This window comes from Pinus tabuliformis, chromosome 9, assembly GCF_031772625.1.
Source record: "Pinus tabuliformis cultivar Carrire ecotype Pingquan chromosome 9, CPIR1, whole genome shotgun sequence".
Taxonomy (NCBI): Eukaryota; Viridiplantae; Streptophyta; class Pinopsida; order Pinales; family Pinaceae; genus Pinus; species Pinus tabuliformis.
This window is the reverse complement of record NC_142307.1, coordinates 1749792556-1749864644: the sequence shown is the minus strand read 5'-3', so window position 1 is coordinate 1749864644 and position 72089 is coordinate 1749792556. Positions and strand designations below refer to the sequence as shown.

The following is a 72089-nucleotide window of genomic DNA, read 5'->3' as shown; positions in this document are numbered from 1 at the left end:
GAGTTCCCAATGCTACTTTTTTTATGGTTGAATTTTTAATATTTAGTTAAAAAAAATAAAAATTTATAGGGTTGGCTCCTACACTTGGTATCAGAGCAAGGGTTTCAATCCCTTTGGGACTTGTTGATGGTGCTGGACCTACCGACATGTCAAGGGGATCTCCCTGGTAAGAAGTACCAATTAGACCTCAGACCGTTTGGTGTAGGAGTCCCAACAGTGGGTTGTAAGGTAATGCCTTGACCACGATGTCACACAAAGGCAAGTAAGATAACTCTTTCAGTAGCAAGGGTGTGATTGATGCAGTGAGTTAAGGAATGAGTATGAGAGGTTCCAACACTTCAAAGGGAGAGGAAGGTGAGGGTGGGTTCCAGGTTGGAAGGGATCAGTCCCAACCTGGCTAGGAGAACACAACACAAAGGACATGCACAACTTCCTGCAGAGTAGTCGACACGGATGCGGTAGTACCAACATACAAGGTAAGATAACACGAACAAAACTCATCGCTCACTTCGAGACGAGTGTGACAGTTGATATAACAAGGTTCAGAGAAAGGTCTGTTTGGTGTTTGGCAGAGCAGTCGACACGAACGATGATAGAATTAAAAACATATGCAACACATTAACAACAAGATTCATAGAATTGCATGTGAATTAGTTCATACAAAAGTACGTAAGTTAAACAACATGTATCATTAAGGCAACCAGAGCAGTCCAACTACAATAACAACATATGCATGAAAATGTGTTGGCTTTTATTATATAAAGAAGTGTAAGTCACAATCATACAATACACCATGTAAACCTACTAGCCCCGTCAGTGGAACGTTACAGCCACATCCACTTGCTCCTCCAAAGAGATGTACTAGCTCTGTGCAGTGGAGAAGCCAAGGCGCGTTACAATACTGTCCAAGCCTTTTTCAAGATAGTCTTAGTAGAAGGTTGGCTGACCAAAAGCCTATACAATGAGTTATGAGGGATTTTTTATAGCAAAGGGTGGGGTGACCCTTAACATTCCCCTTTATGACAGTTCAACTACCCTCATGACTCTCCACCTACTCTATGACTGTTACATCCAACTGTTGAAATTCGACTTACACTTGACATGACTCAACATTATAATGCACATGTACTCATGTGAGACAACATGTCTTGAGCAAGCCTTGCAAGACATCAATGACACTTGGTCCGCTGTGGTGAGACCATGATTTGATATTCACCCTATGAGTGACATCAGTTAAAGATTTATTAAACCAAGGTATTACAGACTCATGTGCTGGTGTGTGTGTTTTGTGTTATTGAAGCAACGGATCGATCATATTGCCAATACACAGACAATAAAATGGGAAGACAGCAGAGAAATACAGTAAGCAAACATAAAGACACAAGCAATTTTAATAAGGATTTCACCCTATTCTCCAGGGCTACATCTCCAGTCCAGCTCTCAGTGGTGGCCTTATTTTTATTGTGCCTTTAAGCAGAGAAATTACAATACAGGGACTCAATGTGAGTTCTCCTGAAGCAGGTTTTTCTTGGCAGGGTGGTTCTTGGATTCCCCAAGCCACTTGAGTACATAGACTTATTCTTCCTCCCAGCTCTGTTACCTTCTAGTCTACAGGGGAGAGCCCAATGTGGTGCTCAACTTGGACAGATTCCTCTATCGGAAGGCTTGAATCTTCAAGCTCTCTAGTGCTCGATGCTGCCTCTGGTCAACTTGGACCTCTATCTCTTCTGCTTTTCTTTACTGTTCTCTGTGTTCAGTCCTCCTCTTTGGGTTCACTGTTCCACTTCTTCGTCTCTTGAATTTTTGCTGTCTTACTTCTGCTTCTGATTCAACTGTCTCTATTCATGGCTTTATCCATTCAAAATCTATGCCTGTTCAGTTCCTCTTCCACCTCTATCTCTTCACCTTTTGCAGCTGCGCTTGGAGTTCCTAGTTCGACGTCATTATGAATGCTCAGGGAGTGGTCACTTGTCCTCCTCTAAACGGTGCCAGCATACTTCGTCAATTCATTTCTTCAGTTACGTCGTGGATGAATATTTCCTCCATCGTGGCGGTCAAAACGGATTCCAAATCCCTTCTAAAATGTGGCGTATTCCCTTGTCGATTCTTCTTCCTCCATCGAGCGTGATCTTAGCCGTCCGATTTGAGCCCTCCAGATCTGACTCCATACGCACGTTTCACGTGGTTGACTTGCTCGACCGATAGCACGCGATCAACGATGGTTTTCTCTCACCTCCACTTGCCACGCGTCGATCGATGTATGGAATCACTCCGCTCTTGTCCAAAACCTCTTACTGTTCATGGTCACCCCGATCAAAACCACCGATTTTCCAGAGCGTGGGGCTCTCCTTATACGTTTAGCATTTTTTTCCTTTTCCGCCTGCGGTCCTCCGGTTCCCAATGCGACTGAGTGCTCGGGCTTCCTCCATTTCGGCCCTGTTTGCCTAGCGATGCGCGATTAGGCGCTAATCGCGCATCAAAATCCACCTCCGTTTCCCGATCCGGGGCTCCCAGGGGCTACTTTGACCTCTCGCACAGTCTCCATGGGCCTCGGTCAACGCGCTTTGACCGAGGTCCTCGTCGTTCCACACTGGCTACCATTGCCACTGGTTCAGGGTGTTTTTGATCACTGTTTTGGATTTCTTTAGAGATTTGTTTGACCTGATACAGTCATGGTTCTTTGACAATCTTCTATGGATCCGATTCGGATCACGACCTTCCCACTGAAAAAGCTTTTGGACCACCAAAAGTTGGTTTTCAAGCATCGACTAAGTGAGGATACTATTTCTTCACTTGTCCAATCTCAATCCACTTTGCGCTGCTCAGCTTTGAACCTTTGAGCCCAATCCTGAGGTACTCCACATTTCCCCTGTGTGTTGTCCTTACCTTCCTGTCTAGCACTGTGTCTTCCTGCAACTCATTGAGATATTCAGGTAGCAGGTCATCGATAGAAGGCAATTGACTCTGCTCTTCAGGGTCCTCAATCATTGAAGGTTCAAACAATCTCAAGCAATCTGCATTTATGACTGAGTAGATGTGCATGTAAGCTGGTAAATCAAGGTGAAAATCATTTTCCCAAATCTTCTCAAGTATCCTAAAAGGTCCATACCTGATAGGCTTTAGCTTTTTACCTTCACCTTGCATCCTGTCCTTGCTGATATACAGCCAGACTTGGTCTCCAACTTGAAAACTATGCTCCATCTGATGCTTGTCATGCCTAGCCTTATACTTGGCCTAGCTCTTTTCCAGCTGTTCCTGTACTGCCTAGTGGATCTCCTGGATCTGTTCAATGAACCTAGTTTCCTTGTCCACATCACTGTGTCCATCAACCATGGTATCTTTACCAAAGACAAAATCCAAAGGAGACCTTGGTGTGAAACCAAAACAGGTCTCAAAAGGAGATCTCTGTGTAGAAGAGTGCTTGGCTTTGTTGTAAGCATGCTGCACATAACACAAGTGTTCATCACAAAGCTTAGGGTGTTTGCTACAATAACCTCTCAGTAACTGGATCACTGTCCTGTTTACTACTTCTGTTTGGCCATCTTTTTGTGGATGAAAAGATGTGCTTTTCTTCAACTTGGTGTCCATCAGTTCCCATAGACTTGACCAAATCAGATACAATGGAAGTGGGTAATCCAAAATGAACCCATACATGTTCAAAGAACAATTTTGCAGTCTATTCAGCTGTGATCTGTTTACTACAAGGTATCAAAATACACATTTTGCTAAACCTATCCACAACAACATATAGATAATCATGACCTTTCCTAGATTTAGGCAATCCTCCAACAAAATCCACGGAAACACTTTCCCAAGGGTGAGAAGGAACTAGCAATGGAGTGTATAAGCCTAGTTTTCTATTGCTGGGCTTGCTTTTAGCACACATGGCACACCCTCTTACATATCTAGAAACTGTCTCGTTCATTTTCGGCCAATAACAGAACCTTTGCAGCTGTGAAACTATTTTACTTACCCCAAAGTGACCTGATATCAGAGAAGTGTGTGCTTCCCTAATTATCTTTACTCTCTCGGTTTGTGGAATGCAGAGTTTCCCACAATGGTATAAGATTCGGTCCTTCATATGATAGTCCAATTCTTCTACTCTTTTGCCTTGACTCAAAGTTGCATATACATCTTTAAAGTCCATATCCTAAGCATATTGTTCTATGTAGCTTTCATGTAGCACAGAATTATTCTTAAGTATGGTGGATGCATTTATAATGGGTCTAGATAACATGTCTGCAACCTTGTTATGTATGCCCTTTTTATATCTGATGACTAAATGAAACTGTTGTAGAAAACCCATCCATCTGTAATGTCTTGATTGCTGCAACTTAGTTTGGGAGTGTAGATATTAAAGTGGCTGATGATCAGTATGTATTACTGTCTCTTTGCCCATTAAATAATGTCTCCACTTTTTCACACTCTGAACTAATGCATACAATTCGTTATCATATGTAGGATAGTTAACTACTACAGGATTAAAAGTCTTAGAATGATAACATATGGGTTTACCATGCTGTGTCAACACTACTCCCATGGCATAGTCATTGGCATCAGTTTGGATCTCAAATGGTCTTTGTAAATCTGGTAGTGCTAGTACAGGTGCTGTACTAATTCTCTCTTTCAAGGTGTCGAAGGCTTTCTGATATTTGCCTCCCCACTGAAACACCTTATTCAATCCTGTTAAAGCATGTAAGGGAGCTGCAATCGAGGAGAAGTTATAAATGAACTTCCTCCAATATTGTGATGCTCCTAAGAAGCTTCTCACTTCTGTAGCAGACCTGGGTTTAGGCCAGTTCACAATGACTGCCACTTTAGAGGGATCTATTTTTGATTCACCTCCCCCTACTATATGACCCAAGTAGTTTAGAGATGTTTTGCCAATTTCACATTTTGAGAGTTTAACATAAAGTTTTTCTCTTTTCAAAACATCTAATGTCTTCTTAACATGCTTTAAATGTTCTTCCAACGTTTTACTAAAAATCAGAATGTCATCCAGATACACAATAACAAAATCATCAAGAAAAGGTTTGAGTACATCATTCATTAATCTCATGAAAGTAGCAGGAGCATTAGTTAAGCTAAAAGGCATAACTAGCCATTCATATAATCCCTGCTTTGTTTTGAAATCAGTCTTCCATGCATCTTGCTCTGCAACTATGACCTGATGGTATCCACTGTGCAAATAAACAGCTTCCTTCAATTGATCTAAAAGATCATCTATGTGAGGAAGGGGATAACGCTTTTTTATTGTTATCTTATTCAGTGCTCGGTAATCATTGCACATTCTCCACGAGCCATCTTTCTTTCTCACCAAAACGATTGGTGGCCCACATGGTGATGTGCTAGGCCTGATGAAGCCCTTCTCGAGCAACTCCTGCACCTGCTTCTTGATTTCAGCATTCTCTAAAGCAGACAACCTGTACATCTCAATATTAGGCAAGGGAACATCTTGCTACAAAATAATATCATGTACTATTCCCTCGTTGGGTGGTAGACCTTTAGGTTCTTGAAACAAGACATCATACTCTGAAACAACCTTTTCTATATCAGCTTGTTGTTCAACATTACAACCCTCAAATACATTGGTTTTATCAGGTTTCTTTTCCTTTACAACCATAAGTAAGAATTGTTTACATGAATTTATCATTCTTTTCATCTGTCTTGAATTTATGAGAGTATAATTATTCTTGAGCTTATGAGCTCTTACAAAGTATTCGATTCCATCTTTAACAAGTAGATACTTGTTCTCAGCTCTATAGAAAATAGCTTTTCTATCATACAAGTAAGGACTTCCTAAAACAATTCCACATATATCCAAAAGAATTGTGTCTAACTCAACCTCATCTACAAATGCTGACCCAAAAGAAAACTTGAGTTTGCACTGTCTAGTCACTTGTAGTTGTGCTTTATCATTCAACCATCCTAATGGGTATGGTTTCTTGTGAGGTGTAGTTTCTAATCCAAATTTCTTTACAATTGCTTCAAAAATCAAATTTACTTGTGAGCCACTATCAAACAAAGTATCAATCTTTTGATTTTTGGAAATAAATCGAATATGGAAAAGCTCATGTCTTTTTCTCTCATTTTCTTCATCAATAACAGAATGAGCAAAATTACTAGTAGATGCTTTAGAATTCTTATCTTTTATACCTGTGGCTGCTATAGTTGTTTCATCTCCTGAGTCTGACCCCAAATCTTTCTAAATAGCTGCAACTGTCTTCTTCTTCTTTCCCTTGGACTTCTTAGGTCTCAGCTCTGGATGCAGAATCTAACAATGCTCATCATCATGCCCCTCCTTTTTATAGTGAGTGCATGAAGCTTTGGCTTTCTGTGCAGTGTTAGCCTTCCTTGCTTTCCACTTCTATTTTCTTTTCTCCTTGCTCTTTCTTACAGTGGGTTGGGATGGTCCCCCAACTTCTGGATTTCCATTCTTTCCTCTAGCTTCTAGATGAGTAGCTTGTATAGATACCTCATCTATACTAGTGGGATTAAACATGAGGATGGTATGCCTCATGTAGCTGTGTATACCACCAATGTACTTCAAAAGAGTCTCTAGTGAGTCTAATGAGATACCCAACATCAATGCTCTCTTTCTGAATTCTTGAGTATACCCTTGCACACTTTGCCCCTTCAACTGTCGAAGAGTTTGCCAACTCATCATGGCTTGTTGCATGTAGGCCAATGGATAGAACTGCTTTTTGATTGCAGAAACAAAGTCACTCCAGACAGAGATGGTCTTACCATGTCTTTTCATATCAACTTGGGTTTTGCCTTCCCACCAAACCAAGGCAGTGCCTCCTAGGCATAGGCTTGCCAGCTGAATCTTACTCTTGTCTGAGTTTATGTTCTGTACCCTGCAATACACATCAATTTGTCTAATCCAATTGTCCAACTTTTTAGCATTTAGCTCTCCATCATATATAGGAAAATCAAATTTAACATCTAGCTTAATCAAAGATGCTTTCTTATTATGCACAGGGCTATTAGGAGGTGTGAGAAAGCTTTCCTCTTTCCCCTTTCCTTTGGAGTGGTCATGGCAGTGAGACTCATCTTCTTCTTTATCTTGTTTAGAACCTGATGAATCTTCAACCTTTTGCTTTCTAAAGTCTTTGTACATTTCTTCTACCATAGACTTTATAGCTAGGAAACTCTCTATGAATTGAGGGTCTGGCCCAACAGAACCTTCCTCTGACATTGTCTTTTGAGAATAGACTCTCCCAATTTCAGGATTAGTTTCCACCAAATCTCCTTCTCCTAATTTGAGCTTTGATCTTGTGAGCATTCGCAGCTAAACCGACACAAGCTTGTCTAACCTTACAACCTAGTGCTCTGATACCAGTTGATCTGATATTCACCCTATGAGTGACATCAGTTAAAGATTTATTAAACCAAGGTATTACCGACTCATGTGTTGGCGTGTGTGTTCTGTGTTATTGAAGCAACCGATCGATCAGATTTCCAATACACAGACAATAAAATGGGAAGACAACAGAGAAATACAGTAAGCAAACATAAATACACAAGCAATTTTAATAAGGAGTTCACCCTATTCTCTAGGGCTACATCTCCTGTCTATCTCTTAGTGGTGGCCTTATTTTTATTGTGCCTTTAAGCAGAGAAATTACAATACAGGGACTCAATGTGAGTTCTCCTGAAGTAGGTTTTGCTTGGTAGGGTGGTTCTTGGATTCCCCAAGCCACTTGAGTACACAAACTTCTTCTTCCTACCAGCTCTGTGACCTTCTGGTCTACAGGGGAGAGCCCAATGTGGTGCTCAGCCCGGACAGATTCCTCTATGGGAAGGCTTGAATCTTCAAGCTCTCTGGTGCTCGATGCTGCCTCTGGTCAGCTCAACCCTCTGTCTCTTCTGCTTTGCTTTACTGTTCTCTGTGTTCAGTCCTCCTCTCTAGGTTCACTGTTCCACTTCTTCATCTCTCGACTTTTTGCTGTCTTACTTCTGCTTTTGATTCGACTGTCTCTGTTCATGGCTTTAGCCATTCGAACTCTATGCCTATTCAGTTCCTATTCCACCTCTATCTCTTCACCTTCTGTAGCTGTGCTTGGAGTTCCCGGTTCGACGTCATCATGAACGCTTAAGGAGTGGCCACTTGTCCTCCTCTAAACGGCTCTAGCATACTTCGTCGATTCATTTCTTCAGTTACATTGTGGATGAATCTTTCCTCCATCGTGGCGGTCAAAACGGATTCCAAATCCCTTCTAAAATGCGGTGTATTCCCTTGTCGATTCCGCTTCCTCCGTTGGGCGCGATCTCAGCCGTCCAATCTGACCCCTCCAGATCCGATGCCATACGCACGTTTTGCGCGGTTGACTTGCTCGACCGATAGCACGCGATCAACGAGGGTTTTCTCTCACCTCCACATGCCATGCGTTGATTGATGTATGGAATCGCTCCACTCTCATCCAAAACCTCTTACCGTTCATGGGCTCCTCGATCAAAACCGCCGGTTTTCCAAAGCACAGGTCTCGCCTTGTACGCTTAGTGTTTTTTTCCTTTTCCGCTCGCGGTCCTCCGGTTCCCAACACAGTCGAGTGCTCAGGCTTCCTCCATTTCGGCCTTGTTTTCCCAGCGATGCACGATTAGCATCAAAATCCACCTTCGTTTCCCGATCCGGGGCTCCCAGGGGCTACTTTGACCTCCCACACAGTCTCCATGGGCCTCGGTCAGCAAGCTTTGACCGAGGTCCTCTTCGTTCCACACTGTCTGCCATTTCCACTGGTTAAGGGTGTTTTTGATCGCTGTTTTGGATTTCTTTAGAGATTTGTTTGACCTGATACAGTCATGGTTCTTTGACAATCTTCTATGGATCTGATTCGGATTAGACCAACTCTTTGACATGCTTGTGATGGTGAAGCTGGTGAGCTGATGCTAAGCTTGGTCGTCCGTGATGGTGTGCATGCACCCCATGGTGACATCTTGCTGAAGTGAACTCTTGCCTCTTTTGCAACCGGTGCTTTGGTTCGGCCCCTTCATCCAACTCGTCTACTAACATGCGCATGGTCTTCTTGGGTACGGTTGAACTGGAAACACACTAATGCATAGTGTTTATGTTAATATTCAAGTATGTGTTGGTGGCCATGTGAATCAAATTACGAAGTGCATGTTCAGCCTCAGTTGGGCTTGCTTCTTGTCTTCACCTTGGTGAGTGTGTTGAATGGGTTGGATTGCATGCGAGTGCTCAACGACATGCATGCTGTTGGATCCGTTGCATGCAATCAACAACACTTCTCACCATGTTTTCTCTGTGTCAAATGCTGGGATGGATCCTTAACTTGTACTGGCGTAGTTTCATCCATGAGTGCATGTTGCGCCCACTGCTGTTCATGCTCATGCTGCAACTCATTGGACTATCTGTGCAGCTTCATGTTCTTCCTGAGTTGTTGCTTCAACACATGCAACTCCTTCTTTGTTCCATCTTTTGCGTTCGCGCGATCTTCATGTCGTGTCGTCACTTCATAGCTGAGTCTCCAAAGTTTCTTTCATTATCATTGGATCTGCTTGATCTTTCAACTTTCCTCCACCTCTATGTTGTTAACAACCTTCCTCTTGCATTCGCTGCGTTCGCTTCATTTGCTACGTTCGGTACACTGCCTTTAGCTGCTATTCACGATGCTTCTTACTGTGATGTTGCTGCTTGATGTCCTTGTCCATGAACAACTTGATGTATTCATGAGTAGGTAAGCCCATGGACACTTGATCGATTGCATCCCCAAGTGTGGTATGAATGGTGTCTTCATCTCTGCTCTCTTGGAAACCATTATACTTGTACTGCTGAGAGGAAGATGAACACCTATGATACCTGGAGACATGGCAACACTCATAGCAAGAAATCTGTCAGCCAAAAACCAAAATGAATATGAGAGTTGACTTGCAACATACCTGGGTGAATGATCATGAAGGTTCCGCAATTTTGGCCAAGAGGTTGGGAGACCGACTGCCAAGACTGCATAAGGCATAGTCCGAGCTACTGGGAGGCTTATTGACTCCTGGAACTATGCAATGCACAGTCCAGTCGGGTATTTGGTTGCTGGGAGACTTACTGACTGCTGGAACTGCGCAATGCAAATTCCAGTCGGTCAGTTGGTTGCTAGGATTGTGCAATGAGCAATCCCAGCTGGGAAGGACTGCTGGCCCAGGGGCAGATTTGCACAAATTTTTGGGTCAAGCAGCCACTGACCTCCATAAATGTGTAATTTAGTCTAGAAGGCCAGTGTTGGCCCAAAATACACAAATATGGAGAGGAAGGTGAACCTTCCTTCTCCATATTGTGCAATGCAGCCTTGGTGAAGGCAGAGACCAGGCCAAGGTTTGCCTGAATCTCCAACGGGCAACTGAAAGCAAGTTAGTTGATGAAATTCATGGCGACACTAAGTGATATCCGAAGTGATAAATAGTGCATGCAAAAAATGAATGGAATATTGAGCAAACAGATCAACATGCATGTGGGTGAGGTCGTTCGTCGGTTGGACGAACGTCCATGCAAAGCAGTTTCATGCATGTGACAGTAGTGAGATAGCAACAAAAATTGAAAGAGAGCTAGGACAAGCTAGAATATATGTAAATGATAACAAGAATTCAAAGAAATCAAGAAAACAAAACTCACACAAGCGAATATAGAAAAAGTGACAGAAATGCAACACAAGGCATGGGAAGCGAGCTTACCCCAAAACAGCTGAGCTGAATGTGTCGGCTGCTCCTAGATGTGACGTGGGATGTCAGAGCTACAAGGTTGATGCAAGGAATGAGCTCTGTAGCATCCGGTTGATGAGTTTAATATCGAGGTTATGACGCACATGCCACAAATATAGGGGAAGCGACACTTGGAGGGAGGTTTCGGAATTACTCCTTGCATGTAACCTCCAAATGCTAAACATAGATCCCTGAAATAAGGGATGCATTTGCATGCTGCCTTGGGAGAAGCAGCCTATGTATGCAAGTTTGTTTTTCTCAGTCCCGGAGGGAACCGGTCAACTCAGATACACATGTAAGAGATTGCTTGACTGCTGGAGAAAAATGGGCATTCCTGACTGTAAGCTGGGCTGACTGCCCAAGGGGATTGCACAATTTTTGGGCCCAATAGCTAACTGCTACCCATATTTGTGCAAATCCTGGGCTGAACTGCCTATTGATGGGAAAAATTAGGCAAATCCCGCTGGGAGGGTTGGCTGGCAGGATTGTGCAATCGTGGAGCCCACCTGACTATTAGAAGGAATTGCACAATTCTTGGAGGGAAGGTTGGTTTCCCTCCAGAAATGCAGAAATTTCACTAGGAAGCTGCTCAGCCTGCAGTTGGACCAAGTCCGGATGAGCAACATATGAGGGGTAAAGGTCAAAATGTGATCAATAGGCTGCCATTGAGCAAGAAAGACACTGAAGCTTGAGGACTTGACGAAGCATGGCAAGCTACTGTGAAGATTGGTAGGGAGGCTCCAAAATAGGCCAAGGCAAAATTTTGGAGGGTGGTTGTAGCCGCTACAACACTTGTCGATACATTGGTAGAAATCCATCTCTCTGAATGGACCTTGTTCGTGAAAAGCAAGTCTAACACCTCCAGAAGTATTGTTCAACTCTCAGTTCGTCTTGGCTTCGCACTAGCTTGATTGTAAGATGTAACATCTGCCATAATCTTGGTCGATTGACACACATTCCAAGACAAGGCAACACAGTTATTTCGATTGGGGTTGAGGGGTATATAAGTGCACAAGCAGTATAGTCATCAGAGTCTAAGTTTCATCTCTGGTGTTGCTCCACTTCCAGCAGGCCTGGATAGTACCCCGATGAAGTCACATAGGAACACAAGCATGGCTTCGCTGCCAGTGAGCCTGGTCAGTACCCCGGCAAAGTTACTTGCATCACCTCCCTGCGCAGGAAGCCTTTCTCTTCTTTCGCCTTATTCATTTTTCATTTTGAATTTTTTTTGACTTTTCATTTTTTTCATTTTTCATTTTCACTGTGCATAGCACTTATTCATTTTAGAGGCGGAAGAGGGATCTCGACTTATTGAGAGAAGAGGAGGTTGTTCCAACAGAGAAGTAGTTTATTATATCTCTGATGTGCCTGTTAAGGTTTCCCCCCTCACCTTACTCTACTTGACTGAGCTGACAAGGGTTAACCCAAAAACAATCGACTAGAGAAGGTGACACTAGTTAGCGCGCAAGCGTTGTGTTTACACCAAGGTTCACTTCGAAGAGTACATATTTTCCTTCGACGTATCATGGACTAAGAGTAACAAGTTCATCATACAGAGGCAAGATGATAGATAACCAAGTAGCGATAGTTGTACAAACCCTCTTGTACTTTACCCAACTCGTTTCATGAGTCACACATGGTTTCATGCAAAACTAACCTATGGACAAACGAATCAAACAACAAATCAAAGCAAGAGCAGAAGTAAAAATGAAAGAAAAACAAGTAAGAAAAAAAGCAAGCACACAAACAAGCAAGCAAAACATGTAAGCAAACAAGAATGCACGCAAACAACTGAAAGCAAACACTACTCCAACTCCTATACTAACAGTGCATGGGCTTGATCACGTGAAGTGATACTTCCAATGCAGCCACCGACGCATTGGTAGACCCATGTGGGTCAAGGGCTGATCCGCAAGTAACCCAGTTGTGCAGGCCAACATACAAGAAAGATATGATAGTGAAGACAGCCACACTTCGTGTTTCAAAGTTCCGACCCACGAGACATAAGTGAGTGCATGTGCATGACAGACAGTTCGTGGACTTACCATGGTGTTGTGTGACACTACGTGCAAATTTGAAGCAAAAGCACACTCTTGACTGAGACATGCAAGAAAATGAAAGAAACAAAGATAACTTGCATCGTGCAAGAGTTCTTGCAATGTAAGACTGCTCCAATGCATGAGAAATGGGATCATGCAATTTGAGTGGAGGAAGTGTGATTTGTGTGTGAGATTGATCTTCAATGCATACAGATGAGTGATGAGGAGCCTTGGGTGATTGAACAGTTTCATGATCGGAAGTGAGAATAACCCCAAGGGAGGGAGGACCTGACATAACCATCAACTCAGGCTGAAGTGCCTTGACAGTCTTGGGTGTCTCAACTTCATCATCAGGTAGATCATCATAAATGGTGGCTTCGAAATATCAACTACGATAGATTCATGATCATGATAAAAAATGGAAGCAAATGGATCACAACTGCCACGATAAAAAACATCAATGAATTATTCAACATCCTCATGATCATATGAATCAAACAGAGGGGTATATGAAAAGCGAATGAACTCATCCTCTATGTTTCTGGAACATATGGATGAAGGATCAAGTGGATCTTCAATGAATAACTTATCCTCTCCGTTGTCGAATGATGGACTAGCATTTGGTGAGTCTTGCGAGTGATAAACAATGGGTGCATCCATGGATGAAGACACACATAAAAAATCATGGATGGTAGGTTCACGAAAGAAGTTAGGAAAGAATGGAGGGGGTTCAAACGGAACGGAGTCATCCTTCGCTGAGTGTTGATGTTCAAGCTCCCACTCATAATCTTTATGAATGAAAATGGATGTTGGATGTGCAACACCAACTCCGTCAGTGGTTGTTCCTCGTTCACAACAAGTGAAGAGTCTAGAATGGATGAACACAAGATGACATCATCTGGAGGAACACCTGAGTGCGAAGACGGAGGTCGAAAAAGAGAATTCTTATGGGAACTCGAAGGACTCACAACCAACTCTACACGAAAATTGAGTGGAGTGATGTTGGGAGGGTGTGAAGGGTGAACAGATGTGCGAACATGATCCTTAGCATCACAGGGCGATGGTGGAACTGTTGAATGAGAGGGAGGCAGACAGTCCGTTGAGATAGTTCCTGCTCCCACATGGGATTGTGTAGTTCCATCAACGAAGAAGGTTGAGCGAGGCTTGACATCAAGCTTTCTCTTGGGACAGATAGATTTCTTAAGATAGTACTCGAACTGGTCCCAGAGATAAGTGAACTTCATCTGGATCCTTGGAGCTTGAAACTGCAAGTCACAGAAGTGCTGCCAAAAATCAATAATGGATTCATGCAGAGCCCTCTATTGCTATAACAATTTCTAGTCAAGATGGTCTAGATCAAAATGATAGAACATGTCTTCAATAAGATCACAGAAGTGTTGACATGAGTGCACGGTGTTAGCCAGTAGGCTGAGCACCCAATGAAATGGGGATTCACGAAGTGTGAATGCAAGCAGCAGACTGACCTGTTTGTCAGTGAACTCATCTTCCTCATAAATCATGGAAAAGAAGTTATGTAAGTGCTCAGGCCAGGCCACTTTGCCTTCACCATCATATGTGTGAGTGGACAAGAGATTGAAAATATTCCTCGAGATGGAGACATATTCATGATTCAAAAAACACCTTGGGGGAAGAAGAATGCAAGATTCCATGAAAGATATGCAAAGGTTCAAAACTGGATGAGAGGATACTACTTGTCATCAGGACCTCCTTCTAGCGCCAAAAATGTTGATGGTGCTAGACCTTCCAACATGTCAAGGGGATCTCCTTGGTAAGAAGTCCCAATTAGACCTTAGACCATTTGGTGTAGGAGTCCCAGAAGTGGGTCATAAGGTAATGCCTTGACTGCGATGTTGCACATAGGCAAGTAATATAACTCTGTCAGTAGCAAGGATGTGACTGATGCAGTGAGTCAAGGAATGAGTATGAGAGGTTCCAACACTTCAAAGGGAGAGGAAGGTGAAGGTGGGTTCTAGGTTGAAAGGGATCAGTCCCAACTTGGCTAGGAACACACAACACAAAGGACATGCACAACTTCTGGCAGAGAAGTTGAAACGGATGCGAAAGTATCAACATACAAGGTAAGATAACACGAACAACACTCACGAATCACTCCGAGACGAGTGTGGCAATTGATATAACAAGGTTCAGAGAAAGGTCTGTCTTGTGTCCGACAAAGCAGTTGACACGGACGGTGACAACATTAACAAAATATGCAACACATTAACAACAAGATTCATATAATTTCATGTGAATCAGTTCATACACAAGTATATAAGTTAAACAACATATATCATTAAGGCAACCAGAGCAATCCAACTACAATAACAACATATGCATGAAAATGTGCTGACATTTATTATATAAAGAAGTGTAAGTCACAATCATACAATACACCATGTAAACCTGCTAGCCCCATCAGTGGAACGTTACAGCCACATTCGCCTGCTCCTCGAAAGAGATGTACTAGCTCTATGCAGTGGAGAAGCCAAGGCGCGTTACAATACTGTCCAAGCCTTCTTCCAGATAGTCTTAGTAGAAGGTTGGTTGAAAAAAAGCCTATACAATGAGTTATGAGGGACTATTTATAACAAAGGGTGGGGTGACCCTTGACATTCCCCTTTGTGACAGTTCAACTACCCTCATGGCTCTTCACCTACTCTATGACTGTTACATCCAACTGTTGACACTCGACTTACACTTGACATGACTCAACATTATAATGCACATGTACTCATGTGAGACAACATGGCTTGAGCAAGCCTTGCAAGACATCACTGACACTTGGTCCACTGTGGTGAGATAAACTCTTTGACATGCTTGTGATGGTGAAGCTGATGAGCTGATGCCAAGCTTGGTCGTCTGTGATGGTGTGCATGCACCTCATGGTGACATCTTGTTGAAGCGAACTCTTGCCTTTGTTAAAACTGGTGCATTGGTTCGGCCCTTTCATCCAACTCGTCTGCTAACGTGCGCATGGTCTTCTTGGGTACGGTTGAATCGGCAACACACTGATGCATAATGCCCATGCTGATCTTCAAGTGTGTGTTGGTGGTCATGCGCATCAACTTGCCGAAGTGCATGCTCAGCCCTAGTTGGGTTTGCTTCTTGTCTTTGCCTTGGTGAGTGTGTTGAATGGGTTGGATTGCATGCGACCACTCAATGATATGCATACAGTTGGATCTATTGCATGCAATCAACAACAATTCTCACCATGTTTGCTCTGTGTCAGTTGCTGGGATGGATCCTTAACTTGTACTAGTGCATTTTCATTCGTAAGTGCATGTTGCACCCACTATTGTTCATGTTCCTATTGCAACTCATTAGACTGTCTGTGCAGCTTCATGTTCTTCCTGAGTTGCTGCTTCAGCACATGTAACTCCTTCTTTATTCCATCTTCTTCCTTCACGCGATCTTCATGTCCCGCCGTCACTTCATAGCATGAGTCTCCAAAGTTTCTTTCATTATCAGTGGATCTGCTTGATCTTGAAACTTTGCTCTGCCTCTATGTTGTTAACAACCTTCCTCTGGAATTCGTTGCGTTCATTGCATTTGGTATGCTGCCTTTAGCTGCTGTTCATGATGCTGCTTGCTGTGATGCTGCTGCTTGATGTCCTTGTCCACAAACAACTTGATGTCTTCGTGAGTAGGTAAGCCCATGGACACTTGATCAACAGCATCCCCAACCGTGCTCTGAACGGTGTCGTTGTCTCTGCTCTCTTGGAAACCATTGTACCTGTAGTGTTGAGAGGCAGATGAATACCTGTGATACCTGGAGACATGGCAACACTCATATCAAGAAATCTGTCAGTTGAAAACTAAAATGAACATGAGAGTTGACTTGCAACATTCCTGGGTGAATGATCATGAAGGTTGTGCAATTTCAGCCGGGAGGTCAAGAGACAGACTATCAAGACTACCCAAGGCATAGTCCAGGCTGTTGGGAGACTTACTGACTGCTGGAACTACACAATGCACAGTCCAGTCATGCAGTTTTATGCTGGGATTATGCAATGAGAAATCCCAGATGGGAAGGACGGCTGGCCTAGGGGTGGATTTGCGCAAATTTTTGGGCAAAGTAGCCATTGATGTTCAGAAATGCGCAATTTACTCCAAGAGGCTAGTGCTGGACCAAAATGCACAAATCCTAAGAGGAAGGCTTGCCTTCCTTCTCTAGATTGCGTAATGCAGCCTTGGTGAAGGCAGAGACCGGGCCAAGGTTGGCCCAACTCGTAGATGGGAAACTGAAAGGAAGTCAGTCGATGAAATGCATGGAGACACTAAGTGATAGCAGAAGTGATAAACAGTGCATGAAAAACATGAATGGAAGATTGAGCAAATAGATCAACATGCATGTGGGCGAGGCCATTCGCTGGTTGGGCAAACATCTATGCAAAGTAGTTTCATGCATGCGACAGTAGTGAGATAGCAACGAAAATTGAAACAGGCTAGGAAAAGCTAGAATATATGTAAACAACAGTAGGTGTTCAAAGAAATCAAGCAAACAACACTCACATAAGCGAACACACAAAAAGTGACAGAAATGCAACACAAGGCATGGGAAACAAGCTTACCCCAAAATAGCTGAGCTGAATGTGCCGAATGCTCCTAGATGTGATGTGGGATGTCAGAGCTACGAGGTTGATGTGAGGAACGAGCTCTGTAGCATTCAGTTGATGAGTTTTGATAATATCGAGGTTACGACGCACATGCCAAAATTCTAGGGGAAGCAACACTTGGAGGGAGGTTTCGGAATTACTCCTTGCATGTAACCTCCAACTGCTAAACATAGATCCTTGAAGCAAGAGAAGCAGCCTATGCATGCAAGTTTGTTTTGCTCAGTCTTGGAGGGAATCGGTCAACTCAGCTACACATGCAAGAGACTTCTTGACTGTTGGAGAAAAATGCACATTCCTAATTGTAAGCTGGGTTGACTGCCCAAGGGGATTGCGTAATTTCTGGGCCCAAAAGTTGACTGCTACCCAGATTTGAGTAAATCTTGGGCTGAACTGCCTATTGATGGGAAAAATTGCGCAAATCCTGCTGGGAGGGTTGGCTCGCAGGATTGCACAATCCTGGATCCCAACAGGCTGTTAGAGGGAATTACACAATTCCTAGAGGGAAGGCTGGTTTCCCTCCATAAATGTGAAAATTTCATTGGGAAGTTGCTCAACCTGCAGCTGGACCAAGTCTGGATGAGCAGCCTATGAGGGGAAAAGGTTAGACTGTGATCAACAGGTTGCCATTGAGCAAGAAAGACATTGAAGCTTGAGGACTTGATGAAGCAAGGCAAGCTATTGTGAAGGTTAGTAGGGAGGCTCCGAAACAGGTTAAGGAAAAATTTTGGACGCTGGTTGTAGCCGCTACAACAAGACCTTATAGGTCCCACACCTACTTTGTGATTTCTGCCCTCTTGGATTAAAAAAAATAAAAAATTATAGTTATTGACTCGTGTTGGAAGATAGTCTCCAAACCCATGAAAACTAGAGCTTTCTTTATCAAAACATACATCTGATGAAGTTTTGGAAGGGTCAGACCTGAATTCTGGTAACCAACAATCTCATAACCGTGGCATGGTGGAAACGTATTCTGACATTAACATTGTTTTCTAGATATAGGTATGGCAGGGATTTTAACATGAGTAAGAAACATAAGGGTCTATAAAATTTATTTTCTAGAACGAACATCTATTTTAGATTCATGATTTGTTGCACAAATTCATGAACTTGTGGTAGGCTATGAGTCTGTGGACGAGCAAAGGCTTGAATCACTTCAAAATATGTTTTAGTAATATATGTATCACAACAAATTTTAGTGAATAATAGTCAAGCATTTGTCCCAAAAAAAACCAATAAAAAAAATTGTGCGAGTACCCCAAATATTCAATATGATAGATGGGTTTTGGTTTTTGTAAAGGATAGGTCGCTTAGACAAAAAAACTGCAGAGAATAAGACTTATTTGAAACTTTTAGGTTCTACTCAATGCTTTGGATCAAGAATAATGTGATTCTCCTGCAAACGCCTTTGAGAACCAACAACAAACCATTACCAAAGAGTTCAAAGCTGCGACCTGGGTAATGAGATTTTCCTGCAAAAGCGAAATTAAGCCTTAACAAATCCTAATTTCAAGTGCCATTCATTCCCGTCTTCAGTTAATCAGCGACAAAAACAGAGCAAGTCGTTAAGCAGGTTCCACAGTAAACAATTCTCTTGTTTCTGGCAAAATCTTGATTCCAACTTGGATCAAAAGAGAGAAGATTCAGTGGACACTCAGAATTTTATTCTTTTGTATGAATTTTTCCCTCGTTGTTCGGTTTGGCTTTACGCAGGGTGGATTAATGTTGCTTTGTCCTCTTATTAACATTATTATTATTATTGCCATATCCAACTCTTTCTCCATTTTCAAGTCTCAAATTCAATTCACCGGAACCAGAAACCGCAGACAATTCAATTTGTGCCTGATCCAAATGTTTGTACGGAATACAAATTTCCTTGGGCGCCATTCTTAGCTATATATACAATTATTTATCTAAAATTTTCTCAATTGTGTAAACCCCTGCTATATCCATAAATACGAATTTTCCTTCAAGACAGAGATCTGGGCATAACAAGCAAGAACCCAATGGGTTGACTCTTCCCGGCATTTGCGCTGTAATCTATGTTAAAGCTGTTGATCTCCTCTTTGTTTCTAATGTAATCCGCGTGAAGGAACTTTACAATGAAAACCCTCTACCACTGTTGAAGAAATAGAATGACGTCTTTTGAATTCTTGCACAATTACTTCGAAGAAATTGTTCATTAATGTTTGGATTAGTGTTATTTTGACATGTATTACGCGTATGGTATTAGATCTTCCAACGAGTTCATTGTTCAAGAACACATACAACAAAAATCATTCCACGTCAAATCACAACTAACTTGGAAGTAATTCGCTTAAAAGTTTCCTTATCGAAGTAAATCAACCACAGTCCCATCATTGGCTTTTGGAAAACAGATGAGCATAATATGGTACAGTAGTGGAAATCCCTTTGAAACCCCAATATAAAGCATAGAAAGGATTACTAGTCAAACTACAATGGACTGTTAAGGTTTTGAAAATCATACTGTTGTATGTGTCTAGATGCCATTCATAGATGAAAGGCTAAGATTTGAAGTTTGAAGGTATCACTCCTTCCAATATCCCATGAGTGATAAGGTACAAGTCATGAGAAAAAAAAACATATTACAAGGATCCATCATTTTTGTAGTTGAACAGGTAGCCTCCCTCCAGTTTTTGAAATATGGTTTGATATTTTTCAAATACCAGTTTAATTGCACCATAAATTTTGAATCGACGTTTTTGTTTCAAATGAACCTTAGTTTAGATTAATAGATATCATGTATTTTATTGCATATACCTATTGAAGAGAGTGAAAGCTATTACATTACAAAGTAACCATCTATTTTTCTGTAATTTGAGAGTCATCCTCCCTTTGCTTTCAAAAAAATAAAAAATAAAAAATTATTTGTTAGTTTCCTGATACATTGACAAGGCAGGGTTGTCCCTTGGTTAAGGCCATGGAAATTGTGGGTTTCCTTCATCATTGGACTTTGCTGCGTATTACACTACCCAGGCCAAAACTGGCCATATGGTCAATGGGAGTTTCACCAATGACTTTTTCTTACCATTACAGAGGACAAGGAGCCAATGGACAATGCTATAGACTGTATTCATAATTTTAATGAAGCTGTAAGTCTAGGATCCAAGAAGCCAAGAATGGGAACTACCAGTGAGCCCAAGAAGTCATTCCAGACTGACTTGCCAGCCAACAATGATTACAGATTCACCCTGGTAAAAAATTCACCTTGTCGAAGAACCCTTGGGAAGTAGTGTTCCAACATATAGATAAGAATGTCAACAAATGGATTTCTCAGCCTCTATCCATCATGACAAGGTTTCACATTTCTTTTAATATTTTAACAACCATTCATTTATTATAATTTATTTGTCATGTTGGGACCCTTCTTAGGCAACCTCTCAACAACTTGAAGATCTCCTTCGTGATGATACTTTCTCTGGGTCAACCTGCAAGGATGGAAGGGTGTTCATAAAATTAATTGCACTTTGAAAGATCGAGGAATCTTGGGGAATATCGGAAACAACAAACAAAAATCTCATTTGTAAAGGACCCTCCATGGGAAACACTGATTATTAGCTATGAAAACTAGACTGTACTTTTGAAAGCTTTATAAGCAATATCAATCTTCCATTGCATAGGAAACATAAATAATATACGATTGAAAGAAACAAACAAAGGTAATCTCCTGTCAGAGTTCAGAGATAAATTAGTTAACGAGGAAAGCAACCGCACAAATGAAAGCTATATCGCATGGTCGTGATGTGAAAAGAAATTTAACTGTATATATTTAGTTTTTTTGTTTAGTGTATATTTTAAAAGAAAAAATATACACTAAACAAAAAAAACTAAATATATACCACACCTTCTACTACACTAGTAGAAGGTGTAGGTGCTGTATATTAAAAAAAAAAAAAAAAAAAAATTTAAATAAAATTATAGGGTTTTTTTTTTTTAAACAAAATAATATAAATTTATTTTAATTAGTTTTAATGAATTTTAATCTTATATTTAAAAGTGTTTCAAACTTTTATATTTAAAGTTTTAAATTTTCCATAAAAAAATTAAAAAATTATACGGTTATGATTTTTTTTTTTTTTTTTTTTAATCTTATGAGGAAAAACTGTGTTAAATTGTGGTAGGATTCATTGGTAAACCATGCTTAGAATAGGTACAAGAATAAGTGTGGTAACTAAAGGGCGCAACATGGCATCACCACAACAAACGACTCCTACCTCCCCACCTACTGATGGGGAAAACATCACAACACCAGAACAAATACCAGCTGGAGAAGTGTTGAAATTAATGAGATCATTCCAACACATGTCTAAGGCATTAATAAACCGTTTGGAACGAGAGAATGGAGGACCTGTCATACAAATCGAAGCACCCCAAAACACTACAAGAAATTATGTACGTCAAGATTTGGAAAAGGTAAAATTTCTAGAGTTTTTTCGGTCCACAGATGGTTAATCTGCGGAAGCATGGTTAGAAACATGGCTATGTGCTTTACCCTGAGAGATTACACCTCAAATATGAAGGCCAAGATGGGTATATTCCAGCTAAAGGGAAACACACTACTTTGGCGGTGTTATCACTCAGGTTGTCCCTTGGCTCCTAAGGGATACGGCCGAGGTAACCACAAACCAATCTTTGGATTGCAGGTCCTAGCCTACCTGCAATCAGAGAGGGCTCTCTCTTTAAAATTTAGCTTTGTTTTGGGGTGATTTTAGGCTAGTTATGATATGCATGAGTTTGTTTTGAGTTTGGTGGGATGGGTGATGTTTTCAAACAGAGATGGCATGCAAAGTGTGAGAAGTTCAGACCATTGGGCATGGAGTCAATGAATATGAACTGCCGGGTGTGTTTTCTTTGGTAAAAGAGAGGAATACAGAGCAGGATAGCTAAACATGGAACAATTTTCAAAGCTGGAATTAAGATGAAATGGAGGTCAGGGAATGAAAGGCAATTAAGAATCTTTCATTCAGCTAACAGAGGGAAAGTGAATGAATAATATCTAGGAGCAATGAAGGATTCCTAAACAACATTCAGAAATGAGGGAACTAGCGTAAACATGATCAATGAAGTATACATATTCATGACTAATTCTGAAGAAAACATAGAGAAATCACAGAAATTGAGCACAGAGTACAACTAAGTAACATCTGAGCTATTCTTCTTTCCTGCAATCTAGATCATGATACATAGATGATATACTAAACATAGAAACTGAAAACAGAGGTAAGAAAGACTTATTGAACCATGAGGAAGCACGAGAATTCCATATTTTGCTCTTCAGCCATTAAAACCACAACCAGCCAGTTCAAAAGCAAACATTCCAACAATCTTTGATCATAAAAGTTCCCAGGCTTACAGCGCAAGTCTAGAATGACTTAATCAACCAACCAACCAACCCTTAAAACATTGTTTGGGGAGGTATTTATAAGAAAAATATCTACAAAACAGATCTGATAAAAGATCTGAGGAAATAACTGCGATTAACCTAACTTCTACTGCAAGTAAAGCAAAAATATCTATTTTGAGCTGCGCTGGAGGCAGCTCCATCGAAACATGAGTTAATATGTGTCCTTTTGGCTCTGTGCTGTTCATTCTGTAATAACTGCTTCTCGGCTTTTGATCTGTTCCTTTTAGCCAGCTTCAATGTTCATCGATCCTGATTAGATTTAGCTTTTAATAGCCTTTAACTCTGTATTGATACTCTTTGACTTTGTTGGATGTTCTTTAATGTTCCTTTGATGTGGCTTTAATTCTCAACTGATATTCTTTAATTGATACTCTTTAACGCTCCGCTGATACACTTTTCGCTGAATCGGGACTCTTTTGCCCCACTGATACACTTTAACTCTGCTAAATCGCCCTTGCCTACCACTTTATGGCAAAAAGGAACTGCTGCGGTGCCTTCTGCGGGCTTTAGAAGGTCTATCGACACTGGCCGATCAAAATATCATCAAAAAAGGAGTAAAAACTGCATAATAGAGGAGGATTTGTGGACTGGTAGCTTGTGCTGAGGCCGAGCTCACTGTCCGGAGCTAATTTGGGCCGAGGCGATCAAAAATGGTGAAGAAATGATTAAGCTTCCTTTGAACTAGAAGTGCGCGCGGGCGCAGATCGAGAAATATGAGGAAAAATAGCCTTTTTACCTTTATAAGGCAAAAAACACTTTACACAGGAATTTTGAACTCTGCGGGGGCGGGAGCGATCACTGTAGCAGGGAATACATTAGGGCCGTTGGATGAAAGGGGGATCGGACGGTTGACGCGCAATCGGCATATCGTGTCGGCGGAGGGCGAGAGGTCGGGACTTGTATATATGCGATAGCGAAATGGGAGCTTGCGATGAGCGATTGCGAAATCGCATCGGGGATGGAATGGGGGGAGGCTTAATGTTTGCGTGATAAGCGATGCGACATGGGGACAAGCGATATCGCAGCGGAGGGGGGTTATCGGGGAAATGAAAACAGAGGCGGGCCAAACTTGTGATTGCAACTCGCGATATCGCGTCGGAGGGGGTCAAATGGAGCGATATCGGATCGGAGGAGGCCAAAATGCATCGGAGGAGGGTTCTTACTAAGTTTCAAATAAACTTAGTAATTCCCATAAAATAGACTTATGGTTATATTTCAACCAAGGCGGGGATATGTATATATATGGGATTTTTACTATATTTTTAATACGGGGAGGAAAAATAAGTGGGGATTTATATAATAGAGTTAGAAATTAATATGAATTTTGATCAGAAAGCGCTAAGCATAGAAATCTTAGGCTACAAAGGGGAAATAGGACTTATAGAAGAAATATGAACACCTTTAAGCAAAGCAGATCTTTACTTAGGCAAATGTTATGGAATATGATGAGTTTTAGAGATATTCAACAGATCTTAACATCTTTAGGGGAAATTAGTGAATGATTTGGGGAAAAGGATGATGGGGAAGTTAGTCATGCCTCGTTTGAGCTGCTCAAAGGGAAAATTGCCTTGCACTTGTGATCTGAAGTAGATTTAACACTTTTGAAACACAAAATTGATCACAAACCTTCGTTCTGCAACCTCAAAACTGCTTACCCAGCCTACTTACCTAACATTTTTTCTTCTCTTTGTTTGGGTGCACTTGAACTAGCAAACCCAGCTTTTCTTATTTTCTTTTGGCTATCCTCCTATCTAAATCTATCCTTATTTCTTCCTGGGGCTCAGATTAAGCTGTTGAGCACCCTTGATTCTCTACCTATCTACTAATCTGCCAAGATTAAACAGTTTGGACAGATTTTTATTCTCTATCTCTAAAACAAGAAATTTAAACCTAGGGAAGCCAAGATTAAGTTGTTTGGCCTTCCCTTAACTGTGAAACTCTTCAAAAATGGAATAGTTCTTCAAAAATGGAATATAGTAGTGGCATTTGAGCTAGCACACTTTCCTGGCCTTTTGATTGGGGTTCATTTCTTTCATTTTTCTCTTTGGCCCATTCATTCTTCTTTTTTGCCCTTTGATTTTTCTTTTAGGGCATACCCTCTTTACATTTTTAAAATTTTTGATTTTCTTTGGAAATATGGAACCTTTGCAGCATGAAAAGATGACATATTTGGCATTTAAACAGTCAATCATGAAATATGAAACCTATTGTATAGGAGGCTAACAGTGGCTCCACATGGGGATGGCTTTTCCAGATGAAAAGCCAAGAACAACAGGTCAGAATGCCTTAGTCTTCAACTGTTGCTGTAATCTGAAAACTTCCTTCTCTTGGATGCTTTTGACTGAATTCTTGTAAGTTGTTATGCAGTATTACTTTTGAGCTGTATTGCAGTAAAATTACAGCTCTGCTTCTTGCCTTCTGAGTGCTTATAAACATATTCAAATCTTCCTGAGCACTTTCTTTGAGGTAAATTCAAAATATATATCAGACTGGTGCATTCCTTTCGGTTCTTCCTTCAAAATTTGCTGCTTTAGTTCCTTTATCGGACTGCTGTAAATGAAAATGTTGAAAATACAAATATTAATGTACAATATAGATCTGAGTTATATACATCAAAAGGGATCAAAGTAATGTTTGAGCATTCGCCCATTGACAGGGCCATCTTCAGCTTCTGTGCCATCCAAACTCTTCAGAAAATATGTGTTATTGCCTTGCACAGCTTGAATAATGAATGGTCCTTTCCACAGGAAATCAAATTTGCCATGCTTTCCTCTATCTTCTCTCCTTGAATCCCACCTTAACACTTTGTTTCCGATGAAGAAGTCTTCGGCCTTTGTTCTTTTATCAAACATCCTCTTCAGTTTCTCTTGTAAAATCTGAGCTCTGTGATATACTTGCTCTCTTGTTTGCTGTAAATGAATGGTTTGATTTATCCTCCTTTGGATATCATTAGGCTCAGCTTGAATCTCTTGTAGCAGCTTGATCACTGGGATTCCCAAAGATGAAGGGAATCTTGCCTCCATGCCATAAACCAACTCATATGGGCTTGTTCCAATGGATCTTTTAGTTGTCAATCTGTCAGCCCATAGTGCATTCACAAGCTTCTTGTGCCAATTCTTTTTGTTCTCCTCCAAGACTTTCTTGATGATGTTGATGAGGTTTTTATTGGATGACTCAGCTAGGCCATTACCTTGAGGGTAATAGGCTGTGGAGTGACCTAGAGTAATGTGGTATTTGTGGCAAAAACTGATCATTCTCTTGGATTTAAAGGCAACAACGTTGTCTGTGATAATTTTTTCAGGACAGCCAAATCTGGACAGGATGTTGGTTTCTAGGAATTGGATGATGATTGAGTCATTGGCTTGCCTACAAGGGATGGCCTCTATCCACTTGGTAAAGTAATCTGTGGCAGTTAAAATCCACTTATGCTGGCCTGAGGATGATGGGTGGATTTCCCAATGAAGTCTAAACCCCATTGTTGAAATGGTTTCTCGGTTGAAATGGGCTTAAGGGGTAAGGGCAGCAGCTTTCTTTTGCCTTCAAAGATCTGGCATTTATGGCAAGACATTACAAATTTTTTCACATCAGCAAATAGGGAGGGCCAATAGTATCCAGCCCTTAGGATTTTATCAGCTGTGGATTTCCAGTATAAGTGCCCTCCGCAGTCCCCTGCATGAAACTCCTTCATAACACTATCAGTTTCATTCAATGTTAGACAATTAAGCAAAATTCCTTCATGATTTTTCCAAAACAAAACATTGTCTAAGATACAAAACTTTGATGCCTTCATTTTTAAAAATCTTTTTTTAGTTCTGGACAACCCTGGAGGAGCATGCAGGTTTAACAATATAAAACATATGTCAGCATACCAAGGTGATTCTAAAAAGGCTTGATTGATCTGTGGAGTCGCCAGCTCCTGTTCGTTGTCCAGTTCATTAATGTCAAGGGCTTGGAAATTGGTTTCGGTCATCAGTTTGGCTAGACCCTGTCCTTTTATCAGTTTAGTGGGCTTTATCTCAATGTCGTATTCTAGGATATTGGCAATCCATTTTCCCCTTTTGCCTTCAATTCCTTCTTGAGTTAAAATATCTTTAACCACTGCATTTGGAACATATGCTATGACATGTGAGTATAAAATGTAAACTCTGAAATCCTTGATAGCTTTTACAAGGGCATATGCTTGTTTCTCCATGATTTGATACTTCAAGGGCGCATCTCTAAGGGCTCTGCTGAAGAAAGAAATGGGCTTTTCATTTCCCTGGTCATCCTTTTGTAATAGGACAGCAGCAATGGTGTGTTCAGATGCAAAGGAAAAAATGATGAAATCTTTATCAAATTGCGGACTTGTGAGGACTGGTGTCTTTGTTAAGGCTATCTTGATGCCCTCAAAGGCTTGTTTGGCTTCTAAAGACCATTTAAATTTAGAATCTTTCTTCAGCATGTTGTTTAACAGTCTTATCAGCTTGGCTAGATTTGGAATGAATCTTCTTAGGAAATTGATCTTTCCTAGAAAAGCTTGCAGTTCTTTGATGTTTCTTAGATAAGGGACTTGAAGAATGGCTTGAATTCGGTCTGGATCAATCCTAATGCCATCTTTTGAAATGATGTGACCTAGAAGTTTGCCTTCCTCTAGGCCAAACAGGGATTTCTTGGGGTTTAAAGATATGCCATACTTTCTGCAAGTTAAGAATACTTGTCTTAGATGTTTTAGATGTTCTTGGTCTGATTTTGAAAATGGGGTAAGATCATCAAGGTAGACTACTAAGAAATCATGGATTTCTTTGGCAAAGGCTATATCCATGGCTCTCTGAAAAGTGGCCCCTGCATTTTTGAGTCCAAAAGGCATTTTGACATATTTAAAGGTACCCCACGGTGTTGTGAAGGCTGTTTTATCCTGATCATCTGGGTGAACTAAGATCTGATTGAAACCTGAGAATCCATCTAACAGTGAAATTCTGGAAGACCCCACTACCCTTTGTAAAATATGGTCCATTTTGGGTAAAGGGTAATGGTCTTTGAGAGAGACTTTGTTCAAATTTCTTAAGTCAACACACAATCTAATCTCACCTGTTTTCTTCCTTGTGGGCACTAAGTTGGATACCCATTCTGAAAATCTGATTGGTGCAATAATTCCAGCTTCAAACATTCTCTTCACTTCTTTCTCAATCAAGGGGAGAAGCACATGATTGATTCTTCTTAGTTTCTGTTTGAAAGGTTTTTGATTTGGTTTCAAAGGTATAGTATGTTGGATGACTGAAGTGTCATAGGATTTGAGGTCCTCATAACTCCAGGCAAAAACATCTTGGAACTCTTTAAACAAGTCAACATATTTTGGCTTTTGATTGGGTGGCACAGATCTGGACAGTTTTATCATTTTGGGTTTTTCTGCGGTCCCAATATTACAGTCTTCAATTGCAGCATTTAAGGGTTGCATCTTTGGCTTTTTGGGGATATCATTTGAATCAAATATGTCTTCTAAGGGAGTCAAGCCTGTGGGCAGAAAATTGTCTTTTAGCTCAATTACTTCAGCCTCTGCTTCAACTGTTTCATCCAAATTCATTTGTTTGAGCTCTTGTATATTTTTGTCATCAAAAGTTGTTGGCTGCAAAATTTGTTTAGCTGCCTCCGCTGATATGGTCTGCTGATCTTTGCTCATTAGTTGTTGTTCATCCATGGTATCTTCATCAACGTTTAAACCTGAAAATTCTTCTTGTAAAGTGAGGAAATTATTGATCTGTGCATCATTTTCAAAGACTTGCCAATCTTTGACATTGTTTGGGACTGCAGGCCTGTTTTTTATCTCGGCCGTGAAATGGTGATTGGGCTCAAATGGCAGCTTGCAAGTGCTAGCAAAAGTTGCTAGGTTGTGCGCATGTAAGTTATGGCTTCTTGATATTTTAGTAAGTTGGGATTCTGTGAAGGTATTGAGTATTTCAGTGGCAGCACTTCTATAGGCTCTCAACCTATTATCATTAGTGACAAAATTTCCCTTCATTTGCTGTATGATCAGGTCTGAATCTCCCAGAATTGAGATTTTTGTTGCTCCTAGAGCTTTGATCAGTTTAAGGCCTAAAAGGAGGGCTTCATACTCGGCCATATTGTTTGTACATCTGAAATTTAGCCTATATGCATGACCCTCAGCATGGTCAGTTTGTGTGTTGTGGATCCAGACTCCTGCCCCTGCTCCTAGTTTGTTTACCGAGCCATCAAACTCTAAATACCATAAGATTTCTTGGTCCTGACTAGCATTGGGAGTTGTAATCATTTTTGGAGTGGGCAGATTTGAATTTTCTGTTTGATGTAGTTTGGCTGGTGTGCTGGTTACATCAGTTATTTCAACAGTTCCTAGATTTTGGGCAACAGATTCTTCATTTATGCAGATTTTTTGCTCTAAAGCCAAAGGTTTATCATCAGTCGGAGGACACATATCAGCATTAAACAAGATGAAAGAATCCATATCAGAATGGATTGAATAGATAGGAAAGTTTTGGGGCTTTTCCTCACTGCTTACCACATATTTCATTAGTGTTTCTCGGTACAGTCTCTTTGGTTGCCCAAAGACTGAAATAGTGGCATAAGAGAGGTCTAATTGCAAAGATCCTTGGAGTTTGGCTCCCCAAGATCTTGATAAAAGCATACCATATTTGGGTGGAATATCAGCTACCACCACGTCCATTAGGATTGTTTTGGTTGGGTATTGGACCAAGGACACACACAAATCTTTGATTAGGCCTAAACACTTGACTTGACTAGAATCAAATGAGAATAAGTCTTTGTATGGTCTAGTGATATCTAGGTTTAGCTTCTCCATTACAGCTTTGGGCATTAGGTTGTGTGAAGCTCCTGAATCAAACATTGCATTGTGCAACACTTTGTCATGGATGTGTAAACTGACATAAAAGGGTAGAACACCTCCATTTGCTGTTTTACCATCAACCTCAGGACCAAAAAGCAATTCAGGTTGATCATCTAAGACATTAACATCATCCCTATTCTCTGGCATTTGCAGCGATCTTTTGATTTGCTGTCTGTATACATCATGTTTAGCAAGCTCAGAGAGAGGAATAGATATCTTTAATTTACCAATTTCTGCCTCTAAATCGAAGGGTTTCTCTAATTGGCTCTTTGTGTTGTAACTGGTAGATTTTCCCTTTTCAATTGCACTTTCAGTGATTTTCTCTTGGTTTTCAGTGTTATCTTGAGGTATTTCTGTTTCGGAAGTATTTTGAGGGGTGCTGTTTAAATTTTCTTTTGAGGAAGAGGATACAAATGGCTGATTCTTAAAGGTCTGCATGTCTGATACATCTTCCACAGTCACTTGTTTTAGGTTTGGGTCTGTTCTATCAGAGGGTTCTATGAGGATTGCCTTGTCTTTTATCTTCTTTGGCTGTTTAGCATCCTTTGGTTTGATAGTTTCAGGCACATCTATGGTTCTGGTCCTCAATTTGTACTGCTTGTGAACCTCATAAACTGCTGTATCATAGCCTTCTCTAAAGTCAAATGATTCTCCGGACTTGGTTTGGAATTGATTGATATCATGATCATCTTGGTCTTCTTGGGTTAGAAAAACTTGTGGCTTACTGTCCAAACCCATCAAGTTGATATGAGTGTCCTCTGTTGGCTCACTAGATGTTGATGCTTCAGCATAGTTTTCTTGAAAGGGGGGTCTGATATCCTGGTTTGGGCTAGCCCTTCCCACATTTGGGTTTTGATTTTTCCTAAAGTTTGGGTTTCTGATAGTATTACTTTGTTGTCCTTCCCATGATGTTTTTCTTTCAATAGTTCCCATTCTATCTCCAATATTGTGCACGGTATTGATGATTGCATCCAGTTTTTGTTCAATTGCTGAAGGTTCTTCTTTAAAAGTAGTTCTTCTCTCAGCTCTTGCTCTGTTTCGCTTGGCAATCAGGTTTGCCTCCACACTAACAGCTACATTCTGCATGTCTGCTAAGCTTTGAGGGGCTCTTTCCCTCAATTGATATGCCATGTCGGAATCAAATCCATCAGGGAATTTGTATAAAGCTAGATCAGGTGGAGGCCTAAGGTTTTGGGGAATAGCATTGTAAACATTGTTGAATCTAGCACAATAGTCTAAGACAGCTTCTTGTGGGCCTCTTTTTATGGTGTCATATTCAGATAATATGTGCAGTGGATCTTTCTTTTTCTCCCATCTGTTAAGAAATGTTTGGTAAAGAGCCTCTGGGTCAGCTATGGAATTTGCAGGGAGAGCTCTAAACCAGGGCCTTACATCACCTGTTAAACTTTGGACAAAAATCTTCATTCTTACATGATCATCATCTATTTCATAATTCTCAAAATAGTCCTGCATTTTCTTGGTATGTTGCAGGGCAGTGTTAGAACCAGTACCATCAAAATATGTGATTTTGGTTTGATAATCCTGAGGCATAGCCCCTGGATTTGCAGGTAATTGTAAAGGGGCATATCTGTTAGCCATATTTACAGGGATAAATGGAACAACAGGAAGAAGTGGAACAACTGGGACAGTGGAGATAATAGTAGTAGTATGTGCAGCGGATGGAGGTGTAGAAAAGGTGCTTTGAGAGGTGGATGATGAACTAGGAGAAGTTTGAACAGTGTGAAGATGGAATGAAACTTTGGCAGGGGTTGGAATATAGCTTTGCTGAATTGTTTCAGGACTTGAATCAGCAATATCTTCTTTTCGCTCTTGTTTCCTGAGGGTCTTTGGGATTAAATTGGGATTTTCAAAAATTGCTGGGGGAGCTGGGTCTGGATTTGACCTGGTATAGCGAGTTTTCTTCTTTGGAGCCAGCTTCTGAACTTGTTTTTTGGAATTTTCTAAGGATTTGTCCCCAGTGGAGTCGCCAATGATGTTATCACTCAGGTTGTCCCTTGGCTCCTAAGGGATACGGCCGAGGTAACCACAAACCAATCTTTGGATTGTAGGTCCTAGCCTACCTGCAATCAGAGAGGGCTCTCTCTTTAAAATTTAGCTTTGTTTTGGGGTGATTTTAGGCTAGTTATGATATGCATGATTTTGTTTTAAGTTTGGTGGGATGGGTGATGTTTTCAAACAGAGATGGCATGCAAAGTGGGATAAGTTCAGACCATTGGGCATGGAGTCAATGAATATGAACTGCCGGGTGTGTTTTCTTTGGCAAAAGAGAGGAATACAGAGCAGCATAGCTAAACATGGAACAATTTTCAAAGCTGGAATTAAGATGAAATGGAGGTCAGGGAATGAAAGACAATTAAGAATCTTTCATTTAGCGAACAGAGGGAAAGTGAATGAATAATATCTAGGAGCAATGAAGGATTCCTAAACAGCATTCAGAAATGAGGGAACTAGCGTAAACATGATCAATGAAGTATACATATTCATGACTAATTCTGAAGAAAACATAGAGAAATCACAGAAATTGAGCACAGAGTACAGCTAAGTAACATCTGAGCTATTCTTCTTTCCTGCAATCTAGATCATGATACATAGATGATATACTAAACATAGAAACTGAAAACAGAGGTAAGAAAGACTTATTGAACCATGAGGAAGCACGAGAATTCCATATTTTGCTCTTCAACCATTAAAACCACAACCAGCCAGTTCAAAAGCAAACATTCCAGCAATCTTTGATCATAAAAGTTCCCAGGCTTACAGCGCAAGTCTAGAATGACTTAATCAACCAACCAACCAACCCTTAAAACATTGTTTGGGGAGGTATTTATAAGAAAAATATCTACAAAACAGATATGATAAAAGATCTGAGGAAATAACTGTGATTAACCTAACTTCTACTGCAAGTAAAGCAAAAATATCTATTTTGAGCTGCGCTGGAGGCAGCTCCATCGAAACATGAGTTAATATGCGTCCTTTTGGCTCTGTGCTGTTCATTCTGTAATAACTGCTTCTCGGCTTTTGATCTGTTCCTTTTAGCCGGCTTCAATGTTCATCGATCCTGATTAGATTTAGCTTTTAATAGCCTTTAACTCTGTACTGATACTCTTTGACTTTGTTGGATGTTCTTTAATGTTCCTTTGATGTGGCTTTAATTCTCCACTGATATTCTTTAACTGATACTCTTTAACGCTCCGCTGATACACTTTTCGCTGAATCGGGACTCTTTTGCCCCACTGATACACTTTAACTCTGCTAAATCGCCCTTGCCTACCACTTTATGGCAAAAAGGAACTGCTGCGGTGCCTTCTGCGGGCTTTAGAAGGTCTATCGGCACTGGCCGATCAAAATATCATCAAAAAAGGAGTAAAAACTGCATAATAGAGGAGGATTTGTGGACTGGTAGCTTGTGCTGAGGCCGAGCTCACTGTCCGGAGCTAATTTGGGCCGAGGTGATAAAAAATGGTGAAGAAATGACTAATCTTCCTTTGAACTAGAAGCGCGTGCGGGCGCAGATCGAGAAATATGAGGAAAAATAGCCTTTTTACCTTTAAAAGGCAAAAAACACTTTACACAGGAATTTTGAGCTCTGCGGGGGCGGGAGCGATCACTGTAGCAGGGAATGCATTAGGGCTGTTGGATGAAAGGGGGATTGGACGGCTGACGCGCAATCGGCATATCGCGTTGGCGGAGTGCGAGAGGTCGGGACTTGTATATATGCGATAGTGAAATGGGAGCTTGCGATGAGCGATTGCGAAATCACATCGGGAGTTCGCATCGGGGATGGAATGGGGGAAGGCTTAATGTTTGCGCGATAAGCGATGCGACATGGGGACAAGCGATATCACATCGGAGGGGGGTTATCGGGGAAATGAATACAGAGGCGGGCCAAAACTTGCGATTGCGACTCGCGATATCGCGTCGGAGGGGGTCAAATGGAGCGATATCGGATCGGAGGAGGCCAAAATGCATCGGAGGAGGGTTCTTACTAAGTTTCAAATAAACTTAGTAATTCCCATAAAACAGACTTATGGTTATATTTCAACCAAGGCGGGGATATGTATATATATGGGATTTTTACTATATTTTTAATACGGGGAGGAAAAATAAGTGGGGATTGATATAATAGAGTTAGACATTAATATGAATTTTGATCAGAGAGCGCTAAGCATAGAAATCTTAGGCTACAAAGGGGAAATAGGACTTATAGAAGAAATATGAACACCTTTAAGCAAAGCAGATCTTTACTTAGGCAAATGTTATGGAATATGATGAATTTTAGAGATATTAAGCAGATCTTAACATCTTTAGGGGAAATTAGTGAATGATTTGGGGAAAAGGATGAAGGGGAAGTTAGTCATGCCTCGCTTGAGCTGCTCCAAGGGAAAATTGCCTTGCACTTGTGATCTGAAGTAGATTTAACACTTTTGAAACACAAAATTGATCACAAATCTTCATTCTGCAACCTCAAAACTGCCTACCCAGCCTACTTACCTAACATTTTTTCTTCTCTTTGTTTGGGTGCACTTGAACTAGCAAACCCAGCTTTTCTTCTTTTCTTTTGGCTATCCTCCTATCTAAATCTATCCTTATTTCTTCCTGGGGCTCAGATTAAGCTGTTGAGCACCCTTGATTCTCTACCTATCTACTAATCTGCCAAGATTAAATAGTTTGGACAGATTTTTATTCTCTATCTCTAAAACAAGCAATTTAAACCTAGGGAAGCCAAGATTAAGTTGTTTGGCCTTCCCTTAACTGTGAAACTTTTCAAAAATGGAATAGTTCTTCAAAAATGGAATATATTAGTGGCATTTGAGCTAGCACACTTTCCTGGCCTTCTGATTGGGGTTCATTTCTTTCATTTTTCTCTTTGGCCCATTCATTCTTCTTTTTTGCCCTTTGATTTTTCTTTTAGGGCATACCCTCTTTACATTTTTAAAATTTTTGATTTTCTTTGGAAATATGGAACCTTTGCAGCATGAAAAAGATGACATATTTGGCATTTAAACAGACAATCATGAAATATGAAACCTATTGTATGGGAGGCTAACAGGCAGAAGACCTTATTAACCCAATTGGGGATGCATATATCAGAAGTAACTTGGGAACTATTTGAAGAAAAAATTAGAGAACCTTATCTGTCCGAGGAGTTCCTTGAGAGGAAACTAAATGAATTCAATGCATTAAAGCAAGGGAGTCGCTCACTACCAGAGTATGAGGCCCATTTCATGGAATTACTCCGTTATGCCCCTCATTTAAACACATAAAATATCAAGGTGAAAAAATTTGTGTATGGACTAAATGTTAACATTTGGGCCAAGTTTAGAATCTTAATGCTTCACAGCTTGCACGAGGCAGTTCAACGAGCAATCATTGTAGAGGAGGAGATCATGAGAAGTGGACCTAATAAGTCAACAAGGCCCACAAGATCAGGAGTACCAAGTGGAATCAATATGGAATGTAGAAATTTGCAAGGGGGTCCTGTGCTCAATAATCAAAGGTGGTCAACAGGAAATCAGAGAACACCATATAGGCATTCAGCTCAACATCAGCACAGAGTACTTCAACAAACTCATCAACCACAACAGCACCAGCCTATGTGACAACACCAAGTACACCACCTCAGCACTGATCCCAACAGTTTGGCTCCTTCCAACAAAGTTCCAGACTAACTCCCGGTTCAATTGGTAGTAGGAGCCAATCTCATAAGAGGGGGTGTTGGACTTGTGGGGGTCCTCACTACGAGAGGGATTGCCCTCAAAAGATAGGTAATATCAACTCAACTAAGAATGCAACTACGGTGGGGGATCTAGGGAAGGCTCATCACATCCATGCAGCAGTGAACAATTGCTAGGTCGAACACCAATCCACAGTGTTGGAAACCTCAGGTAATATTGATGGTATGAGTTTTGTCATTTTAATAGATGCAGGAGCTCCTGATTCCTTTCTTTCTCTAGATTCATTATCAAGGATTAAACACAAAGCAATTTCACAAAATGAATTTAGAGATGTAGAAATGGCATGTGGTATGAAAAGAAATGTAGGAAGAATGGTAAAGGATTGTGAGGTGGGCCTGGGTGTATGTAAGACCAAGGTATCCTTGTACTCTACAATTTTATGAGTCTATGACGTAGTTATAGGAATGGACTGGTTGGAACGACATGAAGCACTCCTAGACTACAAAGACAAGATTCTACATTTCACAAACGATGACGGCCAAAGAAAATCATTAAAGGGAAAAAACCGAGGGGTGTCCCTGAGGTTCATCTCCTCCATAAAACGAATGAAATATAGGCGAAAGGGATGTCAAATATTCTTGGTGTTAGCTCTAAATGATAAGGGTGATTTTGAAAACCTTGATAAACATCCATTTCTTGTTGAATTTAAGGATGTATTTCCCGAAGAACTACTCGAGCTACCCCCAAAAAGGGAAATTGATTTCACCATCGACCTTAAACCAGGCAATGAGCCTATTGCAAAGGCACCCTATCGTATGTTGGATCTAGAGCTAAAGGAATTGCATATCCAATTAAAGGAACCGTTGGACTTGGGGTTCATATGAACTAGCATATCTCCGTGGGGAGCCCCTGTGATTTTTGTTAAGAAGAAGGATGGGTCTTGGCAAATGTGCATTGACTACCGCCAATTGAACAAAGTGACGATAAAAAATCAATACCCTCTGCCAAGGTGTTGAAGCCCCGAAAATCGGGTCTACAACAAGGGGGATACCCACCCGGTCCGGACCTTGGTTAGCAGCTCCTTTTCCGTTTGGTATAGTGGGTCCGACTGGGGATATGGGACCAGTTTCCCAATTTATGTGTGTGTGTGTGTTGGATTGATATTTCTCTTTCTAACAGTTTCTAAATGGAATACTTCTACTCTAATTCTAATCTAATAATATGGAAATTGTATTCTAATAAGTAGAAATATATAAATCTACACTTAACCCAGGGTGTAACCTTTCTTTTCTGCGATCTAAAATGATTTCAAATAACAACTGGTAATAAAGATCATTCAACTGTTATGAGAAAATAATTCAATAAAGATGAACCACTTCATATAAAAAGTTAGACGAAATAGTTGTGAAAAACATATCGCATAATAAGCTATTCATACATTAAGCATAAATAAATAGCTATCACCGTAAAAAAGTGCCAAATGATAACTCAGGCATTCATACATCAATATATAAATAATTGAACATGAAAATCACTTTAGAACAAGGGCAGAAATAGTTAAGAGATAGAAATACCATTTATAACTAGTCCTACTCATGAGCTTCAAGCGATAATGATTTATCTCTTCTTGATCAAACATCCACTAAGAGTACAAAAGTGCAACATTAGTAGCAGATATCAAATGCAAACATCAATAAATCCTATTCCATTCATTCATCAAAACCTCCTCAGAGGGTACAGAAGTGCATGTTCTGGGGATAAGTTTTTGATAAATTTCAAGACCCTTCTCTAAATGCATGAGAAGGGTTTAAATACTACTAACTAAATCTAAAAATAAATTATTACAAAAATGTAGGATGCGGTTTAAATGACCGTCCTCATTTCAGGAAAATAAAACAAAATTAAAACTAAAATTGAATCTAAAATTAAAACTACTTCTATATTTGGTCCTTGAAATCGCACGCATGCAACATTTGTTTGAGAAGAGTTGGGTGGCCGACTTCTGATTTTAGCTGAGCTGAGAAAATCGAATCGACAAGAGCTGGCGCCATCTTTTCGGCCAAATTGATGATACACTTAAGAGTCATCCACTAGCTATGTGGCTTTACCAAGTATGCCCAGTAATAATCCCAGTTCAACTTGGTTAATCCTTGGATTGCTTCTGCCTTTTCTTGAGCTTTTTGCCTCCAATCTGTTTCTATTGTTACTTTCTTGCAATTTTCGGGGCTCGCAGGTGATTGAGCAATTAGAATCTTTCCTTTTTGAGAAATTTTTCTTAGCGATGCGCGATTAGTGATCACGCATCGGAAACTGCCTCCGTTTCTTGATCCAGGTTTCCTTGATGCGTTTTTCTCCTTTTGCGCTTTTTCCTTCTAGTGGATATAAAGTTCAAAATTTGTAAAAATAATAATTCCATAAGCTCTTGACCCTGAGTCTTAAACTGTCTATTTCTGATATCAACGTTGTCCAGTATCCACTTAACCATGTCCATGTATGGGAGAATTTTGGGTCTTGCTGCTATCCGGTGTAGGAATGAGCAAGCTAGCTCTGTGATGGATGCCTCAGAAGAACTATTTGAGCCTGTAGTAGCAGTAACTTCCATTACTCTGGGATTCTCCTCTTCAAGCAGATTATACATGCCTTCCCACGTAGCAATTCCTGCGTCTCTGTTGCTCTTTCCCATTTTATCCTGCGTATTGCTTTGTATCGTTCTTTGTTCTCCGTTCCTGCAATTCACAAGTGAAGTGAAAATAATGACAAGGAAGGGTGATGGGAAAGTTTTAAATGCCGAAGATAGATAAAGTATACCACCTTACGTGAGATGATTTTTCGATAAGCACGAAACCATATTTCCTTAATAACTGGCAGCTAACTCATTTATTAGCATTAAAGCACATAACCAGGTGTCAGTTTATGGAAAATACTTTTTTGAACCATGCGCCCGAAAGATCTGCGATGAAGCGATTTTACGATTTGCTTCGCAATATCACAGATCGCAACATCATAGAGTTGATCGCTTGTGACATTGCATTATCGCATTGTCGTTGATATTGCGAAATCGCAATATCGCAGATTGCAGGAACGTTATATATGGCAATTTTTGTTATTCTGTTTCTTGCGAAATGCAATTTGCGATCGGCGTCATCACATATCGGCAAATTAAAGTGTTTCGTTGTAAGTTGTGCTTGATGTATGCGATGCGATATTTTATTATTGCGTATCACGATCTCGCAATGTTGGAATTCGGCTTGTAAGGTAATATCCTGTCATCTTTTTGCGATGTGATATTTCCTAAGGAAAGATTTTGTCTTACCTTATCATAAAACTTAGATTTTTTTAGATTTTGCAAGGGGGTTTCCTAAGCTTATGATGGTAATTTTATTCGAAAAGGAAATTTAAGCACTACTTGATTTTTTAAATTTTTAACTAAGGGTCCCCACTTATTTAGTATTAGGAATAACACTAAATAAGGAGGGGGGTTGTTGCTGACCACAACAATTGGCAATTCACTTGGAAGAACCAGTTATCTCTGTTGTTATTTTGAATTTTCAAAACTTCCAAAACAGAAAATTTTCTAGAAAATTAAACTTTACTATAGAAAGACTAAGTACATTATGCTTTTGCCTATCAATGATAATTTGCTTCTTCTTTTTTCCCAACTTTGATTATTTACTTTCTCAAGCCAGTCCTTGTATCTACATCAGTCATTACTTGGTTTATAAAGATAAAAACAAAGTCTTCTCTGTAAATCAATTTTAAATATGCTCATTTGTCGTAGGTAGAGCCTCTGTTGCCAGCAAGCATTTATAGCTTCGACATGGTTACCTATTATCTAGCAATGATCCTGTATCCTACTTAGAGAAATTTACAACTTTTCAAAGAAAAATCCATTTCCACACTTTTTGCTTTCATTTTCTTTTTATTCTTAAAGAGAAATGTCTTGGTTTGGTAGCCAATTCATGACATAGTCATTCACTGATTTATAACTTTGTTGAACAAGCTGGCTCGTGATGAGACCCCTTGTCTTTTGATTTTAACAATCTTGAGTCATTGCCCTGTTGTGGTATGCAGTATTGGCAAAGTCAGCAAGCTATACATCTATGATCATGATAAGTCGGCTCGTGATGAGACCTCTTACTCTTTAAGTTAAAGTGTATCTTTGGTTCATTCTCTGAATATTGTAGTTTCCTAGGTGGGGAGGAAGTCATTGTTTCCTTAAGACAGCTCTGGACGACAATGATAGAGTTTTTGAAAAGAGCCTTTCTACAGAGAATCTTCATTTTGTTATTGATACCTTTCATTTGACTGAAATAAAACAATTTCTAACTCAAGGTGGCTTTTCATCAAAATTTATACAGTTGAAACTAATATCATTTCTAGGCGTATAGTCTTTAACTGTATCTTTCAATAGTAATGATTAATTTTTTAGAAAGAATTCTATTTATACAAGCGAAAAACAAAATCTAGAAGAGAGTTTGTGTCTTTTTCATGAATCTCAAATATAACCATTCAAAACTGATTTTATTATGGAAAGAAAAACAACTACTCTACAAAAATAGAAGAATGATCTTCTATGGAAAATATTTTTTAAGGATTTGACCATTAACAGGTAAAGAATCTCTTTTCCCTGTTAAATATTGTAACATGAAAGTAGACGGACCTATGACTTCTATGATTTGAAAAGGACCAAGCCACATTCTTTGAAATTTTGTATGTTTTCCCTTTTCCTCATGAGCCTTGTCCCATTTTAAAACTAGATCTCCCATTTGAAAATATTTTATGGATATCATATTGGAATCAAAAGAGGCTTTCACTAATGCTTGATGATGAGCATGAGTTATCTTAGCCCGTTCTCGTTGTTCTTCTAATTTAATTAATTCCAACTGCCTAAGTTGTAAAGAAGAAGTTGGTGCTTCATCAATATATTGAACCAAGGCTAAAGAGGGAATTGCCAGATGTGTTGGAAGAACCACTTCTTTCCCATAAACTAAATTAAAGGGAGAAGTGCCGATAGAGGCTTTCTGCGTTATTCGATCTGCCCATAAAGCATATATTAAAGACTTATGCCAATTTTTATGATTTTGGTCAATGGTTTGCTTAATGATTCTGATTAAGTTCTTATTTGTAGATTCAGCTAACCCATTCCCTTGTGGATAATAATTGGCCGAGTATTTAAGCTTGAAACCCCTTTTGAGTGCAAATTCAGTCATTGCATTACCAGAAAAATATGATGCATTATCAAACATTAAAGCGAAAGGCAATCCAAACCTGGTGATTATGAACTGATCTATGAATTCAATGATATTTTCAGCGTTAGCCGTCTTGAGTGGGACTGCTTCTACCCATTTAGTAAAGTAATATGTTGCTGTAAGGATGTACCTATGCTGTTTAGAAGAGTGAGGAACGATCTCACCTATTATGTCCAATCCCCACTGATCGAAAGGCTATTCAATGGTAACTGGTTGCAGTGGCAAGGATGGTTTCTTTTGTCTCCCAACAACGGTTTGACAGACTTGACATTTCCTTACGTAGTTATGTGTGTCTTTGAATAATGTGGGCCAGTAATAGCCTCCACGTAAAATTTTGTGAGCAGTGGCATCTCCAGCATAATGTCCACCTGCTGGCCCATCGTGGAGTTCCTGCAAGAATTTTTCAGCTTCAGCCTTCTCAAGACATCTAAGGAGAACATAATCATAATTTATTCTAAAAAGAATGTCATTCACGAGTTGATATTGTTTGGCTTTTAACCTTAGAGTTCTTTTTTTGGTATGATCGAGGTTTGAAGGAGCATATCCATTCTTTAGATAATAAATAATATCAGCGTATAATGACTCAACATCGCTTAGGCTTACCTCGTACACTTGTACCTCTGCAGATGGATTTTCAGACATTAGCGATGCTCCTGCCAGCATTTTGCAAACGCCTTGACCTTTTACAATACTTGCTGATTTAATTTCTACGTCATATTCCTGTAAGGCAGTAACCCAATTGGCCCTTTTCTCACCCACATCCTTCTGTACTAGAAGATTTCTTACCGCTGGAAATGGCACTATGATCTTGGTATGTGTTTTGAGTAAAAAAGGTATGAAATATTTAATTTTTTTGAAAACAGCATAAGCTTGTTTCTCCACATCTGAATAATTCAACTCAGCACCTTGTAAATTGGAACTGAAAAAAGCAATTGGGGCTTCCACCTTTTCTTGATTTTCTTGAGTGAGTATCGCAGCATATGATCTATCCGAGGAAAATGTATACAATATAAAAGGATCGGAAAAATTTGGAGTTGCTAAAGATGGAGCATTAATAATTGCTTGTTTGATCAGATTGAATGCCTCATGTTCGTCTTGGCCCCATTTAAAGTTTGCGTTCTTTTTAATCATGGCTTGTAAAGGAGACACGATTCTTGAAAAATTTGGAACAAATCTCTTTACAAAGTTAATCTGGCCAAGGAAAGATTGCATGGCTTTCTTGTTGTGAGGTAGGGGTACTGCGGAAATTTCTCTGATTCTGTCAGGATCTATGTGAATTCTAGATTTTGACACTATGAATCCTAGAAGTTTTCCTTCACTTAATGCAAAAAAGGATTTTTTCGGGTTAAGCGAAATCCCATACCTTAGACAACGTTGGAAGATTTGTTTTAAATATTTGAGATGGTTGTTTCGTTTCTTGGAATAAACAGTTATATCATCCAAATAGATTACCACTGATTTATTAACTAACCCCTTGAATGCGATGTCCATGGCTCTCTGAAATGTGGCACCCGCGTTAATCAATCCAAATGGCATCTTTTGATATGCGTATGTGCCCCACTTAGTTTTGAATGTCGTTTTCAATTAATCGTCGGGATGTACTAGCACTTGGTTGTATCCTGAGAATCCATCCAAGAATGACATTAATTCTGAGCCCGCAATTGCCTGCAGTATTTGTTCCATGGGGGACAAAGGAAAATTATCCTTTTGGCAGGCCTTGTTAAGGTTTCGAAAGTCAATACAGATTCTAATATCTCTGTTTTTCTTTCTAACAACTACCATATTGGAGACCCATTTAGAATGTCTAACGGGAAAGATTATTTTGGCTTTCAATAACTTATTGAGTTCAGTTTTAATCTGATTTTCTAAATTTGGATGGATCTTTCTCAACTTTTGTTGGATAGGTTTTTCATTATCGATCATTGGGATAGTATGTTGGATGATGGAGGTGTCGTATGTTTTTAGTTTATCGTAATTCCAAGAAAAGACACTTTTGTATTGTTTCAAGAGACAAATATATGCTAATTTTCTTCAGGGGCTAGGCCAAGGCCTAGGTTGATATTCTGCGGTTTGGCATTAGTTCCTAGATTTACTAATTCATAATTCAAAGTTGAAATTTGGAGTTTTGAATTGGTAGATCTTTTGAATCGATCTTTCAAATCATAAAGGTCTTCTAATTTGACTACTGATTTAGGTATAGCATTGTTAGTACTATTCTGTTGCAATTGTTGGTCATGTTGGTCTTCGTCAATTATTTGATTGGTGTAGGATCCTTCAAATGTGAGGAAACTCATGATATCAGGACCATCGTTGAAAATCCTCCAATTGGTGATGTTATCAGGAATAGATGGTCTACAAATTAACTCAATTGAAAATCGGTCAGGGCTAAAATCTTCTGAAGGAATGAGCTTGGAAGCTATGTTGGTTAAGAGGTCTGCGCTAGCATTCTGGAGTCTGGGAACTGATGAAATATTAAATGCTATAAAATGGTCAGTCAGATCTTGAACTAAATATTGGTAATGCTTTAAATGACCTGATAAATAATGTATAGTATTACGTACCTGTCTAATTACAATTTCAGAATCTCCAAAAACTTACAGGTATTTGATGTCTAGTCCGATTGCCTTGTATAACCCTTGGATTAAAGCCTCGTATTCTGTGGTATTGTTGGTGCAATCAAATTCGAGTCTGCAAGTTAGCATGGTTTTATCTCCCTCTGGGCTTACTAACACGCATCCTGCTCCTGCTCCTTCGTTAGACTTAGAACCATCAAAAAATAGTTTCCAAAACAAAGATTTATTTACAGAACTATCTATAAAATTAATGCATTTAGAACTATCTGTTTGAGAAAAATTTTCTACTTGAGATAAAACAGAATGTTCTAAGTAAGGTGAAGTGTGAGCATTAAAATTTCCTAGGAAAGAATCCACTGAATAGTTGCCTATGATGTTAGAATTATATGCTACTGGTTCATTTTCTCCCTCGAGTTCTGTTACTATGTATTTCTGATGTCGTTCGCGTTCAACTTTTATTTGGTTTGGTTTACCATTATAAGGCAGCCACATGTGAGACCAGTCGGTTGCAAAGTATCCGTGAAGTTTTTCTGACCAATCTCTGCTAAGAATTAAGCCATAAAATTTCGGAATATCAACAACTAAAATGTCAATAACCTGACATACCTTTGGGTTGGATGACAACCTTATGGTAACCTGATTTAATTCGCCAATCACTTCGACTTGCGATCAATCTAGCTAAACTATGTGCATAGCGGATTTCTGTGGTTGAACGTTCAATTTTGTGGATATTGATCTTGGTAAAATATTTGATGAAGCTCCAGAATCAACTAAGCAATTATGCACATTTTTATTGAAAATTTCATAAGTAAGGAGAAATGGGGGAGTATGACATCTCGATCTTCCTCCAATTAAGGCAATATCATTTGGATCAACCTTATTCATCGTATTAGTTGGAGGTCTTCCCATATCATGGGAAGCTTGAGAGATTACAGCAGCTAGTAAAGGTGCAAATGGTACAGCATGTAATTCTTTCAAAAGTACTTTTTGCTGGTGTTTTAACTTGCTCAATTCAAAAAGAGTAATATTGGCCCTAGTCTTTTTCATATTTTCTACGATATTATACTCCATTTCATCCGAAACGATTAGCATTTTAGATGGAGTTGATGTGTCTGTTTGGACTGGGATGGTTTGAGTCGCTTTAGGTGATGTTTTCTTGGCTGCGACTTTATCCTTAGTCATTGAGCTTGTGCTCTTTGGCTTAGGTGTAGGTTGAGGAGGATCAAGTTGATTTCTGCTGCGAGTAATAACCGGGAATGCCTCTTGATCCTCTTCATCTGGGAGGATGAAATCCCACATACCTTGTAACTCTACAACTTCTTTTTCATCGGTATGTTCTTCAGTAGCGTTTTCCTCTTCTTCTTCTTCTGATTCAGCATTTGTAATAGCCTTAGGGGGTTTGGAATCGGTTGAAGGATTTCTTTTAAAAGGTCTGTATGGATTTTTAGAAGAAGTTTCTGCTACTTGTTTCTTAATGTCGACCATTTCGTTAGACATGGTCTTCAAAACTTTTTGTAATCCTTCTAAATCAAATGGATCTTTCGATTGTTTTTCCTTGGGATCTTCTTTGAAAGACACTTTCTTAGATCTTCGTTCCTCTATCACATTTTTCTTTTGTAGGGCCATAATACGTTTCTCTACTGCTATTGCTTCTTTCATATTTTCAACTAAGGTTGTTTTGTTAGCCCTATCAACAAATATTGCTAAGTTTGATGGTAAAGTAGTAATGTACCATTCACTTCGCACTTCTTCACTAGGCTGCGAAGTAGTAGGAATTTTGTTTAAGATTTTATTGAGACGTAAATTGACATCTTTGATAGGTTCTCTTGATTCGGCCTTAAGGTTAGACAAGTCATTGATCAGTGTTGCTGTAGACCTGTCATCACCAAACTTGGTCAGGAATTGTTCTTGGAAGATGTTCCAACTAGTAATAGATCCATATGGTAATGAAAAATACCATGATCCGGCTGTTCCTTGCAAAGTATAAGGAAAAAGTCGAACAACAACATCTTCATTAACAACTCCATTGAGATTTATGGATAGCATAAAGTTATTTATATGTTCTTCCGCTAGCATGCCTGCCTCAAGATTAAACTTAGGTAGCCATTTTTCAGGATGGGCTGGTAACTGACTCAAGGGTGCAGGCATTAAGACTGCCCCTGGGTTATTCCATGGAGATTGGGCCATCGCTAAACTACTAACAGAGGAAAGTGCAGAAGATGATCCCTGCAATTGAGAGGATGAGGATATTATGACTCCAGATGGTTGAGAAGGAGTTGCGGAAGTTCCAGTAGGCTGATGGACAATGATCTGAAGTGGAGGAGTGGATGGTTGACTTCGCAGTGAAGAGGTTGAGATGGATGATGATGATGAAAGCGTCTCGCTATCGGACCCTTTAGGAGACTTTCTTGCTCTCTTCCTAATAGGTAGAGGTAATTCGGTTGGTTGAACACCAAACTTTTCGCTCTTTAACCTAGTAAGAGGATGAACAAGGTGATATTGCAAAGTCACGCTGCCTTGAGATTTATCAGATTTTTGAGGAGATATAGAAAACCACTGAAGTTTGTGAATCAAAGATTCAACTTCAGGAGGTTCAATAGTAGATTGTTCTGAAATGTCAGGGTTTGTAGCAGTGGTTGTTGCTCCAGTGACTTCTAACTCTAGATTTAAAGATTCTAAATGCAATGGAGAAGTCGGAGGAGATGGTGAGGGCGATTTACTCTCAGAATGGTATTTAGATTTAGATTTTCTTGCCATTCACAGTTTGTGGCCCTCCTTCTAGCGCCAAATATGATGAAGCCCTGAAAATTGGGTCTACAACAAGGGGGATACCCACCCGGTCCAGACCTTGGTTAGCAACTCCTTTTTCGTTTGGTATAGTGGGTCCGACTGGGGATATGGGACCAGTTTCCCAATTTATGTGTGTGTGTGTTGGACTGATATTTCTCTTTCTAACAGTTTCTAAATGGAATACTTCTACTCTAATTCTAATCTAATAATATGGAAATTGTATTCTAATAAGCAGAAATATCTAAATCTACACTTAACCCGGGGTGTAACCTTTCTTTTCTGCGATCTAAAATGATTTCAAATAACAACTGGTAATAAAGATCATTCAACTGTTATGAGAAAAGAATTCAATAAAGATGAACCACTTCGTATAAAAAGTTAGATGAAACAGTTGTGAAAAACATATCGCATAATAAGCTATTCATACATTAAGCATAAATGAATAGCTATCACCGTACAAAAGTGCCAAATGATAACTCAAGCATTCATACATCAATATATAAATAACTGAACATGAAAATCACTTTAACACAAGGGCAGAAATAGTTAAGAGATAGAAATACCATTTATAACTAGTCCTACTCATGAGCTTCAAGCGATAATGATTTATCTCTTCTTGATCAAACATCCACTAAGAGTACAAAAGTGAAAAATCAATAGCAGATATCAAATGCAAACATCAATAAATCATGTTCCATTCATTCATCAAAACCTCCTCAGAGGGTACAGAAGTGCATGTTCTGGGGATAAGTTTTTGATAAATTTCAGGACCCTTCTCTAAATGCATGAGAAGGGTTTAAATACTACTAACTAAATCTAAAAATAAATTATTACAAAAATGTAGGATGCGGTTTAAATGACCGTCCTCATTTCAGGAAAATAAAACAAAATTAAAACTAAAATTGAATCTAAAATTAAAACTACTTCTATATTTGGTCCTTGAAATCGCACGCATGCAGCATCTGTTTGAGAAGAGTCGGGTGGCCGACTTCCGATTTTAGCTGAGCTGAGAAAACTGAATCGACAAGAGTTGGCGCCATCTTTTCGGCCGAATTGATGATACACTTAAGAGTCATCCACTGGCTATGTGGCTTTACCAAGTATGCCCAGTAATAATCCCAGTTCAACTTGGTTAACCCTTGGATTGCTTCTGCCTTTTCTTGAGCTTTCTGCCTCCAATCTGTTTCTATTTTTGCTTTTTTGCAATTTTCGGGGCTCGCAGGTGACTGAGCAATTAGCATATTTCCTTTTCGAGAAATTTTCCTTAGCGATGCATGATTAGCGATCGCGCATCGGAAACTACCTCCGTTTCTTGATCTGGGTTTCCTTGATGTGTTTTTCTCCTTTTGCGTTTTTTCCTTCTAGTGGATATAAAGTTCAAAATTTGTAAAAATAATAATTCCGTAAGCTCTTGACCCTGAGTCTTAAACTGTCTATTTCTGATATCAACGTTGTCTAGTATCCACTTAACCATGTCCGTGTATGGGACAATTTTGGGTCTTGCTGCTATCCGGTGTAGGAATGAGCAAGCTAGCTCTGTGATGGGTGCCTCAGAAGAACTATTTGAGCTTGCAGTAGTAGTAACTTCCATTACTTTGGGATTCTCCTCTTCAAGCAGATTATACATGCCTTCCCATGTAGCAATTCTTGTGTCTCTGTTGCAGGCCGTGTCTGTATACAAGGGCGCCATTTCTTTCTCTTCAGAGCTCAGAGCTTTGCTTTTCTTTCCCATTTTATCCTACGTATTGCTTTGTATCGTTCTCTGTTCTCCGTTCCTGCAATTCACAAGTGAAGTGAAAATAATGACAAGGAAGGGTGATGGGAAAGTTTTAAATGCCGAAGATAGATAAAATATACCACCTTACATGAGATGATTTTTCGATAAGCACGAAACCATATTCCATTAATAACTGGCAACTAACTCATTTATTAGCATTAAAGCACATAACCAGGTGTCAGTTTATGGAAAATACTTTTTTGAACCACGAGCTCGAAAGATTTGCGATGAAGCGATTTTACGATTTTCTTCGCAATATTGCAGATCACAACATCACGAAATGATAACGTCGCAGAATCACAACATCGCAGAGTTGATTGCTTGTGACATCGCATTATTGCATTGTCGCTGATATCGCGGAATCGCAGATCGCAGGAACGTTATATATGGAAATTTTTGTTATTCTGTTTCCTGTGAAATGCGATTTGCGATCGTCATCATCGCATATCGGCAAATTAAAGTGTTTGGTTGTAAGTTGTGCTTGATGTATGCGATGCGATATTTTATTATCGCGTATCGTGATCTCATAATGTTGGAATTCAGATTGTAAGGTAATATGCTGTCATCTTTTTGCGATGCGATATTTCCTAAGGAAAGATTTTTTCTTACCTTATCATAAAAATTAGATTTTTTTAGATTTTGCAAGGGGGTTTCCTAAGCTTATGATGGTAATTTTATTCGAAAAGGAAATTTAAGCACTACTTGATTTTTTAAATTTTTAACTAAGGGTCCCCACTTATCTAGTATTAGGAATAACACTAAATAAGGAGGGGGGTTGTTGCTGGCCACAACACAAGGATAGATGACTTATTTGATCAAATGAGGGGGGAATCTGTGTTTTCAAAGATATATTTGAGGTCGGGATATCATCAGTTAAGAATCAAGGAAGAAGATATCTCGAAGACAGAATTTAAGACAAGATTTGGGCACTATGAATTTGTAGTTTTACCCTTTTGACTGACAAATTCTCTGGGTGTTTTCATGAGTTTGATGAACGGAATATTTCGTGATTACTTAGAAAAGTTTGTACAAGTCTTTATCGATGACATTTTGATCTACTCAAAGACCCTAGAAGAGCATGACGAATACTTGAGGATAGTTCTACAATGTCTTATAGAAAACCAATTATACGAGAAGTTGTCAAAGTGTTCCTTTTACCAAACCAAGTTTCATTATCTTGGACACATTATCTTTGGGGATGGTATTGTAGTAGACCCGCTAAAGATCGAGGCCATCATGGAATGGCCAACAACAACCAATGTTCATGAAATGCAAAGTTTCATGGGCATGGAAGGGTATTATCGTAGATTTGTTGAAGGGTTTTCTAAGATAGCAAGCCCCATTACTGAGCGCCAAAGAAAGAACAAGAAATTCATTTGGACTAAAAAATGTGAAGAGGCATTCCAAAGGTTAAAGGTGTTATTAACAAAAACACCAATTTTGAAGGTACCGGATATGGAACAAGAATTTTTGGTTTGCATTGATGCTTCCAAGGGAGGGCTGGGTTGTGTGTTGATGCAAGAAGGAAGAGTAATAGTTTATGCATGAAGGAAACTTAGAACCCACGAAGAAAAACACGCAACCCATGATCTAGAAATGGCAACAATTGTTTATGCACTAAATATTTGGAGACACTACCTTCTAGGAAGGAAGTTTGATCTTAACACTGACCATTGTGGGCTACAACACATATTCACCCAAGACCACTTAAATGCAAGACAAAGACGTTGGTTTGAGATAATTAGTGAATATTATTTTGATTTCACTTACATAAAAGGAATAGTAAATAGGGTGGATGATGCTTTAAGTAGGAGGCCTTAGATATTTTCAATGATTCCCTTAAAGACAAATTTGAGGGAGAAACTGCTTGATTTACAATTTAAAGGCACCTGGTACCAGGAGGTTAGAAAAAGTTTGAGGGAGGATGAATTGAGGGTCCCAAAATATGAAGAAAATTCCCTTGATAATGATGGGCTAATACGATTTCGGGGAAGGATATATGTACCACCAAATGAAGACATACTCCAGTTAATCTTGAATGAAGCACATCGCGTAGTATACATGGCATGCCTTGGTGTTAAGAAGATGAGTGCGGACCTGAAACCACTCTTCTGTTGGAAAGGGATGAAGAAGGACATCGTGAACTTGGTAGCAAGATGATTAGAGTGTCAATGAGTAAAAGTTGAACACAGACATCCAACAGGGTTATTGCAACCCCATGAGATACAAAAATCTGAATGGGAAGTTATATCAATGGAATTCATTGTGGGACTACCAATGAACTCAAGAAGACATGATTCCATATTTGTAATGGTGGACACGTTAACCAAGAGTGCCCATTTCGTACCAATTAAGACTGCATATAAGGCACCAGAAATAGCTAGAGTTTTTATTAATGAGATTATGAGATTGCATAGAGTGCCTAGGAAGATCATATATGATAGGGGATAAGTGTTTACAGGAAGGTTTTGGACCAGTTTCCAAGAAGCTTTAGGAACCCAGTTGAACTTCAGCACTTCTTATCACCCTGAGACAGATGGGCAGACAGAGAGGACTAATCAAATTCTCAAAGACATGTTTCGAATGTATGTGACAGACCAAAAATAGAGATGGGAGGATTTTTTACCCCTCATGGAATTTTCATACAATAATAGTTATCAGAGTTCCATCAAGATGGTGCCGTTTGAGTTCTTATATGGAAGACCTTGCAGAACACCTCTTAGTTGGGACTGACTAGAGGACCGAGTATTAATAGGACCAAAAGTGGTGCAAGAGATGGAAGAACAAATGACTATTATTAGAGGAAGGCTAAAAGAAGCACAAGATCGACTATATATATATATATATATATATATATATATATATGCTGATGCTCATTGGGTAGACCGAAGTTATGAAGTGCGAGATAGGGTATTCCTGAGAGTAAGGCCACAAAAAAGCTCTATAAGATTCAGAAAGGGAGAAAAATTGTCTCCACGGATTGTGGGACATTTTGAAATCTTAGAAAGAAAAGGGTCGGTGGGATATAGGCTTGCCTTACCTCCATCTTTAGCGTGTATGCATGATGTGTTTCATATTTCTATTTTGCTTCATTATATTTCAGATCCTTCGCATGTTATTGACTTTGGTCATTTTGCAGGTTTCAGATGAGGGAAAAGTAATGGCCGAACCAATTCACATACTGGAACAACGAGCTTTGCAGCTTAGACAACCATCAATGGACCAGGTTAAGGTCCAGTGGGACAATTATAGTCCTAGTTCAACTACTTGGGAGGATGCTGAGGATATGCGTCACCATTTTCCTTATCTATTCCAAGGACTTCGAGACGAAGTCTATTATTAAGAGGGGGTGTATGTAGTGCCCTGCTCTAGTTGATTGACAGTGATATGACTTTAACATTTATTTAGCCCTAAGGCTCACACTCTATTATTTGAGGACCTCAGGTTGAGGATCCAGACACATGAATCTATTATTAATGGTTGTGATGTTTATATATGTTCTCCATTGATATTATGATGAAGATATCATTACTGGTTATGAATGTTATCTATTGGTATTATGATGATCATAGCATTAATGGTTATGCATGTTCTCTATTGATATTATGATGATGGTAGAATATGTTTGGTCTCTATTGAAATTATAATGATGATAATAGTAAAGGATACGTATTCTTTTTATTGACATCATAATGATGATAGCTCTAATGGATAGGTATGTTTTCTATTTATGTTACGATGTCGATAGCTTTGATGGATATGTATGCTTCAATTTGATGTTATGATGATGATAGCCATGATGGATGGGTCCCCTATGTTACCTACTTCCATTAGTTCTCGTTCACAATGAACAATGATGCGAATGGCTAGGTGATATTGATGATGCTATTATGATGATGACTAACACTGAGAAACCGTGTTACCGATGATTATTGAGTATGGCAAGAAAACCATAAGAGGTGATCGCATATGACGAGTTGACGACACTTGGTTTGAAGAAAATTTATATTTTGTCTTTGAAATTCTAAGTCAATTTTGAAAACTTGCTATATATGTTTATCTATATTCTGATGATATGTTAGTGGTTGCAGGCACATATTATTTTCTTGGCTGAATGACTCACATATGGGTGATGGGGTTGTACAATCGGATGGAACTACATGGGAGGGGTGGGGCAGTGTCCTTGATCTCACCCACTAGCACTCCCACCATGACTTGGACTGAAAAGGTTGAAACACCTTCACCTTGAAGATCACGATGCCATGAGGACATGTCCCAAAGTTGGGTCACTCATGAGGATTTTACTGAGGGGTGCGCATCAAGGTGGATTCCTTGATCCCTGACACCATTAGTCTCACTATAGAAGGCAACATAAGAGATGATAGTGATCTTTGTTGTTGCACCCATACTTTCCCCTCGTAGCCACTGAATGCTTGAAGGGAAAGTGGCATGGAACCCTTGGAACTTCAAGGGAATTTCTTGAAGGGCATGACCAACTTGGCACCCTTGGCATCATAAATAAACTATTAGGCATGACACCCTTGGAACTTCAAGGGAAGTTCTTGAAGGACACAACCAAACCTGGCACCCTTGGAATCATTAAAAATTAATAAATATAATAAAGATATGAAAAACTAGGTAAATTCACATCAAGGGTAAAGGATGTTAGAAACTGAGGTAATTAAATCAAGAATAAAACTTGGGTTAAGAGGATCATAGGAAGAAATAAAATATTTTACCTTAAAAACTCTACCCTTCCCATGTTGGAAAATATTAGGTAGATAATGTAATTTAATTAGGTAAAAAGGGGAAAGAGGGACATAAATGTAAGGATAAATATTAATCATAAAATAGTTAAACCTAATTAAGGGAAGAGGATGGTGAATTAAAATAAGATTAATAAATTAAATTTTGAGAGATTTAGAGAACCTCCATGTGGCAGCAACCAACATAAGAATATCCATCTAAGAGATAACTTGAGTTAAATTATGGAGTAGATAGGGGATCAAATCTTGACTTATCAATTGAATTAAGTAATGAACACAAATTAAGGAGTAAAAAAGGGGATCAAGAGACAACTAAGAGAAGAAATAGGAATCTTGTTGAGGTGAGGAAAAATGTTATCTTTAAATTAAAATTTAAGTAAATAATTTTGGAGATCCTTGATGAGAGAGTGACACATGGGTGGGTGAATAATCAAAATATTGAATTAACAAAAATAATTAATTATGCATGAAATGCCAAGTGTCACCTATGAGGACTCCTATAAAAGAAGGGGCAGGCCATGGGAGAAGGGACTTTTTCTTTACCCTATTGTTGGATGGATGAGACCATGATAGAGTAGTGACTATGAGCTATAGTGAGTTTGGTGAGGTAGAGGATTTTAGAGAGGGGACTATTGAGCCAAAGAGTGCTCTCCTCTACCAGCTATTATATTCCTCCGTTGTACAACCTCGTTGCATCTCGGGGGTCTGTGGGGAAGGAGAGTACCCAAGAAGTAGGCTAGTAGGTCAACTAGTGAGTCATTGCATTCGGTTTAAGCATGTTGGCATTCACACTTGGGGGCGACTGACAACAAAGGAGGGCAATTAGCAGCAAGTCAATTTGAATCTCGTCTCCTAGTGAACGATACCTATGTTGTTATAATATTCTTTTGCATGACTTCATTATGGTTTTAGTTAATCACATGTAAATTAGATGATATGTTCGATGAAGTAAAATTCAGGAAAGTTTTATATAAAGTTTTCTTGAGTTCCCAATGGTACATTTTTTATGCTTGTATTTTTTAATGTTTAGTTTTTTTTTTTCATAGGGTTGGCTCCTACAGTTTCCTAGAACAATGATTGTACTCACCACAGTAGCATTAGCATGTTAGTAAAGTGTTGGGATATAATTATCATATTTCTATAAGAAGGCTAGCAAAAATGTTGTGATTGATGTCTTATCCTGGAAATTTTTCAATCCCTCTTTTCATTATCCTTGCTCTATGTTGGCTCATGGAATCCCATGGAGAATGCATAAAAAATAACTCCGTGGTTCAACTTATCCAAATGCTTAAAGAAGATCCCATCCCTCCTAAATGGTATACATTGTAGAAAGATTTATTAATGTATAAATGGAACCTTGTTTTGATAAATAATTTTGTGTTAAAAAAATGTCTAAGACTCTAAGATAAGTTGCATCCCTCACTTATAATGGGTCAGTATAGCTTTCATAAAACCTATAAAAGAGAGAATTGTTCATTTTTATAGGAGGGCATGGAAATAAACATCTACGAATTTTTAGTGGCATACGATAATTTCATGGAAAAAAAAAAAGAGATAGTCAAGGTTCTAGGGGTATTGCAACCACTACCAATTCAAAGAAAAATATGGACCAACATTTCTATAGATTTTGTCACGGGACTCCCAAAAGTGGGTAATAAATCAATGATGATGGTGGAAGTCAATTTCTATCCAAATATGCTCATTTTTTAGCATTATCACATTCATTTGTTCCCTATTTAGTTGTAAAATCCTTCATGGAACATATTTTAAAGCTACATGGCATTCCAACTTCCATTGTCTCTGGTTGAGACACCACCTTCACTAGCAAATTTTGGTAAGAATTATTGAAACTTCAGGGTACCCAAATAAAATGAGCAAAACATTTCATCCCCAAATATATGGCTAAACAAAAGTGGTCAATAAGTTGTTATCAACCTATTTGGGATGCTTTGATTTTGAAAAGTGCTCCAATGGGCATAAAGGCTCCTCCTCATCGAATGGTGTTGCAATACCGCTCATCATGAAGCTACTAAAATGACATGATATGGTGTATTTTATTAAGACCACCGCGTATAAATTATCTCTTATTAACTAGGAATCTCCATTGGTTCATGTTCTGAATAACATATTTCACAAAAAACGAAGCCATTCTTTATGCACTTAAGGATAAATTTGTCACGATTCAAAATAAAACAAAAAAACATCACTTAGAGTGGTATTTAACAAAAGGGGATTATTTATTTCTTTCATCTTCAATGTTATAATCAAACATCACTCAAAGCTACCACAAAAATCTAGCACCAAAATTCTATGGACTATATACGATCGCCCAACACATTAGAAAAACGACTTACAAGATATTTATTCTAGCTCACTCTAAGAGCTATCCAATATTTCATGTTTCTTGTTTAAAGAAGGTAGTAGGATCATATTATAAGATTCAAAATAACTTACTAGTTCTTGATGAAGAAGGATCCATTTCAATCTAGCTAGGAACAATATTGGATACCCAAGAGCATTTTCCATCCCTAGGGATAATACTTTTTTGAATGGGAGTGCATGTTTAGGTTCTATCCTAACCTCCATATGTTAGGATGCTTAAGATTTAGTTAATTGATGTGTGTTTTTGTACCAATAAGACCTAACAAATAGTAATGGATGATTATTTAATGTAGAAGGGTCAAATTGTAAGAATAAAATTGCAGTAGAAAATAATCAATAACGAAGAATAATAAAACACCTAGCAACAAAACACCATAATTATACTAGAAACTGTATTAAAACACGTAACATTGAAATACCATGATTATACTAGAAACTCTAATAAAAAACATAACAAAAAAACACCATGATTATCCTGGAAATCTTAAGTCGATAAAACTATCTCATAATAGATCTATTACTCTTGGACAAAAGGCATCTTATAATGGAGAAATCAAGCCATTAGATAGGACATTTTACATTAAATACCATGGGAAAAATGGTTTACTGAAACCTTTTTCTTATAGACCATTAATAATAAACCCATTAATCATCATATCAAAATGACTCTATGACTAAGTCAAGTTTAACCTAACATTCCCCACATTAAACTTGACTTGAGTTTCCCTTGACCAAATCTAGGTAAGCCAACCAAGTGAGCCTTCACCACTCACCTCTATGACCTGCCACACTCAAAACATATAACAAGGTATCTCACATGTTACCCTTATTACCTAGGTCCACATCAAAACTTTACCATTGATTTACCAAGGGTATACATGTCTTACCAAGTGTTATAGTTGTATTTCCATTTACATGCAAATTGTTTTAATTTCATTAATTGTTTTTGTTGTTGTTGTTGTTCCAATATAGACACTTACACCACCATCCTCTCACCTTTGCACACCTAGCGCTCTCCCCATGTTGCCAAAAACCTTGGTAAATAACTCTAGTTTGAACTCAATATCTAGGTATAGTGTAGTACTTATGCCACCATCCTCTCACCTTTACACACTCATTTCTCTCTTTATTTTGCCAAAAAACTTGGTGATAAAGAACTCCAATATGACCTCAATATCTAGTTTCAACACCCATAAGTGATCTCTACTTATTCGGGCTCATACTATTTCATGTGCATTGTAAATTCTTCCATCAAAACACTAATAGCCACGTCACATGGCACTCAATATATTTCTTCATCATCTTATATAACAATGGGATTAAACTACTTTATGAGTCTAAGTTAATCCTACTCTAATACATTTGTTATCAATGCAATGTGAGAGAAAACAATAAATAATCGACAATAATAAAATAATGGAAATAAAACACCATAATTATGTTGGAAACCCTAACAAAACACATAGAACCAAAACACCATAATTATGTTGGAAACCCTAACAAAACACCATGATTGTCATGGAAACCCTAAATTAGAAAACTAGCTCATGACAAATCTGTTAATCTTAGCAAAAAGGTATTTTACATGACTCATGGAGTCCCCATTGGGATAGCCTCTTGCCCCTCCCTTCCCCCGAGCGAAACCCCCACCAGCTCATGTAATTGATGCAGGAACTCAACTAGATAATAGAAATGATGCAAGAACAAGACCGATATACATCTCAGCAAACCATTGCTAGTCCGCAACCAAGGTGCCTTTGCCCCTCTTCAGCGTTGAGTCACCTTCCGTCTCCACTACATTTTTCTCTTGCACGACACGTCGAATGCCATACCCATCTCTGCCACCTTGCCTTATTCCTCCCTTTGCTACCTTTGCCAGCCCACTGACCATGCATTCATGGCTAAAAACACCGCATCCCCTGCCTAGCATGTGGGAAATGACAGTAGTTATTATCCTTATACAAACCGTATGACATCAACGCCGGTTGCCTCTGACACCCTCTCTCATCCCAATCGAGAGAAATTATAAAATATTTTAAAAATTATTAAAATTCATTAATTCTTTTACACTTTCAAATAAAATTAAATTCTCAAAATTTCTCTATATTATTTTAATCCATTAAAAAAAAATTATATACAACACATTTTTACAATAATATCATTATTATTTTTATTTATTCTCTTTCTACTTAGGATATATACACAAATTAATTTTCTCCCATCTTACTTTTACCTTTATCTCTTTTTTCTTTTTAACTTCATTTTAAACTTTATGTCCCATCATTTTCTATAAACTTTTCAAATGGATTTTCTCCTTTCTTTTCATCTTTATTTGTTTTTATTCATATTTTATTTTGAGTTATTATATAATACTTTAATTAAAAAAATATTAGAGAGTACATTGTCTTTATGTGGAATTTTTTGACCATTACTTTAAACATTATCAAATTATTAAAGCATACCATGTGGAATTCCTTGATCATTACTTTAAACATTATCAAAGCATACCATGTAAGTGTATTATTTACTATTTTAATAAAAGTGTATTGTTTACTATTTTAATAAAAGACAATAGGTAACGTTATTTTGTTTTTATACCAATTTTCTTTTCCTGACATCACTTCTCAGATCATCCAAATATAAGACAATTCGAATAGGAATAAAGCTTTACACTGACCTAATTTTATATAGTGAATTAATATCTTTAAATTTTATTTAATTATATATGTCATCTCTTACGTAAAAGATATGTCAGAATGACCTAATTTTATATAATGAACTAATATTTTTAAATTTTATTTAATTATATATGTCATCTCTTACCTAAAAGATAGGTCAGAATTACATCAACAAAGGATATCTAAATTCGTCCACATTCATTGTTTCAGGCGGTCAAACTGATAGATACTCAGAAGACTTGTGAAACATAGAAAATTCAATATAAGTAGCCGGGTAAGCCAACAGAATTTTTGCAAGCACGCAAGGGCATTTAGTCATTTATTCATACTTGCTTTCTGTAATATTCAGATTATTTCAGGTGCCGAGAATGGGCGAAGGGGAAGAGCAGGTGAAGGTGTTGAGCCAATGGCCCAGTCCCTTTGCTATCCGAGTTTTGATCGGACTGGAAGAGAAAAATGTGAGATATGAATCCCAGGAAGAGAATTTCGCCTCTAAGTCTGAGCTGCTGCTGCAAACGAATCCGATTCATAAGAAAGTACCCGTCCTCATCCACAACGGTAAGCCTGTCTGCGAATCTCTCATCATTCTCCAATACATAGACGAGGTTTGGCCGGGCACCAATTCCTTCATGCCGTCAAACCCATATGACCGAGCCATTGCAAGATTCTGGGCAGACTTTCTTGACACAAAGGTAACCCCATAACCACACCCAAACTAATTCATTTCATTGCATTTCCATGGCAGTTAGTAGTCGTATAATTGATGGATCTAATTTAACTGAAATGGTGTGGTTGCTTTCAGTTTTTGGGGAATGCTATTCATGGTATTTTGAAAACAACAGGAGAAGCTCAAGAAGAAGGCAAGCGTTATATGTTGGAATACCTTGGATTGCTAGAAGGGGTACTGAAGGAATTTTCTGCAGGCGGAAGTAAGCCTTATTTTGGAGGGGAGCAGTTTGGCTTTCTGGACATTGCATTCATTTGCCATACTTGCTGGTTCGAAGCAATGGAAACGTTGGGGAATTGGAAGATCCCGTGGGAGAGCGAGTTCCCTGGACTTCAAGAGTGGATGAAGAAATGCAAGGAGAGAGAAAGCGTGCACAAAAGCTTCCCTGACCCTCACAAGATTGTCGAATATGCCATTACATTTAGGAAGGGATATCTCAGGTCTAAGGGACTGTAACATTTTTTTTTGAAGTTCCGCAACTATGGTTGGGTCATGTCCAAAGAAGCGATATCTCAGGTCTAACCGACTGTAACAATTTTTTTTTTGAAGTTCAGCAACTATGGTTGGGTCATGTTTAAAAATGACACTAGAGTAAGACAGGAAATTGAGCTGAAATGACTTTTGCAGGATATTTTTTTTTAGTAAATTTCAATGAAATGGCTTTTTTTATAGTCAATTTTAATGAAATGAATTTTTAAAGGTATTTTTTAAAGTCAATTTTAATCAAAATTTAATAGGGATTTTTAAAAACTTGAGTTTAAATTGATTAACATATAAATTTTAGTGTCCAATGGTTAAGACGTTGAATCTATTTATGCATTAAAAAAATATATTATAGAAAACCAGAAATTACAATCTTGTTTGAAATTGTATTGCCCTATTTACACATCTCCAAGAACCTCCATAGTTAAGGATCTTGTTACATGTTTTTTTAAATGTATATATTTTTAACTTACATATTAATTTTGTTTAATAATAATAATAATTTAAGAAAAAATTCAAATTTAGTTAATTTTTACTAGTTTTTTAAAGTCCTGGAAATGTGAGATATATTACTAGCCATTTAATTTATATAGCTGCAGTGATTTCATTATAAATATATTTTATAGTATAACATTATCACAATTATTATCAAATGAATGTAGTTTAGGTAATAAGGAGTCATTACTATCCTCTCCACCTTTAAAGTGTAAAATTTGAGAAATCTAAATATTTGATAAATTATATAAAACTAAATTATATAAAAGTTAAAGAGTTGGAAAAAAAATATTTATCTCAAATATGATTATTTATAAAAATTTGTGATTATGGCAAAAATAAATTAGGTTAAGGTTAAAAAGCTGAAAACATTGTCACTTGTTGACGTAGCATGTTATTCATGTAGAATTAATTTGATCAATGTTATGTGGATTTGTATAGAGTTCTTTACATCTTTACTGAGAGTAGTGTGGGATAGAGTTATCTTTATTGAGAGTAGTGAGATAGATCTTTAGGGTCATAAAATTTTATAATCACATTAAAAAATATTTATTTAAAAATATGATTAGTTAAATTTGTGACTATTGAAAAAAGTAAATCATGTAAAAGTTAAAAATTGAAAACACCTTCCATTTTACCATGTCAATGTGTAGAGTTCTTTACATCTTTATTGAGAGTAATGTGGGGAGATTTTTCTGGTTTTTTGGGGTTATGTTTGTGTTAGAGTATGAAGTAAAGTAATATTTTTTATTATTAAAATTAAAAGCATTTAAGATAGGTTTATTTTTTAAAATTATTTTAATTTTAAATTTAAGTAGTTTCTTTTTCTAATGTAAATTTAAAAGGGTTGGGTTTAATGGTTGAAAGTGAGAATTTTTTTACTATTGGGCAAGGTTCAATTCTCATGAGAGAATGATGTAAGTGGTACTCTATAAATGAATCAAAACTTATCCTATGTTCTCTTTTTAATAATTCAAAGGAAGAGACCATATTAAATGGTTTGGTGACTTTTGCACACATAAGTGGATCAAAGACCGCCAACAATCAAATTATCTTAGCTCAAGTTGTTTAGTGAACAATTTGTAAATCCTACCCCTATGTCCCCCTTTCAAAAAGTGAAAGAATCTTAGTTCTAGTGGTTTGGTGAACAATTTGTTTCCATTCAACAACTTTTAGATACAAAAATTATGGAAGATTTGGATACCCTAAGCTAGTTTAATTAGTACATGTACACCATTGATTTGTATTGGCATTTGAAGTTTCTCATGGATTGCTTCAAGCACCACGGTGGCATCCTAAACTCTTTATAGCACCTTCATCGTCCCCTGAGGGACACATATCAGTGATTGGGATTGGGTCACATGGAGCAGTGTCTTGGTATTCTTTCCTTTGCACGTGGCATTCCTTCCTTCCTTTGTAGATGAAATTCCTTCCTTTGCAGGTGGAACCCCTGGTAAAACTCAAGACCATATTCAGGTTTAAAACTGAAAACCATATTCAGGTTCAGGTTTAAAACTGAAGACCATATTTAGGTTTTCCACTCTGATCCCTTAGCTTAGCCTTGCTATGCTAAGGTATATTTTGCATTATTTCTATCTAATTCACTGTCCAAGCCAATTTGACCCATTTTTAGTAGATATGTTTTCTATTTAATATTTTGTAAAGCATGATCTCTTATATTTCTCTAGAAAAATTATAAATTTAGACGTGATTTTCCTTAGTGAAAAACTGGCCTAACATTTCTAGCATATTTATATAAATCTCACTTTTAAGAAGTCATACAAAATTTACCCACTAAAAAAATATAATTTCCTTAATACATAAATTAATTTGAATTATTTATATTTAAAATAATTTATATTGATTCTTATTTTTAATGAGTTCTTTTTAACTTTTATTTATTTTACAAACTAATTAATACCATTTTTAATATATTAATTTAAATAAAAATAAATTGTTTTCCCCAAATCCATTTGTGCAGTGAGGTTGTTACTCGTATGTTGTGAAGTCGTTACTATGTTTTGAGTGGGATGTATTAAATATTCATAATGTTGTAAAGAATGTTTTGAGTGGGATGTATTAAATATTCATAATGTTAACTCAACGTGAGTATGGTTTTGAAAAAGTAATGTAAGATAATTAGTATATTTTGTAAAGAAATCAATTGGAAAAGTTGTCATTTTTATGTTGTGAATAAAATTTGTAAGAAATAGATAATATTCACCATCATTATAATTGAAATTCTCTGGTTTGTGATTTTATTTTGTGCCAATATCATACTTCATTTATTAATAAAAGAGGTTTTTATTAATAAAAGAGGTTTTGAAATTGTAAAATATGTATAATTTTTAATAAAATAAATTAATTACTAAAAATTAAATATATATTTTAATATTACATAAATGAATATATTTACTTTGTTATCTTTCACCAATTATCTTATGCGATCCTAAATAATTATTCAATCAATAAACTTAGCCTATTACATCCCACATTCTAAACAAATATTCAGTCAATAAACTTACCCTATTCCATCTCACATTCTTCAATTATACTTCATTGTTTTGACATTTAATTCTTAATACCATCGCAGCCCTACTGCCTTTATTATTTTGACATCGTCAATATAGTTAAAGTTAGTTAAAGTTCCGCCGAGAGTAATAAAATTAAAATTTTAAAATAAATATAAATATACATAAAATATTTCTAATAATATATTTTATCATGTACTATATTATTAATTTTGTTAAAATACAAATAAATATTTTATTTATAGAAATATTTTCAGAAAAAATCACATCATAAAATCTTTGTCTACGACAAAAAATTTATAATGTGATTTTTTCCTAAAATATTTCTATAAATTCAGATTATAAATCACAAAAACTTAAATTCAAATATTTGATTATTTAAATTGTATTTTTAAATATATAAATATTTTTGAATAAAATACATAAAATACATAATATTTTTATTATTTTTAATTAATTTAATAAAAATATATAAGTTAATTACTTTAAGAAAATATACTCTATATATTGATTTAATAAATAAAAATGAAAATATATTATAATTTGAAAAAAAAATAATCAAAAGAATTTTTATTATATATTTATAAATATTTTTTGAAATAATTAAAAATTACATTATAATAATAATCAATTTATATCTTTAACAAGTAATATTTGTATATTTGTATTTTTGAACTATAAATTTATTTAATGATGATAAATAATCAATATCGTTTATTAGAATTTAAGAAAATAAGAAATTAATTAATTTTTTTAACATTTTATTTTTATAATGGATCCCATTTTTTTTTTTTAAATCACCATAATTTTCAAGAAAATTAATAATTTGGAAAATATTTTAAAAATTAAAACAAATATAAACAATATCAATCTTCAAATTTTTAATCCAATTATAAATAAGGTAAAATTAATAAATACATATCAGAAAAAGAAAAAAAACACACCGTTAAGTTTTGGCTATATAATATGTTATTCATGGTTCTAAATTTGACTCTGGGATTGTACAATAAAAAACTTTTATCATAGTTTATTTATTTTTTATTTTTTTAACAATGTGGTGAATTGGTAACTGTCACCCCTAATCTAAGGGAGACTCACGATCAATCCTGGTTGCTGCCACTATAATACCAAGACTACATGTAACAACTATAATACCAAGACTACATCCAACAACCTGCAAGCATATCTCCTTGAGCGGCACACCATTGCCATAGCAAGACACTATGCTAGTCAATGAGATACCAAGACTACATCCAACAACCTGCAAGCCAGATATGCTAATTTCTTAGGGGAAAGTCTACTCCTTGAGGGGCACACCATAGCCATAGCAAGACACTATGCTAGTCAATGAGATTTGAACACCTTGAGCCACACACCATAGCAAGACACTATACTCAATGAGATTTGAACACCTTGAACAGCACACCATAGCAAGATACTATACTTAGTGAGATTTGAACACCTTGAGCCACACACCATCGCAAGATACTATACTCAATGAAATTTAAACACGAGAAAGTTTACTCCTTAAACTGCACAGCATAGCAAAACTCTATATTCAATAAAATTTGAACTCCATCTGTCAAACCACACATCACTGTACTGTATAGCTTTTATCAGAGTTATTAAAATAACATCGTCACCTTCTTAGATACCATCAAAGTCGGTACTCTCCATTACAGGGGACCATGTTCAACGTACGTAATATCTTACTTCCATATCTACCGTGTCGTTCTTGAACACGTTTTGATAGGCGGGTCAAGGAAATCATTCATATTATATTCCCTACCATCCATTTCATATCAAACTCACTACTTTCCATTTCATGAAGTCCATGTGCAATGTCTCTGGTCTCTTGCTGCCAATATCTTCCCAACAAGAATATCTCGTATTTTATTTAAAACGTTTTACAAAGCGGGTCAAACAAATCGTCGTCTGCTGTACAAGGAAAATTCAGAATACGCATTTCTTTATATCTATGGTTTTTTTCAGGAAGTTTATATCTATGGTTTTATCTATATTATAGATATAAAAATATTATAGAAATGTAATGGATACGAATAAAATCAAATAATTCCTTGAGTGCATGTTTATTTTAGAATTGAACTCACATCATTTTAATTTATTTATATGAAATAAAAAGTAGAGGATAGAATATTATATTTATAATGATTTGTAAATTAAGAAAAAATGATTGGAAAAATTTAATTAAAATAAAATAGCAAGTAAATGTAATATATATTTTTTCTATTTAATTTATTATAAAATAAGGTGAATAGCGGCGATTAAGTATAGTCTTTGTTTTTATCATTAATTAATTGATCAAAGGGAGTGTTTGTTGTATATTTCTTTTGTTTCTGGATAACTTTCTCCATAAGCTAGTCGTTTTCTTGTATATATGTTATTAAATCTTTATTCCAGAGTGTTTTTCGCACTTATAGTTTCTCGTTATTACTAGTACTTTTTTTTTAGCACAATCAATAACCATTTTGTCGTTTGTTCATAAACATTATATGTTTTAGCTAAAATAAATTAAAATGAAATTATTTATTGCTAAAGGATAAAATGAAACTAAGAAATTGGCAAATGCAAACTGAAAATCGGCAAAGGTGAATTGTTAATGCAAGATTCATATTTCATTTTTATTATTCCGCATTTGCTACATGTTATTATTATAGTTTCTGCATATGGATAACGAAAACGCCTTGCAACATGGTTTCAAATGTTGCCATTCCATCACGGCTTTCTGTTTGTAGCCCAATGGGTAAAACTATCCTCTTATAACAGAGACAAAATCATACCAAGATGAAAGAAGTTTATGACTATTCTTAGACCTTTTTGTAGTTTTCCTTCCCACTAGACGAGAGTAGTGCTACTCAATCGAAGGGATGCTAGCTGGATCTTGGGTTCATCCTCGCTTATTCGTTGTATGCGACAATACACTTCAACCTGTTTGATTCAGTGACCTAGCTTTTCTGAATTAGATTCTCCAGTAAACACAGGTAAATCAAACTTGACATCTAGCTTGAAAAAGGGTTTTTTAGATGCATTCCTATGATGCCGGTGAGAATGACGAGAAGAGGAAGAAGAATAACTTTCACTGGAGGATGGAGAGGGAGGAGGCTCTTCTCCTCCACCTTCATGATTTACCAAGACATGATCATATTGTTATTTCTTCTAAGGTTTGATTGTATTTTCATATTCTCCAAACAACTTGTCAAATTTCTTTGCCATGGTGAAGAAGATCTTGCAATAAATTTTCTCTTCTTTCATTTGAGCTTCCTCATTTGCCATGTTTTGTCTTCGTGCTACACGTCTTGCTTTAGGATCAAAGGATTTGAGTTTTCCTTCTCCTCTTTGGAGCTTGTTCCTACTTAGCATTCACTCATGCAACTTGCATAAAGAAGACCTACTCTGATACCAAACTTGATCCAGATCTTTTACTTCATGGGTGCATACAAAATTGCATTTAAAAGAGCATGTAGCCAAATAGTATAAACACATGAAAGAAGTAGAAAGAAAAAGAAACCATGATATCTAAGGCATAAGACAATTTGGTAATGAAGTTCACCTAGTGTGGGATACGTCTCCAAGCCCTGCTCAATGTGGGGAGGCCTCTTTCATTAGATGACACTAGAAACAATTTACAATCAATTACATAAATAACCCTTATACCTCCATTTTTCGGAATGGTATGAAAATGTAAAGTTCAGTTGAAGAAACAGACATCAACATTAAATTTGTGGCACGAAATCGTGTCGAACGACTATAAACTTGGCCCCTTTCTGACACCATCATTATATGGACCCTCTAGAATTTGAAGATTCCCCCAAAGATTCCTTCCTAGAGATGTGAGACAAATTCGTTGATTGAATGAAAATTCTAAGCACACCACTGTGCTCCTTACGAAATTCTGAGAAAAATGACTATAAATTTGACATCATTCCACCTCTGTAAAAAATAACCCTCTACGAGAATCTAAAGATTCCTTATGCATCAAAGAATATTCTTGCAAGATTTTGTCTCAAAAAATGTGCTAGTAATACTTCCACCTTGGCCACTGTGTCAAGAGTCTGCCCTTTTGGCCCTTTTGCACACTGTTTTGTCTCCTCTCGACCTTCGTTCTCCCCTTGGGTGAATAAAAAAATTGTGTTTAAATAAAACTCTTTGGTAGATTTACTAACATAATCTGTTGGGTTCGTTGGTTGGGTGGATACTTGTGGTGTGGGAGGCCCGCGTTCCAATCTTGCAGCGCATTTTTCACTGGCGTTAATTAGTTTTGGTGCTCCGTTTTGTTGACTGTTTGTTTTGGAGGGTTGCTCGTTGGTGGGCCAACCGTTTCGCCGGGCGGGTTCGAATCCCGCCGGCCCTATTGTTATGTGTAGTGGCGAAGTGTTGGGCAGGGTCCTGGGTCAGAGCCATGGGCCTCATCCCACATTTTATTTAAATTCGAATATAATAGTTGCGGTGGTGGGGTTTGTGGCCCACCACCCTTATTTATTATTATTTTTTTTATAAACCATACAGTCAAAAAATTTTCATCGGATTTTAAGGGTCATTGGAAAAATTAACTAGGAGACAAATTCGCCCGTTCTGGCGGCCGAAATTCGTGCGATGGAAAATGTGAAATTTTTGCCTCGTTAGTGGTTGCCATTGAGCCTAGTTTGACCAAAACTTTGACCCCAAATATATTGAGCTTATGAAATCAAATTTGAGTTCCCTTAACGCCGTTGGAATCATGACGACGAGCACTGCAATCTACTCCTAGTTTGGGTGAAATCTGAGAACTTTAATTTTTGAACCGTTTTTGAGCCACTTCTGAATTCTGAGCGTTTCTGGAGCCACCTGGATCATTCCTCCCCATTGAGGAGCTTTTGGTCCTCCAAAAGCATTCACACATCCTACACATTTCCTGTGTCCTTATCAAGCCACACTTTTAACAGTTGCATTCCATGCAAACCTGTGGTATATTCTTTACATGCAAGACAAATCATGACTCAAAAAACTCCATACTTTCCAAGAGTTTATAACACACACTCTGTGGTAAATTTTACATCATAATGGAAACCAATATCCCAACTATCAATAAAAGACCAGAACATCATCGTTGCAATAACTACAATGATTCTTCCTCCTCCAAACTTTCTGCATCGTCGTGGAATACTTATTCCTAGTGTGCCTCTCATAAGTGCCCATGGAGTCCTCACTATCACTAGAACATGATGAGGTGTTCCCATCATCCATTGTTGGTTGGTCACTGGTTGTCTTGGAGCATTCTCCAACCTCTTTTCTGACATACCCAAGTCCTGCATAACGAGACAATTCCTCCACTTTGATGGGATTCAAAATGCCCTGGCCATTAATCCTGAGGCCCTTCCCTTGATACCCCATCTTATTAAACAATTTTGATCCAATTCCTATAGTATGTTTCTCAAAAGGAGCGAAATCATCATCATAAAAAGTACATGAAATTGAAGAATCACTTTTTACCATAGGCTTATTATGCTGAAACTTTTCCAAGGCCTCCTCCATGGCTTGTAGCTGATGTTGCAACCTTTATTTCTCCTTCTCTTCTTCTTTTAGGAGTCTTCTTAGTTCAACATTCTTCGCTTGAATGTTTTGGTTGAATTCTTCGAGTTCTTGGAGCCATCCCGCAATTGGCGCCCTTTTCATTTTTGGCACAACATCTGCTAAAATAATTGTTTCATCACCTCAATTAGAACCCAAGTCGATAGGCCCATCTTCTGTAATCCCAAGAGCTGTAATCTTCATTTCATCCCCTGATTCCAATCCCAGGTCGAATGGTCCAACAACTAAAAATCCCGTAGTTGTGATCTTTTCATCATCTTCTAATTCAAATTCTTGGTCTTGTTGCAGAGTTGCAACTATCTTCTGCTTCCTTTTTCTATCGTTCCTCTTTGGCCTTAATTCTGGATGCAATTTCCAGCAATGTCCCTCATCATTCCCTTCTTTCTCACAACGAGTGCAAGAGGGATTTGCTTCCTTTCTCTTAGTTGTTGCTATCCACTTTGGGTGGTCATCTTGTTCATTCTTCCCCCCTGCTTTCAAGATGTACAACCTTCATACTAGCTTCATCAAGAGTATTAGGTTCAAATAATAATAATGAATGACACAAATAACTATTCAAAGAGCCAATACATTTCATTAGCATCTCAGAAGTGTCTAGTGGAACATTCAATGCTAGTTCTTGTTTTCTAAACTTCTTTGTAAAATTATGAACAGTTTGACCTTTAATTTGTTTCAAATGTTTCCATTGCATCATAGCTTTCTGTCTGTAGCCCAATGGGTAAAATTGTCCTTTAATAACATAGACAAACTCATACCAAGATGAAAGAAGCTTACGACTATTCTTACCACCTTTATGTAGTTTTCCTTTCCACCAGACGGGAGTAGTGCCACTTAATCGAAGGGATTATAGCTGGATCTTGGCTTCATCCTCACTTATTCATTGTATGCAACAATACACTTCAACATGTCTAATCCAGTTATCTAGATTTTATGCATTAGATTCTCCACTAAACACTTGAAATCAAACTTGACATCCATCTTGAAAAAAGGATTTTTAGATGCACTCCTATGATGCTTGTGAGAATGACGAGAAGAGGAAGAAGAAGAAATTTCACTAAAGGTTGAAGAGGGAGGAGGTTCTTCTCCTCCACCTTCATGATTTACCGAGGCATGATCATCTGGTTCTTTCTTCTCAAGCTTGATTGTCTTTTCATATTCTGCAAACAGCTTGTCAACTTTCTCTGCCATGGTGAAGAAGATCTTGTGATAATTTCGCTATTCCTCCATTTGAGTTTCCGTCTTTATGATGCACACCTTGCTTCAGGATTAAAGGATTTGAGTTTTCCTTCTTCTATTTGGAGCTTGTTTCTTGTTAGCATTCACTCATGCAACTCGCATCAAGAAGACCTTCTCTTATACCAAACTTGATCCAGATCTTTTACTTCATGGATGCATACATAATTGCATTTAAAAGAGCATGTAACAAAATAACATAAACACATGAAAGAAGTGGAAAACAAAAGAAACCTCATTATCTAAGGCACAAGACAATTTGGTAATGGAGTTCACCTAGTGTGGGCTACGTCTCTGGGCCCCGCTCAATGTGGGTAGACCTCTTTCATTAAATGGAAACAAAAATAATTTACAATCAGTTACACAAAGGACCCTTATACCTCCATTTTTCATAATGGTCTGAAAATAAAAGGGTCAACTGAAGAAACATACATCACCGTTGAATTCATGGTGTGAAATCATGTCGAACGACTGTAAACTTGGCCGCTTTCTGACAACGTCAAAATCTGGACCCTCGAGAATCTCAAAGAGTCCCCCAAAGATTCCTTCCTGGAGATGGGATACAATTCCACTACTCTGATGAAAATTCTTAGCACACCACTACATTCTTGTGAAATTCTGAGAAAGATGACTATAAAATCGGCATCATTCCACTTTGTAAAAAATCAACCTCCACAGGAATCTAAAGATTGGACTCAAGCATCAAAGAATATTCCTGCAAGATTTTGCTTGAAAAAAGTGACAGGAATGGTTCCGACTAGGACACTGTGTCAATATTCTTCCCTCTTGGCCCTTGTGCGTTCTGTTTTGTCTCTTCTTGACCTTCGTTCTCCCCTTGGGTGAATAAAAAAATTGTGTTTAAATAAAACTCTCAGGTGGATTTACCAAATGTAATCCATTGGGTCTATTTGTTGGGTGGATAATTGTGGTGTGGGAGGCCCAGGTTCCAACCTCGCAGCCTCCCCACTTGGTATTTTTCACTGACGTTATTTAGTTTTTGGGGCTCTGTTGTGTTAGCGGTTTGTTTTGGAGGGCAGCTCATTGGCGGGTCAATCGGTTTGGCCAGGCGGGTTCGAATCTTGTTGTCCCTATTATTATGTGTAGCGGCCAAGTGGTTCACAGGGTCTTGGATTAGAGCCGCGAGCTCCGCCGACGTTTTATTTAAATCCAACTATAATAGTTGGGGTGGCGAGGTTGGTGGTCTGCCACCCTTATTTATTATTTATTTTATTTTTATAAACCATATGGTCAAATCCCGTTCAATGAATTTTAATTGTCACCGGAAAAATTAACTAAGCAACAAATTCACCTATTCTGGCAGCCGAAATCCATGTGCCGGTAAATGTTAAATTCTTGCCTCATTAGTGGCTACCATTGGGCCTAGTTTGACCAAATTTTTGACCGTGAATATCTTGAGCATACAAAGTCGGATTTAGTTTTTTTCATGTCATTAGAATTTAGACGATGATCTCTACAATATGGTCATGTCTTGGGTGAAATTTGAGAACTTTTATTTTTGAGCATTTTCTGAGCCACTTTTGAATTTTGAGCATTTCTGGAGTCACCTGGATCATTTGACATGTTAGGAAAATTTTTATGCAACCTTGTAACATAAAAAAAAATCTTCCAATCATCTTTCATGGATGATCCCTCATAGTTAACATGAAGAGTGTCAACAAATGGATGCAACTCTTTCAAACAAGCTTCAAAATCAAATGTTGTTTTGTTTTTTTTCACTTTCACAATAAGGGTGTTGTAAGTGTTGAAAAAGCTTTTCGATCCAACACTTTGAATTGCGTTCTCTTCCATGAACATCCTCTAAATAATGGCAAGGGATAAACAACCTTGCTTAGTTGAAAAAATTAAGATAGGGAATCTTCTGTTCAAACTCTCTACAAGAGCTTGAACATATCTTTTGCAAGTTGTTTGAAACTCTCTATTGAACCTTTAATACAAGGTTTCAATGATTGCTTTTGTATATCGACTTAGTAACCATATGGATATGAAATTGCTACAAGTCGTAATTCATTCATGTGAAAAAACGCCTCCTTATCACAAATTTCTAGAAAGCCTAGTTTAGAGGCATCTAAAAAGTTAGATGAATAACATGTGCCATCTGCAAATGTGTCACTTCTTAAAAACCACATTTTTAGATTGTTTAAAGTGACATCTATGACTTCCCTTAAAGAGGTGACATCAACGTACTCTTTTTGGAATTTTTTGTTCAATTTGTTTAATTCCAACATTATATATGCAAGCATGTTGAGAAATGGAAACAAGAAATTCCAATTTAATTTGTCCTTGAATTAAACTGTGAATTCAAATAGAATTATTTTCTCATAGAAATTTGAAAATAATTAATTAAGTTAAATTAACTTAATTAATTTAGGAAATTCGAATTGGAAGTCTTTTAGAAGACATGTATATGTTCTCCCTAACTTATAGGGGTTACGCATGAGTTATGAATGAGTTGTAATTAGTTAACTCAATTTATTGAGTTAAGTCTAGTTAAATTAGTTCCAATCAGTTTCAGGAACTAATAGTGAGTAAACAGTCAGTTGGGACACTAGTGACCTAATTAGTGCTACTCTAGTTAACTGGAGATTCCACCATCAGAAACTCATGCATGTTGATTATGAGAAAGATCTAGTTGAGACTAGAGTGCAGGGGAAATGTACTATTTGTTTTAGATTTTTTGAGTTGCACTGATAGTGCATGCAATTAGGAACCGATCCTTGAGGGATTGTGCTATTTTTAGAGGTTTTATTTCCCTTTAAATACAAGCTATTCTCCATAGGAATTACACATTGGAATAGAGACTTGGAGAGTTTGTAAAGAGGCTAAGATTTGGACTTGAGCTTGCTTATGGGTTGGAGATTGAATTTGCCAAGTGTTGGGATTGTTCTAGAGAGAACAAGCATTGTAATTTCATCTTCATTTTCCAGATTAATACAAAACATATAGTGGGGTTTTGAGCCGTGGCTTTCCACGGATATTTATTGTGTTATGTGCCTTTGATTTTCTTTTTCTATTGATTATTGTTTGCTTGATGTTTATGGGCTTCCACTGTAAAGAGTAGAAGTAGATTCTTGTCTCTTGTTTTAGTAGATTACATGAGCTTGTGAATCTACAGGATTTTCTACAAAGCATATGTAAACAAAATTGTACTGAAAAGATTCTTGCCTTATCATACCATTAGTCTTTTCTTTCATTTTTCCACAATTTTAATATGGGAGGCATAAGTGCAACAAGTATTTCAAAGATTTGTCCCCTTGAAATCCATATAACTCCATGGATTTGAAGAGCTTGAAGAGTTTCAAGTTGCATAAGTTTTTGTAAAGCAATAAGTTGACTATTTATTTTTGTAGAGTTTTGCACTCAAGAATATACCTTATTTTCTAATTTCTCAAGAAACAATAATTCATGTATTCTTTTTGAAGCATCTAACACGGC

At 37.9% G+C, this 72089-nt stretch overlaps 1 protein-coding gene across 1 annotated transcript; it reads left to right on the top strand.

Moving 5' to 3' along the window:
* The first annotated feature begins 57887 nt into the window (after positions 1-57887).
* On the top strand, positions 57888-58889 carry LOC149155717 (glutathione S-transferase U20-like). Its single transcript, XM_089441096.1, has 2 exons — positions 57888-58270; positions 58381-58889. Exons 1-2 carry the CDS (start codon positions 57947-57949, stop codon positions 58759-58761), a joined length of 705 nt encoding a protein of 234 aa, XP_089297222.1. The 5' UTR covers positions 57888-57946; the 3' UTR covers positions 58762-58889.
* Positions 58890-72089: the final 13200 nt, after the last annotated feature.

Coding starts and splice junctions, on each gene's coding strand:
- LOC149155717 (XM_089441096.1), top strand. CDS start 57,947: ATGGGCGAAGGGGAAGAGCAGGTGAAGGTGTTGAGCCAATGGCCCAGT. Junction 58,271..58,380: donor CAGACTTTCTTGACACAAAG/GTAACCCCATAA, acceptor GGTTGCTTTCAG/TTTTTGGGGAATGCTATTCA.